Raw genomic sequence first — 72,089 nt, forward strand, 5'->3', positions numbered from 1 at the left:
TTACCTGTTCCTCTGAACCTGTGCTATTCTGAAAACAAACCAAACAAATAGGGGCAGATCAGTAAAACAAATATAAACAATGGCCAGGTAGCATCCCCTCAGCCCACCCTGCACTAGACCACAGACCAGAAGCCCCAACACCTCCCCCTGGCCTCTACGTGCCCTGCAGCTTTCCTGCCAGTGCTGCTTACCAGCCTCCTCCCAGGAGTGGGTGAGGCTTCATGCCCCAGACATCCAAATTTCAAAGCTGTTGTGAACTGATGATCACCACATGTTTTGGATTAGGTCAGTTAAAACATTTTGGTTTTAATTATTGCAAAAATACTTAATTTTACTTCAGTTATATTTAGGTTTTTTATTATTTAAATTTTCTGTTTTAAAAATTCTAGTATCTGGTTTTGTTTTTTTTTTTAAACTCCAACTGTAGATAAGCTTCATACTTGCAGAATTATGCTGACAAACTCCACAGTTTCAAAACTTTTCTAACCAGCTAGCAAATAGACATATTCATCAAAACAAAAACCTTTCTGCAAACAATTCTGGTTTTAGCAAACTGGCATTTTTTAAGGAAAAATATGGCTCACAGTAGAAATTCCAGTTCTCTTTGCCCAAATTGTTGTATAAAGGCTTTCATAACACTCAAAGGTCAGTTTATTTTTTCAGAGAAAACAAGTTCATATTTTCTTCCACTCTCCTTCTCTTACTTGAAAAGAAATAAAGATAAATAAACATTCCCAGTTTGGTAGTAAAAGCACCATTTGTGCTCCTACAAGAACTTTATACTTTTGAAGCACCATAGAAAAAGTGGTGAAGTAGCTAAAAACTTCTGTGGCTGAGCAGGTGAACCCAAAGCTGTGTAAATGGTGGAGTCCCAAGGCTGAGACATTGCTCATTGGCTTGCAGAGCTTGTCAGATGCCACCAGGCTACAGGGAGGCCAAGTGTCCCACAGCTCCTCGCCAGGTCCCTGGGGTGGTGGCTGTGCTTGGGTTGGTCGCTGTGCTTGGGTTGGTGGCTGTGCTTTGCTCTCTGCAGCCCTGCCAAGGGTCACAATGAGCAAAAACCCAAAACTTACCTTGAAGTTGGGCTGGAATGGAATTCCTTGCTGGAATGCTATCCAGGTCCCTGTGTCCTGCCAAGAGCCACTGGCATGGCCATGGAGGGACACTGGGCCAAGAGGACAGTGGTACCACTGGTATCCAGGTGGCAACTGCTGCAGGGACTTCTGGAGAGTTGTTGATGTGGTGCAGGTTTGCTGGAGAAGGAGGATAAGCTCCTTGTTATAAAGCCTCATTATGGGAGATACTAATCTTGTTAAAGAGAGGCCAGGGGGTAGCTGACATATGTTTATATATGTATCCACCTGCAGAGAAAAAGTGACATTACAGAAGACTTGGGCTAGTGAGATGTGGTGCCAGGAGGATGAAACTATCAAGAAATCACATCTACAATGTGAAACAAATTTGGAGAGGGAGCTGTTAGTCACAGGAGCAAGTGGCCCGGGCTGTGCTTAAGGCACTGGGCAGGAACATGCAGTGCTGCAGCCAATAGCCCCTGCCTGCCAGGGCCACACCACTTACACACAGACCAAGTAACTCATCTCTCTGAACCTTGCCCTGGTCACAGGAAGTTGTCTCTTTATTGAATGCTAAAATCTGGCACAGACAATGGAAGAGGCAGTTCTAGCACAGAACAGGTGGTGTTAAGGGGAATCCTGCAAGTAACTCTGCAGGTCTGAAGTTACAACCATTGCTTATCACTCACTCAATTAATTATTTCTTCTTTATTCATTGATGAGGGGTCAGGGTCTCTTTGTACTCTAAGACATGCTGTAAAGGCGCCTTGTGTGTAAAGCAGAAGACCAGGTAGGAGAGGAGCAGGTAAGAGGGAGATGCTCAAGCTGCCCCTTTGGGAGGGCAGTGCCTGCTAAGGGTTACCAGCTGTCAGACATCACTGTTTGCAGCAACCACTGTGCCAGTGCTGGGAATGGTGTATATATGTATATACTGCACATATAAATTTCTTCCTTTAATGAAGATGCTGTTTCCTTGCAAATGGGGCACAGGAAATGACACCCAGACTTACAGACAGAGTCTGCCAGCTTACAGAAGGAATCAGACCACTTTAACAAAGACATGCTTATTCTTCTGAGTCTTGGAAGAACAACCTGGAGGGCATTTCCAGAAGCTGTTGTTGATTCCTGGATTGCTCCAAGAAAGTAAACTGCCCAGAAAATAAGTAGCATTTAAGGGGTACCTGGGGTCTGCTCCGTCTCTGGAAGCTCAGGGTATGTGCTCCTTCCCACTTATCATGTTTGTAGCAGAAAAGTCCCAAGACACAAACAACTGAAAATAGCAAAATGATTTCATAGATCAGTTGCTAAAAATATAGCGAAGAGTCTAGTTACAAACACTGTGGCCCTGTGGTTTGTCATTCACCTAGCAGAGGAAGATATCAGAGAATCCAGGACTCTTCCACTTTCTAAATTGTTTTTCCCTACTGATGTTGCCTGCTGTCCTTTTCCGACCTGCACAGAGATGGGATCCATCCCACTAGAGAGGATCTTATTCAGAAGGAAGAGCCAACAAATGAGGCAGGAGCACAGCACATTCTCTTGTGGGCCTCCAGCTCTGCCAACATCTGCCCATCACTCCAGGGAGCCCTCTCCCAAGCATGCACCCTCAGGAGGGAAAAACCTCACACCCTGTCCTGAGACAGCAGACATCTCCCCAGGGGAAATGATCTCTCTACAGACACAAGGTGGGTGCAGTCGTTTTGACCAGAAACCTGATGCTGCCTGAAGACCTGATGTAGTTTGGCCTGAAGCTGCTCACCCACCCTGAGAAGATACCTGGTGCCTTGGAACAAATATTTCCCTACAGACTCCCCTGGCTGTACAACTTTGCTCTCCTCCACCTTGCAGCTGAGCTGGCCATGAACTCTGTTTTGCAATACAAATGCAGCTCACATGGACATCTGGGCCTCATGTGCATACACACCTCTTGTGCAAAATAATGGTTGCCCATCCGTGCTCACACCTCACCAAGGAGGAGTGATGAGAAACAGGAAAATGCCCTCCATAAATCCTTGTTTTTTCCTGAGAGTATGCTGGTCTTTTGAGGGGAATGTCCTCTTCATCTTTAGTTGCTTTTTTGGCTGTTTACTCCCCACACTCTTCTTAACATTACAGTTCGCTGACCCAGACTTGCTTTGTACCTAACTCAGTGGCCTAAATTTCATCCCACCCTTAGCCATACATTGTCTCTGGAAACTAACCCCATCTAACACCTCTCTGTGCCTAGATTTGGACAATGCCCCATTGGCCCTGAGGGCTGTTAGGGCAGAGTGGCAGCTGCACCAGGAGGTAGAGGAGGAGGGAGGAGACCATGGAGTTGCTCCATGTCAGTGGTTATCCTGCAGAGGTGGAAACCACCCCAGGCAGAGTGGTTTCCACTTACAAGGATCTCATATCCCCCAGGGAGGTGCACATTGAGTGTGTGAACACCTCTGTAGAAGAAAACTCCTGGCTCCTATCAAGTAAACAGGGTTGGAGAAACCCAGGGAGGTAGCCCAGGCAGGCTCTGGGAGGTGCATTATGCTGCATTATCTGTTGTGCTGCAGATAATTCAGCACATAACTACATCTGAGCTACTCCAAAAGCACACAGGTTCCTCTCCCAATGAGGTCTGATGGGTTATGAAGTTCCGGTTGAAGCAGTTCAGCCTGTGAGCTCCTTCCTTTGCAGTCCTGCTTTCTGTGCACTTACCTGTAAACTTGGGCAAGGCCAGGAGTTTCTTCTCCTGAACCCCATGGACACCTGCAGGAAAGCTGGGTGTCAGTCAGGCACAGCACACCACCTCTCCTGTTGGGTGCCACCCAGTACTAGGTGGTTATCCCACCCTTGTGCCCACAGCATTCCAATGCCCCAAAGCCCTACATCCTCTTTAAACAACATTCCTAAACTTGCTTTGCTGTCTTTCCTGGAAAGACAGGCAGACGGCAGAATGATTCGTTCATTGTGCAACACGTGCAACATCTTCAGCAAACAAGTGCTAACAGATACTGAGCTGGGCCCTCTTGTGTGTGTGAGAAGTTACTGCTGGTGTAACAGTACTGGGGGCTGCCTGCTCTCAAACCCGAGAGCAGGTATTGCAAGCCTGGGCCACATGTATCGCAAGTAGTTTTGCTCCCTTTTAAAAATTTTCCTTCCACGTAAGGAAGTGGTTTGTGGTGACTTTTGGCACGTAAACATGAGTGAACATTGGTATTTACATTAATTTCAGAAGCTTTTAGATGTTGTTGAAGCAACGTATTTGGAACATATATATTATCAGGTAGATTTAAGTCCACCACAGCTGTCTTCCACCTTCCTTATCAATTACCTGGATTTATATTCCAGGGTACATTTAAAAGTATAAATTTAAGAAGTATAAATTTAAGTGTATCTGCTAGCTGCATGATTGTCTGACGGTTCTCTGAGTGCTAAGTGCTCTGACTGCACGGACTGGTCTCGTTGGGGGCTTACCCTCACTCCATGGCCCAGCAACCCCATTGCAGCTCAGGCAGAGCCTGGGTTCTGTGGCTCAGCAAGTTTTGTCCAGCACACCCCTGGGATGGACAAACTGCCAAATTGGAGCTGTGCTGGACAGGACATTCCCAGGGTGATGTTTCCTGCTTCTCCTGTGACTTTACCCAGCTAACACATGGATCCCACTTCTTCCCTGTGACTGTGTTTTCTCCAGACAAATATTTCCAGCCTGTTTCTTACCTAAAGGTAATCATTAGGCATTGCAGTACAAACCAGGATCCTGTTGGCAGCACTTCCTGCTCACAGCTGAAGAGAGAAGGGGATTCTAAATGGAGATGCTGGTGGTCTATAACCTGTCAGTTCAGAGCACTTTGCTGATGTACTGACAAAGGGCACTAACCAGGGCTGCTGTCTTTTTAATGGTGGAGTTGAAGGTCTGCTGAATAAAGAAAATGCAATGTGAATTCCTTCATGGCTATAGCACAGCACTGCATTTGGTTTTTAAATCTTCAGCAATGTGGAATTACCAGGTAATTAACCACATGGATTGGTTCCATTGTTCTTTCACTGATCTCAAAATATTGATCGTTGAGAATCATCAATGTGTACAGCCATGGTTAGCATGTGATGCCAAAGGGTTGGGGTCTTGCCACAATTCAGTTTGTTTATTGGTGAACTAGACAATAGAGTTGAAATTCTGCTGATAAAGCCCATGGAAGACTTGAATTGGAGGGTAATAAAGAGAGACAAAGACAGGTTACTGTTATGCAAACCTGACTTGCCTGGTCATGGTCCCATGACATCCACTGGCAGGTAGCTAAATGCCAACTTACACAACACTAGACAGACACGCAGACTGTCTTGGCAAGCAACAACTCAGAGACAGATTTAGGAGTAATCATAGATGATCATTTCAGCATAAGCTGCCAGTCAGGTGGTGACTCAAAAGGCTGCTTACACAACCCGTTCACGTATAAAATGGAACTATCAGGAAGAAATAGGGCAAAGATCCCTGTATGCAGAGTTTGTGAAAGACCACAGCCCCTGAAAGAGCACTATTAGAATGTATTTAAGTCTTTATGGACATTTTCTTCTATAGTTAGAATACATACACATCTATACTTAGACCTCTCTATGCATGTATAGATAGACTGCATGTTTGTGTGTGTAATATATATCTATGTTTATATATATATATATATATACTTGCATTTATGTGATCCCTGTAAGGTCAGTGTAGGTCAAAGACCAATTTGCCAGAGCTCACTTCGTGCCCTGCAGGTACACCAGAGGCACCTCAGTAGTTACCTTCATTGCAAATATAAAGATGAACAGGTTTACATATCTGTTTTGGTTTTTTTTAGCACTTGAGCCATGTTCACAGAACCTTGATAGTGTAAGATAGTTATTTAGTCAAAATAATGAACAGGGCTATTACATGCATTTTCTAGCCTCTGTTTTCCAAGTACTCTGGGCTAACCCAGACTACATTATAGAAAACATGAACATTTTGAAGTCTGCCCTGGTTTTGGCTGGGAGGGAGTTAATTTTCTTCCTAGTAGCTGGTATCATTTTTGATTTAGGTTGAGAGGGATGTTGATAACGTAATGATGCTTCAGCTGCTGCCAGCAGTGCCTACACTTAGAGACTTCTCAGGTTCTCATAGTTCCCTGTCAGTGAGGAGGCTGCAGGTGCACAAGAGCTGGGGGGGGAAGGGGGCACATCCAGGACAGCTGGCCAAAGGGCTATTCCATGCCATTTGATGACATCATGGGGGACACGCTGAACAATAAAACTGAGGGGGAGTTGGCCAGGGGGTGGCAGCGTCTGCTGGGGACTGGCTGGGCATCAGTCAGTGAGTGGTGAGCAATTGCAAATTGTATTGTGCATCTTTTATTTTGTCTATTCTTTTATCATTATTATCATTTCCCCTCCCCTTTCTGTCCTATTTAACTGTCTTTATCTCAACCCAAGAGTTTTATCATTTTTCTGATTCTCTCCCCCATCCCTCTGCAGGGGAGTGAGTAAACAGCTGTGTGGTGTTCAGCTGCCTGCCAGGTTAAACCACAGCGAAGTTCTCAGATGAGCAGTGTGTAGACAATGTTCTCTCTGCTTCTAGCTCAGATAAAATTTCTTATGAAGTGGCTGGTGAGGTTGTCTCCCTTATAACATGCAGCTTTCCTCCTGCAAGTCCCTGAGAAGTATCACCAGGTGACAAGCCTCCCACAAGTTGGTCTGTCACTTAGTGACTGTCCCTCTTCAATTCAGACCTGAAGAACAGATTGGTCCTAATGGCTTCCTGCTGTTCTTATCCCAAGGCACTCCACTGAAACAGGCACCTGTCAACACAAGAATAAAACTGCAGAATCTTGTTAGCATTGTGCCATTTGCCACTGAGACCCGGATTGCAACATGGCAAAGACAGCAAGAGAACAAACTCCCTGAGTTGGCTGGAGTCAGATTTTCCAAATTTTCAAAAGACTTTTGATTTTGCAGACATAGACATAGAAAAGCCAAGGGGCTGGATGTTGAAGGTGGACAAGCTTAGCTTTGAAATCACAGTGGCAGGAACCAATTTAAACTCCTGTGAAAGACTCCACATGAGAGGTACAAGAGAGTTACTTTCTTTGAAGTCCTTTGAAGGAGAAGACTGGTATAACCTACTTTAATTTCAAAAAGGCATTAAACAAACTTTCCAATCAAGTCTTGAAGGAAGCTAAGAAATTTTGAGAAATAAGGGGAGGTCCTCACAAGGATACAAAGTTGATCAAAGGACAGAAAGCAGTGTAGGAAAAATACTCAGTTTTCACAGGGACTGTGAAATGCCACTTAGTGATCTCTGCTGAAACTCATGCTGCTCAACGTTGTTAAACAATCTAGAGAAGGATGAGTAAGTACATGATAGTTTGCTCAAGGTGCTGAGTTACTCAGGATATTAAAGATGGGAGCTGGTTCTGAAGAACTGCAAAAGGGCCTTCAGAAACATAGTGATTGTGACTTAAAATGGGAGACGAAATTCTGAATAAACAGTAACTGATGCACACAGGGAAGAAGAATCCTAACCTGATGCATGAAATAATGTGTTTAGTTTCACCTACTACCACTTAAATACAAAATCCTGAGGTTATTAAAAAATAGCTTCTTAAAAATGCCAGTAAAAAGCTCAACTGCACTAAAACCAACCAACCAGCCAACCAAAAAATAAAAAATCAAAAGCCAAACCCAGACAGTTCAAACACTAGAAAAGAATGAAGACTATAACAAGAGCTTTATCCCACTATAGGAAAACTAAGCATGGCTTCTTGGTCAGAGTGGTGCTTTCCAAATTCCCTGTGTGAAGCAGAGGCTGCCTCAGCACACATGCATCTTGATCCCTGTGCCTTTGCTGCAGTGTTACAACAACATCATTTGCAGCAAAGCATTCACTTGGGAAGGAATTATTATTTATAATCATATGACAACCAACAAAGCCACTTGCTCTTCTCATGCTGGCTTACAGCACATCACATATTCAATAACCATAGGGGTTCTTGTCTCAAAATGCCTTTGGGCATAACCCTGCTGTAACATGGAAGAAACGAATGAAACTCTGTTGAGGTCTTGCCTAATGCAGTATGGGCTGTAAAAAACAGACCAGATATAGAACACATACATGGTTTCTTACAACAAAAAAGCCACGGGAATACTCTCCACATCTATAAGCAGAATTGTAGCTGAAATAGACACACCAAAATTCTTTTGACTCCAGGGTCTAGGATTGTAGCAGGACATGGACTTTCATGCAGCACTGGACTTTCTCAGCTGACACAAGACCCACTGTAGTGGTCTCTCTATATATGAGCAGTTTGTCTTGATATGTAAAGTGCCAGAGCACATTACATATCTCTGATGGGATTAACTGCACATTAACCATGTAGAATCTGGCTGAGACTGGTGAGTCAAGAAGCACCTGAAGAAACCAAGCTAAAGTGTTTTGAGTAATTACTGTAAGAATTATAAGCATATGTCAGTATATGCCTTTTATAAGCTAACCAATCTGTAAGAACAAATTCTTAGTTTTGCCACATTCTCACGTCTGTTAACATTTTTACAGTCACAACTCTGGATGTGAAAGGCAGCAGAGATACCTTTCTCTTTTGGCTTTACTCTGTGAAGCTATTTGTCTGAAAGTGTAAAGATTACAAAACCTTGTACAGAGGTGAAATCTTCCTCATTATCTTCTGGAGCTCTAGAGCTGCAATAAAAGCAAATAATGGTCTTCAAGAAACAGTGCAGGGGGTGAGGCTGCAAGCCCCACAGAGTGTGGGAAGAACAGTAGTTTTAATAAGTCTGTCACTGGCATTTGGCTTAACAAGTAGCTACAGGCCTTGAAAAATGGATTAAGGTTGGGCTGGGGCACATGAACAGACCACTGCTTTGTTGTCACAGGGCCACAGCAGCACTCTGTTTTGGTTGAACAGCCGCAATGTTTTCACAGCAGATTATGGGATAGACTTGAACCTGCTCAGCTGAGACAGAAATCACGAGGAGGCACCCTCACCAGAGAGAGATTAGCTGTCGTGCTCTGACCTTTCTGTGACTTACAGACATATCTCTACCCAAAGCCATTTTGCCCAGAGATTATCCTCTTAAATTGCTGGGGTATGTCATCCTTCTGACACATCCACCAACGAGCCACTATTCCTTTTGCTTAAAGTAGGGTTGCATCTTTTGGGAGAGGGAAAACTTCCTTCAAAGGGTATGGCCAGCCTTGTCCTTTAATCAGAAAGATGAGGAAACCACATCCCAAATGCTCTGAGCTTTTTTTCTTCTCCCTTCTGTGAGAAAGGGATGTTTGAGACCAATGTTCTTAACTTTACCTTAGAAGATACAAGGCTTGGAGTCCATACAGTTGGTCTGATAGGTACATTACTTTTATTAATTTTAATTTTGGTGATAGAAATACTCAGCCATTGTAAAATAACTTTCCTCATGTCCTTTTGCATAAAAGAGCTGATGTTAAAGCTTTAGATGACTAGACTAATGGCCTAAACAAATGAGGACCATCCAGCCATTCATTCTTTAACTAACCACTCAAATTTCTTAAGTACTGTAATTATAGAAAATTCAGGACCCATTTTCAATAATTCATCACTACCTGGCTATATACAGAATGCTTACTTGACACAAGCATAGGAACAACCATCAAGAATCAGATTTGCACATCTCATAGATCAATACTATGCAATGATGCATAATGTAAATGGTTACATATACTAATAATATGGAGTGTGCTTGTGTACATATATATATATATATATATCTGGTGATCTACAAACAGCTTGAACTATTTTAGATTAAATCTAAATTGCTGGGGAAAAAAAGGAATTATACAACCAAATATTCTGATTTTTTGTTCAAAGCCAAACAAACACTAAACTTGCTCTTCTAGAGCTGTATAAGAGGGAAGCAAAAACATTGCTGGAAGCACGATGGCTCTCTCTTAATACTTGGGAGACCTCTTTGCTCCAGCCAGGAGTGGAAAAGGTCTGCAATTCTGAGTCTGGGGAAGCCTCACCATAAATTGAGAATTGTAGAAATTCTATTTAAAAAGGAGTAAGGAGTACTCAGATAAAAAGAAGTTAGGAATACTCAGATAAAGATTAGTAAGGAACTGATATGGAACAAAATACATTACTTGAGGAGAATCCTGCTGATTTCATTCCCATTGAAATGCTCTGGGCTATGTTACAGCAGAATCAGTGTAGCTTTCAACAAAATACTGTGCCACAGGAAAATATTTCCTGCAAATGTTCTATTGCTGAGTGCTTTTCATCCTTTACATGATTTAAACCCAGACTTCTTTAGATAACTGTGAAGGGTGTTTCAAAATCATTAACAAGGTCAGCTGTGCTGCTACTAGTAAAGCAGCGAAAAAAAATTAACGTAACATCCATGGCAGACAACTATGATTTCAGTAAGTATGACTTCACTGAGCATCTTCAGTGTAGGTATTTCCTTATTTTGATCACCAGGTTACTTAGAAGGCATGCAGCTCTCTATATATGCTGCCTCTGTCCAGTAGGATTAAAGCAAGAGGATCATCTTTCACTCAGGTGTTTACAAATTTCACAGACGTGTGCACCTACAGGACCTTGATGGAGCTCTCCAGGACAAAGAAATCCCCTATATTATGAGGCAGATGCAATAACCATTGCTCAAATGCACGCTCACAGTGCCTGCCTTGAGCAGCCCAGCACAGATACTATTTATTACAGTAGAATTATAGGACACATGGAGACTCCTTTGTGTTCTTTGCCTTTTCTTGCAGTCAAAGGCCTAGAATTTCCCTGCAGACTCCTTTGCATGATGATTTGGGAGCCACATACACCACATGACACCACATACACGCCATTAACACCAATTTTTAACTTTCACAAAGGCTGATAAGGGAGAGAAAAGCTGGAGTGTTGTAGCTGGAGATTTTTACCAGCATAGAAAGAAGGAAGAGGTCTGCCTACCACTTAAGTTGTGCACATTCACTGTAAAGATACCATAACAGACTTTAAATTCAAATGCCAACAGGACATTCCTGTAGGCTACAGAAGCCCCTTTTTATATTAGAGTATGACTCAAGGGGACTGGAAACAAATGATGGTAAATAATCTTTATAGGAGGTGCCTTATACACCCATACTAACAGCATCTGTTTGTAAGGTACTATCTGCAATTTAAAGTTATGCAAGGGTTAAAAGTGTAACTTCTTTCAGTTCTTAAAATCCTGTACAAAGGGACATGAGACATTCTCTGTTGAAGAGCTGACATTTTTTGACAGATACTGCAGTGAATAGAAGGCCACGACATCTTTGTTTAATGTGTCTTTAAAACAAGCATTTTTAGTAGCTTTAGAAGTAAATGAGACTTAAGTCTTTATTTGAGAAAGGATTATGTGAAAGATAGAGGGTAAGTCCTTATATAAAATTCAATCACATTTTTAAGCACAATCAAGCGAAGAGGCTGAAGCACAGATGTGCTCACACCCTAAAAAACGCCCTTCTCTAGAACAGAGCTGGCTGTAAATTCAGTCACTCAACCACAAGCAGGGTGTAAGCCAGCTGAGCAGCTCTCCTGCTGAGGGCTGTACTGACAGCAGAGCCGTGTTCCAGTCTGTGCTTGGCAACAAAGTGCCCAGGAATGAAATCTGATGCCGAACATCGCAACTTTAAGACACAGTCAAATTGCTATTGTTTTCACTGCCAGAACTAAACTTTATTTCCATGTGTATTACATACTTGTATTTGATGCCAAGTACATTAAAATTACTTTAACAGAGGATTTAAGTGAGGAATATTTCTTCTTCACTAAACAGGTTAAGAAGGAATGTAAAAACCTATAAGAATAAACTGTTTAAGCTTTGTTTTGATTTTGGCAAACCAAACAGTTAAGTACTCTTCTGTTCTCTCCTCAGATCTTTCAAAGTACCAAAAAAAGCATCTTTTCATAATCATGCACCTCAAGAAAAAAATAGTCTTATAAAACCTATTTCATATGCTAAATATGGTTACAAATAAGAGTATCAACACAAAATTCCAAATTCCTATTTTAAAATACAAATACTGTATTATATTATGAAATGGGGATAATTCAAATATAACAATGACTACAAATCTAGCAATTTAAAGCAAACTTCAACATGCTGTTTGCTTTCATGTGGAAGAATTAGGATATTGCATGGTTCAAGCACTGAAGTAATTTCTGTCAACTCCTTGATGCCCAGAACGTCAAACTGCCAAACACAGAGACATGTATTCAGGTCTGAATAGCACCAGGTGGTTTTGTCTTTTTTTTTTTTTTTTCTTCTTTTTAAATAGATTAACATTTAATAAAATGAGTGACATGACAACTTTCTGAAAGTGACATGCACAAGTAGACAACTTGCTTCAAGTCTCCAACTAATAAGCTAAAAACTTTAGACAATACTGAACAATTACTAATGTATTTCATGGTACACAAGAAAACAGTGCTTCCACAGTATATCCTCAGTTCTCAAGTACAAAAATATCCGTTATGGGTAGTCAATAGTTATCAAAATTTTTATTGGTACAGAATGAAAGCAGCATTTACTTTATTGTTTTCTTTTTTAAACCATACATCATAAAGTTCCCTAATACACGTGGAGGAGTGAAATAGGCTCTGTACTATTTACCTGCTACTGATCTCCTAGGTCCGGATTTAATATATTTCCTGGCCAAATACAAACAATATCATTAATAGCAAAGGGAAGGCAGTTTCTCAGTGTGAAAGGTCAGCATTTCGAGTCTTACTAAAGCTCTATTTTTGAAACAATACATCACCTAAATGTATAACTACATACACTACAAGTGGAAAACAAGTTTTCATTAACAAGAACTATTGAGACTGGGCATAAACATCTTAATCACAAACCCTGGAAACATTACGGGTACTTTGATGTGGCCCTTTTTGGCAAGAGAATAAGAACAATGAATTATGGCTTTTCAATCTTCCTTTAAAAGCATGTCTTATAAAATTCTGTAGGCTTAAATTATTTAGAGGACCCCTAACATTTTGCTGTAACATAATTTACTAATTAGAAGCATTAATTACATCAATATATTAAGCCATTGGCTGATAATTGATCACCAGCATAACACAGGAGCCATTTACTTTTTGCAGTTGGTAGGTAAGGGAGGTACTTTTCTAGTGAGAGCCATCCTACAGTACAATCAAACACTTCAGAGGTTACTACATAGCTTCTCAAATAAAATCCTCAAAGTTTGTTTTCCAGCAGATATTCAAATCAAGCCTATGCAGAGAGCAAATACAATCAAGTGCAGACTGTTCAAAATTATCTCTCAAACTTATTTTACAGTGCCCCTCTGCACAACAAAAGCCCCTCCTCACCCCAACGGGGCAAGAAGGGGAAACAGGTCTGCCATTCATGTAGGAGTTTGGCTAACATAAACTTTTATTCAAGTTGTTAACAAAAATAGTTAAACATTTTTACAATTTAACATCCAGTCTGACAAAAGGCAAATCAATGAAAAAAATACAAAAAAGTAAAAAAGTGCACTACCCAGTCCAGTATTTTGCTTTAAAGTCATGTCACTTACAGTATATGAAAAATAAACCCAGAAGTGTAATTACTTTAAAATACACCGCTTCCATATTTCAGTATTTTACACATATATTCTATAGTGGAAGAGATCTCTTTAAAACTTTACTCTTAAAATATTGAGGTGCATATACCAAGTGGGATAAACTTGGCAAGTTAAGTTGCAGTAGAGAAACCTTTCAAATTTGGCATTTCATTTACATACCTTACCATGCCAGCAAGGTCTGTAGTACCTAAGCCTTCTAGTAAGAACAGTAATTTTCTTTAATGCAGATTTACTAATACAGACAGCTACAAGAAATGGTGAGGTCAGCAATTCTATAGGATCTTAAGGAGATACGAGTCCTGATTTAGTCATCAAATGGTACAATGTCACAACAAACTTTAAGGCCATGTTTTATTTGCTGATTAATGGACAAAAGGCAATGGATTTCCCCCCCACCAAGTATTTTCTTGAAAGTCTGTGCTCATAAAAATCATGAAAAGTTGGAAAGACTTAATTATTGAAACTTTAAATATATTTTACACAATCTTGTTTGTACAAAAATACAAGTTAAATATAAACATAAAGCAATTATGATAATTTTATGTAAATCCATTTTGTGATATTCTGTTATATATAAAAAAGTTTCTCAGCTCTGGCTCATTTGTGAAAAGATCAATACCAGATTGAATCACTAAGTGGCAAAGGGCCCTAAAAAGCACACTTTAGCATTAAATATGTTTTACAATGTAAGTACCATTTTTTAATTTCATCTTCTCTAAAGACTGGCAAAAGATAGGGCAGTATGTCCATAAACCAACAAATAATTTGGCTACAATGTCATAAAACACAAACACACAAATCTGTACAACAAACCCAGTAGCTATGCAGTACACACTTGTTATACACACACATACACAGACATGGAATGAAACTTAGTGAGACGTCATTTCTAGTTCACTGTTCTTCAGGCTGGCATTTTGTCTGACTTCATCAAATGAATATGACTTTGTTACCTTCCCATTCTTAAATACTGTATGAAGGAGATCCTGCAAGAAATATCACTGGTTTAGCAAGAGTGATTTGGCAAATGAACAAAAATATAGGTTTTACAAACTCAAGAGCAAGCATCCAAATCAAACTTAGTAAGACTGGGGATTCAGACTATCAAGATACTAAATCTTTACAGCTGCTTCTGACACCTTTTGCTAACAGGCAATCAGAAGAAAGGATTTAGGCCATCCTGTGCACAGACAGAAGTGCTCAGTAATGCCTACAGTGAGTTGTCCATGTATAGCAAAAGCCAAATACATACACTCAAAGGGTGCCTTATTGGAGCAGGTAGTAAGAAAGGCAGAACTCAACCAACTAAACACCATTCAACTACAGAGGTTTAAATGAAATCTTTACTCCCTTCACATGAACTATGAAAAAAAACCAAACCCAACTAATCTTTTTTCACAATCCCCATTGCACACGTTTTGTAAAACAGTGCTTGCAAGCAGCACACTGAAAGAGCAATAAGCACAGCTTTGTAGAAAAAAGTTAGCAAAAAAATTTTAGTTGCTTTGCTTAATGACCAAGGACATCCTTAATACAAGGATGTGTGGCTTCAGGGAAATGGGCTTCCAGAAGAGCACATTTCCCTGTTATTTCCCAGAGAGCCTCAGAACCTGTACCACACAAATAAACATCTCTAACATCCCAGAACAAAAATTTCTTAATGAATTATTTCATCTTTCAAAAATGAAAGAACTATATATATATATAAATTTCAGAGCCAAAGTCTTGCAATATATATGTGAATAATATATGTGAATGTTCAGCATAACCGTATGTGTACATATAATTTTGAAAGTATTTTTTTTAGATCTTTGCACCCAGAGCACATTATTTACAGTGTATGTAACTCAGTTTGCTTTGTCTTGAAATTACTCAGAGATCTCAGTTTTATGCTTACTGTTGAATAAAGCAGCATGCCTAGTAGTACCTCTCTGCCCAGTAGAGCACAAATGTGCTTCTGTATACCAGAAAACTCATGTCCATAAGTTTTCAGCTTCTAGAGGCTAGAGTGAAGTTTAAGTATTTTCAATAATGTTAATTCATGAAGAGACTCAACATGCAAGCAAACATTTCATTGCTTGCACTCTGAAAACAAGTGATAAAACTGAAAGTCTGTGATAGCACGAAGCTTTTGCTAATTTTAGTATAATAGCATTTCATTTTGATATTGTAAAGTATTAACAGTGAAACTGAATTCCTGGTTTAAACTTATTTTTTTGAAAACTGGGCAACCACTCCACATACAGAGCATTAAAACCTGAAGGAACTATTTAAAAATCTCAGTGGGGAAGTAGAAGCACATTTTAGTTATGTCTGTTCTTCTTCCACTCCTGACTCAGGTCACTACTCAAATTGTGCAATATAACCCATACAAAACTACTTGGCTAGCATATATTCAGTAACACTAAGATGTTAATTTTGGTGAAAAGAGCAACGTTCTCTTGTTTCTGGTGACAAACTAAAGAGCAGCCTCTTTTATTGTGGATCCAAAACATTCTACTGGCATTCTAACATTCTGTTATTTCTGAATTTTGGCACTGGGAACACCTCTGAGTTAATAAGACAGGAATTGAACAGAAAGACAATAAAGAAAATAATTCTGAAATTAAGTTAACCTGCTTTTTCTCAGTCTATCTTTTCATGAAGAATAACATAATACATTTTGAAAACTCCTACCTGCCCATACTCTTCCAGATCTCCCTTGCCTTCTTCAAGTGTCACATAATCTCCAGTTGGTGTCCTATGCAACGACAGTCGGCCTTTCTTTGATCTTTTGTTCGGATCAGCAACTGGATCCTTGAAGACATTTACCTGAAATTAAAGAGTATTGTTTTAAAAGGAAAGTGTCTTCCTAGGGCATGTGTACCTAATACAGATGGTGGTCATGTAACAGGAAATCTCAAAGGTTTTCAAGCAGAGAGGCCTCTGTTTAAAGCCTCATGGTATAAGTAGTAGACTTACCCCAAGACCGTTGGTCACCACATAACTGCATTTGAAGGAACAGTTTAAAAGATCTCTGGTTAGCTTCTGCAACAAAGCTCCACCAGACCCAAAGGCAATATTCTCAATACTCCATTTATTCTTCTTCATTCCCTCCACAATCTAGTAAGAAAAAGAAAACTATAATGGAGCATACTTTTAGGCCATGCCAGTTTTCCATAAAAATCTTACACTACTTAAACAAGATGCTTTTACAGACAATTAAACCAACTAACATTCAGTTTCCAGGAGTTATATGTAACAATTCTGTCAATACTTGGCATGCTGTTTGCATTTTTATTTGTGATTATAGCATGGCATAATTACAGAAAGGTTTTGCTTTAAAACTCTTATGTTAGCACTTGTCCTTCCCAAACTCAAGTAGCACAGCAATGCAATGCCCTGACAATCAGAGCTCTGAAGAAAATTAAAGACTTCACAGGTGTATTTCTGATTTCTCAGATTTATAGGAAGACCTCAGAGCACAGCATGTATACTGAAACAAAGCAGTCATGTTGCTCATCCTCTCCAGAAAATTATAACCCACTTTGACCAGTGACTTCAACAGAGCAGTTCTGAAAATCACGTGAGCTAGAATTCAATTAGCAGTTTTAATGATGGGCAATGGGGATACATAAAGCTGCTCAATAAGTGTGCTTTGCCACCTGCTCAGGCAGCACAGATCAATGTTAACTGCACTGCTATCAACAGTCAAATGAAAACTTACTATATAATTTCCTCCCACCATCATTCTATCCAGACAAACATGATATCCTTTAGCCTGGAGTAATGGCTGCTAGTTTAATCATGCTCATAAATGGCCAAGATTTGTTTCCCCAGCCTGTTACCCTGGAATTATGCTTACAGCCCAAATAAAAGAGTGTTTCAACTCCTATCTCCAAACCATTTTACTAACAAAAGCGAGTGAAAAAACTTCAGAGTGGGTGAAACACCAAAATCACATCTATTCAGAAAAAAGGAAGGTAAGAAGCAGAATGGAATGACATGATCTATGGGGAAGAGTGTAGAGATTTAAAAAATCAACATTGTCAGAAGTCTGGTAATCTTTTGTGTAGTCTCAACCTTCTGCATCAAAAATGAAACGCCAATTAACACTGAACAGGGCAGTTCCAGGAGTTACTGATGTCAAGCTACTTTTTTAAAGGGACACCTAAGGCAAAATTAAAGTTTCATGAGGAAAAAAGAAAAAGACAATTCCAAGTTCAGACAGTGGCAAATGGGTAGCTATTATAAACAAAAGAGCACACTAGTATGTTGTTTATCCTTTTAGTCACATGTAGTCTCTCTCTTCACAAGTACTCTTCAAAGCCTGAATGCCTGAGGCCAGCCAACAGGAGAGGTGGACTGCAGAGCCATAACCTTGAGGGCATGCTCTGAACACCTTCCCACTACATTTTTAGCAGAGATTTCCCCAGTGTAAATGTCATCTGAGAGTTTGCTTCATTCTAATTATACCAGATTACTCAGCCTCAACCAATGGGGCCAATTGAAACAAATCTCAGGCCCTACAACCAGGACTCTCATTTAATGGAACCCTTTGGAAGCTTTTTATCTGGAACAAATCCTACCTCAATATGTGACAGCCCTGTGGATTTTAGCAGTAGTCATCACTTCCTTTCAGATAGTGACCATGCACAAAAGCAATATATAAATTCAGGTGACTAGGTTCTCCTGGAAGCAGTTAAAAGGCATACCCAGGAAGGAGAAAGAATTGAAATTCATTATATTCTCCCTTGAGCATCTCGGAAGTAACCAAAGATGACAAAAAAAGCTAAGAAAAGGGATTTTGTATACCTTCTTCTTAAGTGTAAGGTCCAATAGTACTGTAAGAAATCATACTTCACTGGGTCTGCATATGGACCTTATTTACCTTCACTGTTTTTTGAAAAGTAAAATGTAGGTTAACTTCACCTGGACTCTGATCAGTTTCTGCCCAGATGACCAAGCCTGAATGAATTCTGCTCCTATCCTCACTGAGTTATGTAGATCAGCTCTAATACTGAACTCTTTTGACCATGCCTTCAAGATGTAGCACAAACTATCTGGTACAAACAGCATCTTACCAAGGTGCATCATGCTTAGACTTCATGTTCACTAATACTTGAAGGTTAACACATGCTAGTGAAAGTATAGCAAAGCTGGGCCATGACTGCTTAACCTTCTTGCCTGGGGGAAAAAAATGTGAACAGTCTTTCAGCAAGTGTTCCTGCTCTCATTTGTGTTCAGCTTGTGCCACAGGCACAACTCATCACTTACCTTGGGTGAAGAACTGCCTTCTACCTTTCCACCTGTCCCAAAGGATCTCCTTACTCAGACATCTTTGGCTGATGAGAGGTGGAAGGGAAGGGAAATTGAGACTAAGTTGAAAGGCAGCCCTGACCCTGCCTACCAGTGACCCACAGCAGAATCCCAGATAACAGCTTCCTTTGTCATAGGGAAGAGGTGGCAAACAGCAGCAGTAATATGGAAGAAGAAAAAGGGGAGATCTGAAAGAACTGAAGCCAGCCCCAAAGGAAAACAATATAGAAAAATGTATTAGCTCACACTTTCAAACCTATACAGGGAGAACAGTTTAGGTATTAAGGTTTTGACCAGCTTCCTCTGACCATTATGAGCATGATTAATATATTAATTGTGACTCCAGATTAAAGGATTTTCTGCATATAAAAATTTAAAGACATCTGGAAATTGAATGTTCAAAGAAAATCCTTTGAAAGTGTAGTATATTGTGGAGTTAGCAGATTGGAATGATTTTTAAAAGTGAAAATGCTAGAAGAAATTCAGAAAAGGTTCCTTACCTGTTCTACCAGCATCCCCTATTAAAACAAAGAATTTTAAAATCCAGTTTATACTCCAAGTTGTTTTCTATAATGTTGTTTCAGCTAGTTTGGATACTTAAAAGAGACTGACTTATCATTACTAATTACTTATTCTAGATTTTTCTGTTGTACTCATTACCTTTCATCTGTATCTGTAACTCATGCCTAGAATCTAAGACTGATACGGATATGATCATATTAGAGTCCTCACTTGCATAGGCTATAGCCACAACAATATATTCATATTTGTTTTGAAAAACATGAAGTATATTTTAGGGTTGGTTTGGGAGTGGTTCTGTATTGGCTTTTTGTTTTGGTTTTTGTTGTTGTTGTTTTGTTTTTAGATGCCAAACTATTACCCAGTCTTTCAAAAGTTAGCTTTGTAACCTTGGTTTTGTTAAAGTAAGAGGGATCAAGAGATCCATTAAATTTAAACATGAGCAAAAGAAGGCTGTAAGATCATGATCTTACACAAATAACTTTCCTTTGGTCTTTTTCCAACTGTCTCTTTCCTTCCTACCTGCTTCACTCACCTCAAAACAACACTTCATTTTCTCTCCTGTACTGAGCTGGTGAGTACTGGTCCCTTTTTTTTTTGGCCAATTTAATTCACTAAATTACAAAACCGGTCACTTTTGGCTGATTTAGTTTGCTGCTATATGTGGGGGTTAAATTAGTTTAATGATCAGTGGCTCAGTGACCAAAGCTGACATGATGTGCTCTCAGGTTTGCAGTCTCAGGAAGAGATGAAAAGGCAGCCACTGGGCACAGGGAGTTCCACCTGCTCCCTGAGTCCTGCAGAACCAGATCTTCCACCCTTTTCTACTACACATTACAGGCAGACTTTTCCTCATAATCAGTTACCACTTGATAAGCAAAGTACATAAATAGGCAGATCATCTGAACAAAAAATTGCTTCTTCTGCCTGTTATCCTCTCCCATTCCCTGCTACAATTATTTTCCTGCTGTGTTTAGGACTTGGAGAGCAGTGAAAGTTTTCCTCTAATGTAAAGACTTTACATACTAGTTTTAATACTTTAATTACAATCAGTGCTATATGAGCATCATTGAATTTTGTCCACTATAACTTACAAAAAGCAACCTTCTGTTTTCCTCACAAGAAAAATTAATAGTTGCTGAGAACAAGCAGAAATTTACTAAAGAAAAAAAAAGGGGAGGGAGTCTCTATCTGTAGTGCCTAATGACAAGACTTCCTTTCCAGCTATTAACCTCTCGTGCTTGTGTTATATTACACACATTAGGACAGGTGTGTTTGAAATGCTATGCAGAACAACAACAACAAAAAAGTAAAAAAATTTGAAGGCTATTAGAAAAGAAAAACTGTAGCCTGTGACTACACTACAGTTGGCATATCAGGCAACAATCTCAGATTAACTGCCCTCTAAGGACACAAAAGACAAATTTGAATTCTGTTGCTGAGGTTTATATTATGTTCCCATGTTAGATAAGCACCTACTTTCATATCAACAAAAAACCAAGTCTGGTGTCTCTCTTACTCCTAATTTTGAGGAGCAGCAGAAGTCAGCTTTGTTAAGAAAAATCCAAGGATTTGTTTATCTAGAAAGCTAAGACAAGCATCAATACAATCAAGTAAAATTGCTCTTAAATTTATTCTACTTATTTTTGCTTTTGAATTCTAATGAAGCTGAAGATGAATGTTACAGGACAAACCTGATAAAGTCAAGTTCTCCTTTTATATGCCCCTTTTCACATCTAGTTATTATAATTTGTACCTTTGTAGCCATGTTACAGTACTAGGTATCTTCATCTAGTCAATAGTGGTTACTTTATAATTAGCTTTAAGCATGCAGCATCTTCTAACTCACCAATTTTTGTCTTGATGAAATTGCACTTTTGATTCAGACTACAGTCTAACTGTTATACATATTTTCTGAGCTTTCAACAATCCTTATTCCACTAGTTGCCAAATTAATGAACTTGCCTCCCCTACCCTTGTTTTTAAAAAGTCTCAATTAACATCACATCTTCAAACTTTGGGTGCAAGCACACTTCAGATGGCACACAACAATAAGCCAAACCAGTTAATTACTACTACTGCTATATAGCACAGCAATCATGCAGTGTACTTTAGATATCAATGAAAGGACCAAACACTGCCAGATTTGGATCTGAATTAGACTTGACAAGCAGGATGAAAGCAAACAAAAGGAGAGACAGTGGGAGAAGGGTTACAACAGGGGGATTAGGAAATGCCTTTTAGGTATTTTTATGTATTTTAGTAATTCCTCAGGGAGCTTTAATGAATTTGTTTTACACATTAGGGTATCACTGCCAATGTCTGTAATGCAGGGCAGGGTGAGGTCAGCAGAGAAGGTGCAATATATGACTAATAATAACAGTCCAGATTAAGTATCAATATTACTGGTGTCACTCTGACACATGAACAGGATCTCCTACCTCTTGCAAGGTGTTGATATCCACACCATCCCCTTGGATAACTCTGAGATATGGTGGGAGCAACTTGTAGCCTTTTGAGTTCTCTGTAATGGGAAACTTCTTCCCTAAAATCTCTAAGACCTATTGAAAAAATAAGGGTGAGAGTTTAAAATAAAAACCTGTTATTCCAATAAACACAATTTCTACATTTGAGTCATGCTCTGAAAAACAAAAAAATTCCATAAGTATATCCACATATCCTGCTCTAAATCTATTCACATAGACACACAAACAAAAAGCATGGCAGCTATTGTGGGGGAAGCCATTAGATGAAGGCAGTCACAGACCATGTGGCCTTTATGAACTTGTACCTGAGAGCTAATCAGAATCAATGCTTCCCTCATTTCTCTTTGGTTGCTGTGAATTTTTGCTATTAAATGTGTCAACTGAAGATTCTACTCTTCTTTTAACCTCTCAAGATGGTGAATGAGGCTTTCAGTTTCCTGCAGTTTTGTTAGCCACCAATAATTAGAATGAAACATTTTAGTTAAGAGTTTTTCTTATCAGATCTGACAAATATTATTTAACATATTTGCATTATCTCACTTATCCCAAAGGAAAAAAAATCAAAACCACAAACTGTAAAAACTGTATCTAATTTGATTAGAGTTAAAACGTCAGTAAAATCTCTCCTACTTATTAAAAAAGTGCTAAAATCCACTTAAATTCTAGAGTTGTAAGGCAAGAAGCATTTTTCACCTTTGAGTCATGTGCCACTGACTTAAATGCACATCTCACAAAAGGGAGAAGAGTGCTAAACTTGTCTTTGTAGCATAAAACAGTGAATTGCATTAATATAGGATACCAAGATACCTAAAGTTCGTGGCAAGATGTCTTATTCACTTGGAATTTATTAATGCTCAAGTTGTTTCCCATTTTATTTGTTGTTAAATGATGAAAGATCTCTCCTTATAGAAACATTTGTGCATCATTAGACCAATAAAACTGTTTGCTGTTGTAAACACTTCAAGAGTAGCATGCAAGAATGGGTTTGACAAAAAAGATTAAATTCTTCAGACTGCAAAAGTTTCCATATCTATATTGAGATGAGGTAAACACTCACATTTTTCATCAATTCAGATAATCCAGCATCAACTAAATGCTGTGCAAGTTCACATTATGTTTCCTGTGTTAGCCAGTCATTAGAAAACCATTTCCCTTCCCAATCTCATATACAAACAACTTCAAGAAAGGATTACCTTTAAAACAGTGTCGAGGGGGTTCCCAGAATCTGGTCTAATTATCAGTGGTGCCTCTGGACTTCTGGCTTCAATTATATGTCTTAAGTCATCGCCCCATATTTTTTCACAAGCATTGAAAATGTCATAGCTGTCACTAACCACAGATACAGGCACTGAAGAAAACTGTGTCACTATGTGTTCAAAAGCATCTTTTTCATGATCTTTTCCCCAGGCTGTTATGGTACTGTGAAGTCAATTGAAAAATCCATGTTAGAGAAGCATTTATATGTTAAATCAACAAATCCTGTATTTCCTATCAGGAACAGGCCAATATAGCAACAGGAAATATGAAAACAAGACAGCATAAACTCTGCTTATCAGTTTTGTGTTGCATGTAGAGTAAATATAATATGTACTAAATAAACAGTACTCTGACCTTTGACAACTCAGACAAACACTGGAAACATGAACCTTCTTTTAAGAGTAAAAGGCAATCAATTTATTTATTTATTTAGCATTTATGAGGGTTTCTCTTTTAAATGTGAAATTTAGGCAGGGAACTACAGATGCAAGACCGGGACATCTGTGTTGGCAACTTCAGACTACAAAGTGGGAAGTAGAAAACTATTAGCATATGTTAGAAAAGTCTTGGAAGAAAACACAATTTATATTCTTTTTTAATAGTCATTCACAACTGTTATGCTTACTCACACAAACATTCTTTTAGAGGAATTACCTCAGGGCATTACCCTTGATACAAGGGTACAAGAAAGCACATAAAACAGATGCTAAGAGAGGAAATAAGTTACTGAATGCCAGTTGATCTGCAGTAGCTGTTCTGTATGTTCTGTCAGTAGTAACTTGTGTGTGTGCACCTGAAAACTCTCATGCAAAGCACAGCTCTGCAGTCAGAGCCAGTGGGCACTGCCCCTTTACCATGAAATCCTGGCATTAACTTCTGTGTCGACAAGCCCCAGATCACAGCAGTGAAGAGACAAAACAAAATTCATTTCCAAGAGGTTGGGACAGTCTGATGACCTATTCTGGAGGCATGCCAAAGGCTAGCACCACACTCACAGGCACTGCACCCCTTTTTGTGTATTAACTTGGGAAGGGTGACTGCAGCCTGCCTTTGGCAATGCAAACTTTAAATATTATAGTTTAAGCTGTCTGCTGTCATACTACCACTTCAATATGCTGTGCAAAGGGTGCTTCCTTGGTTTTTGACCACATGGGTTTGCTTTCATTACAAAGACTTTTACAGTTGCTTGGTCCATCATTTTTGGATTTAACTGCAGTATTAAGCTAAGCTAAAAGAAGATGCTTCTATTGATCAAGCAGATGTTTTAGAACACCACTAGGGCAATGGTGCAGAAAGTTATATGAAGCAGTGTTCATTCAATGATGGTAACCACCCTATTATGACTTTTTCATGTACTCTTTCCCATTGTCCATTTTGCAATTCTAAGTGAAAAAATATTCACTATTCTAAAGCACTAGATTTTGCATTCTAAGAGAAAAAATCCTGTCTCTTGCTTTACGTTCTGTATGTTTCAGTATGCAGACATGCAAGTGAAATCCAAGGACTTGTATTCACTCCTGACCTCGAACAGGATTCAGATATAGAAAATAAGAGCTCTTAATCTCAAATGCCTGTTTGAGATCTGTTCCTTACTCTCAAAAACTCATAATTCTTTGTGAGAGATCAAGGATTTACCATTCACTGGCTGAAATAGTTTTGATGATGGGAAGCTTTAGAGCAGTTGCCTCTGCTGGAAAGAGAAAAGAATCTGGGAGAGTCCAGAATTGCAACTTACATGTTTTTTCATTTTCAATTTTATGTCTAAAACAGCATTTAAAGTTCATAGGATCAGTCTTCAATATGTACTTTTTCCTGTAAACCTTCAAATCCATTCTAAAAAATCCAAATTTACTTAAATGCTGATAAAAGGGTTACAGCTAAAAATATTTAAAACATGTATAGTTACAAACAACCACATTACTGTCATGTCCATAGTACAAGGGCGTCAGTATTGAACTTCAGCCTCAACAGGTGGATCAGTCATGGATAATACAGCATAAGTAGAACAGCTTAATTCTTATCCATCTTTATATGCAGAAAAAAATTACATTTTCTTAAACTACTTTAAAAAAGGCTTTAATAGCCCAGTATCTTACCTGTGTTCAGCAGCTGGAACAGAGTATCCTGGAACCGGATCTTTTGTACCATAGTACTTTTTAATTAATGCAATTCCTGCTACAGTGTCTGTTCCTTTGAAATTCACCAAATGAGCTGAAGCTCCTATTCCTGCAGTCTGAAAAAGAGGGACTTTCAGTTGCCACACCAAAACTAGAAGGCTATAGCCAGTCACCACCTACCACTGGTTTGTAACAGCAAAACTCTTGACTCAGAACCTATTCAGCCAATACCCTCTTCATGCATTTATATGTAGAAGCTTCCACATAGAAAAAAAATCTCTCCCAGCCTAGTGCTCACAGTTCAGACACACACCCTCCACACCCAACTCAGATCTCCCCCCTCCTCCACCGAAGTCCAAACACAGTGCTGTATGCATTCACAATTTCACTGGTGAACAGGGATACAACTCTTAACAGATACATGCTACAATCCTTCATAGCTAAGAAAAACTAGACTGCTCAGATTATTAGACAAGTAGTATTACCTCTTGTGAGGAAACTCCTCTGTAGCCAAAGTCATGCAGTTTATACTCCAGTCCTTCTAAGCTGCCAGAAGTCTCTAGCAAATATTTGGCCAAAATCTTCTTCTGCTCTCTAGAGTTTGTAGCCACTGTGATTGGATACCACGACTGCACAAGAATAGTCTAAAACAAAACCCATCACATTATTAGGTGTATGTTTGCTTAGGACTCCCCTCTTGGCATTTAATCAGGCACAAAAAGGTCTATTTATTTCCATTACTCATTCAGAAAGTACTGATGTCTCCAACAATTTGCTTTAGGACTAAAATAATTAGCACAAGGAAAGCCAGGAATTGACCATCTTCAGAGTTAACACTGCCAAGTCACAGACACAATTTTCCCCACCCTTCTTTCCTTGTGGATAAAAGTGCTGTTGTACATTTCCTATAAAATTATTACACTCTCTTGCCAGGTAGGGGAAAAAGCTCTACGTAATAGCACTAAAAAAAGAATTCAGGCTTACTGAAAGCAGAAATAAAAGACACCAGAGATTCCCCTTAAACCAAGAAGGGGTTCAACCTGTAGTTTAACTGCATTAATATTTACTTAGAAAAAACATTAACTTTCCAAACTGACCTCAATCCAATTTGTGAGCCAGTAGCACTCTGGATCTGTGTTTTCTACTGTGAAAAGAACATTTCCTCTAGGAATTACAGAGCCCTCAGGAACAGCCTTTATTTCTATAGGAAGATGACCATCGTATTTCTGTATAAGAAACAGTAATATTGTTAGACAACAGGAAAGGTTAGGACCTGCTTCTCTTTTATTTCATTTCGATGCATAAGAGCTGGGCTATTGATATCCCAGTTAAATGATAAAGCTTTTTTGTTCATTTTTTTCAATGCTACAAATAATTTGGTTTGCATATCTATCAGCTTAAATTAATAAAAAAATCCATCAAAAAGGAAGAAAATCCTGTAACCTCAAAAATAGTCTCTTTATCAAACCAAAGTATGGTTATCAGGTGTATTTCTTGCTGAGATTGAGTCAGGAAGTCTTAAATAATCTATAAAAACACTTAGTTTCTACCCACAGAGCAAGGAATATTTGCTATTCAGTTTTCTTCAGTGCTTTCTTATCTGGCAAAGGAATAAACCAATGCATATAGGGGGTATGGCAAGATTATTTTGACTAAGCCAAAAGCACACACTGAAAGGGAATTAGTTAAAGTACATTAAAAGTCAGTGTGGACAGGCATGAAAAATTCAAAGTGTTATTAACTCTGTTCTGCCAAAGAGGGAAAAAGGTTACTGTAAATACAGATGAGAGCAGTTGACAATGCAGAGTGTATCTTCAGCATAAATATGGATTGAATTCACATCTGTAGTTATTTAAAACGGATGCAGATCCTCTACAAACCTCTTTGCTACTCCCTATTAGAAAACAGTGGTTTTTATTTACCTTGCTGCCCTTTGCAGCTTTTACTCGAAACTCAACTTTTCTCTTGCATACCTTGGAGTCCATCCTGGTTGCAAGATGACATCCAGATTTATTCAGACAGATGCCTCCACAAAATACATACAATTAGGATATCCAGAGAAAATGAACTAAAGAGAACTAAAGGACTTAAAGAGCAAAAACCTGTGTTTTCAATTGCCAAAATATCCATTTACTAGAACCCACAGTGAAGCTTAGCATTTAATTAATGTGCACAGACTAGAACAGCTGTGATAAATGCTATGAGTCTGAATCTGCTGCTTTTACAGAGAATTGATGTTTGCAATTACTTGAAGACTGACACCTTTTTAAACAAAAGGAAAAGAGGATAATTGTGGAAAGATGTAATTTGGAAGGATTCATGTGTGCTCTTGCATTCCATAATAAAAGTTATACTTAACTTTTAGAAAATTTTGGGAAAAAAATGAACAAAATGTGTTTTCTGGAACTATTTACACAAGCAAGAAGTTGTAATACTTTCTGTATTAGAAAAACAAGGTTACTATTAGTCACAAAAGCAATGTAAATGATGCAAGCAACCACTAAGCACTGTATTGTATATGGAGACTTGCCAACAAGCCCCCACTTCCAGTATCTGGCTGATGGCAGACATAAATCCTTGTTACCTACCTGCAAAGCCATATTTAGCATCTGAAAGGATGAAAATTACTTTTCTCTAAGGAATTACAATTATATGATTATTCTTCGACAACTGCTACTCTCCGTATCCTAACCATAAAAAGCTGTATTTATACAGCCTTTACTATCATGGTTAAAAGGAGAGATTGCTGTATTTATTCTACAGTTGATTCATAAATCCTTCAAGATTATCTCATACTATTTTCATCAATTTTTACCTCCAGAATATAGTTCCATCCCTTTTCGTTGAAGACATCATCTTGAAAATGCTCCCTATATACTTCTTTGGCTTCCTTGATTTTCTCTTTGGTCACCACTTTACCTATGGTTTCAGAAGCAGGTGAAAACTTAGAAATCAATTTATAAAAAGAATAAAAACAGGTTCAGACACAGAAAAGTCACTTTGCCTCCAACAAAGATGTAGAAAATTTGCCAGATACAGTATACTAGCTATGTTAAAACAAGATTTTACTTTCATTTGTCATATAGGTTAAGATGCTCAAGAACCAACAGGATTATAACTGGCAGGTCACTCAGAAAAAAAATTGAGATTATTACTCTTTTATGATAGTCAATAACCTGTCAAGGGTTTCAGAAGTAGTGCTTTTCCCAGAGGATTGTGATGACTGAGCATGCTGGCACATGTAGTTAAGATTTAACCAGACCAGCACAAGGGTTAAACTATGCTACTCCAGAGAGAGTCCTGCAGAGTAGCCTTACAATCAATCAGTCTTTCATTAACCACTTCTGCAATGCAAACTGACACCTAACACATTATTTGAACAAGCACTGCTACTGCTTTAGGATCAGTCATCTGCTGGAAATGTAGGAGAAGAAATCTCAGACCACAAGAGAGAAAAGAAACAAAATTATCAAGTGCTTTAATGATACTAGAATTCCAGTCTTTGGTGTAATTGGCAGAGATATTTATGGATTCTGGATCAAGACAAAGATACATAAGATATATGCCTAAAGGTTTCCATCAGAGTCTTGGCAGAAGGCAACTTGCATTCAGGTCAGAACAGGTGATATTTGCATGTAATGCTAAAAAGCAAACAGAATGCTAAGTGGCACTAAGGACTTTTTATCTGTTACTCTTAAAGTTGTCAGTATTGGAAACACTTTCACGTGTAGCTGCCATATTCAGTTTCCACCAGCTTAAATCACTAAAATATAAGGGAAATTAAAACCATTATTAGTTTATGCAGTAAATAAACCAGAAAATACAGACTAAAATTTATGCTCAGAACACAAAATGCATTTTCCATTAAATCTTCTATCTTCTTGTGATTCTATGCACAATCTTAGCCTATTTTCATTCATTTCAATCTAGCCTGCTCAACACCTCTTCATTTTTAATAAAGCATTGGCATGAATATACATAGTGGAGAGGTGTCTGAACAAAGAAGTAAATACCATTTTATGAGGGGACATCTCATTTTCAGAACCACATAAATAAGATCTTACACATGTCACTACCTACACTGTATTAATATAGTGTATTTATTTCAATTGGAATTGTTTCAACTATAAGACTCTACACACTTGAAAAATTAAGATGTTTAATTACAGACAAAGTTTTACTGGAATTTGAGACAATTACCTTTTAAGTATTTATTCAGAATGTACTGCAAACCATAAAAAACAGTTTCTTCATATTTCACTTTCCTTAATTTGGAATTTTCAGTCTTCTTTTCACGACATTCGAAGTAGGAATATACTTTGCTTGTATTAGGTGGATATTGCTTGTAGTGTGTAACCTACATTAAGAAAAACTTCAGTAAGAGCTCAAAACATCACTACAAAACACAAGAGAAATCATGTTTATATATTGAAGCTTAGAGTAACTCCCGACCCTTCTGGACTGTTTATCCATTCACATTCTGTGCAGCAATATTTAGGGTATTTCCCCTTTCCAAGAAGCTTTCAATTTTCTTAAATTGAATTTGAAAGGCTGCCTTCCTTATCTTAATCTTTGCTTCTGTGTCAACCCTTTCCCTCTCACAAGTCTTCACGGTCAGCCCTTCCACTCCCCTGATGATTTTGCTTTGATTAGCAGGGACAGACACTGGATGGTATTTCAGGAGCACTGCTGAGCACCAGCATGCCAGGTCACTTCTCCTTTTCCCACACTTAGGCCAAGCATAGCAGCTACAGGAAGCACAACGCTCTCTGCCACTCCCAAAGCAGAGGCACCTGATGTATTTGACTGAAGTTTGAAGGCTGTTTCACTTAGAATGCTCCACTGCATTTTTTGGTTCTCCTGTACCAGCACAAGGCTGTTGTGGTTGTGATACTAATGCTGCAAAGAAGCATTCAAATAACTAAAGGGCCAATTTTCATATCTTTCCATTATCTTCTGAGAAGTTAAGGTTAATTAAAACAAAAAAACCAAACAATCAAGCTTGTGATTGCAAGTTTTCTGCCTTTACTTAAAACAAGGCACTGCAACACATGCATTTGATGTAGAACAAACCTATTTTGTTCCAATTCCACAGCTACTCAAAAGCAGAATGTTTAACAGAAACTAGGTTAGACCCAAAAACAAAACCTGCCTTTTAGATTTACTTATAGCTATTAAGAAATGTCTCACTACACAAATTGTAATGCATTCTTTCCTAATTCTACACAGAACTTCCCAAAAAGTAAATCTCAGTGTCAGCTCACAGAAGACTTTCTTCAGGATATCATCATGCTTAAAGGAATAAAAAAATCTAAAAGAAACAAAACAAAACATACAACGTTCATAAGCCACCACCCTCCTACTGTTAAATGATCAAAACCAATCAGTCTGACACATCTTTCTAACTAATGGCAACACATTCACATTACATAATATTGTACCAAATGGACTCCAAGAGAAAGAGCATTTAAAAAATCATTAGGAAGTTCATTGATTGTAAGGCACAGAGATTAGAAGCTCCTTGCTTCACACTGTGGCGACATAAAAAAGTTACAGCAGCTCTACAAAAAAAATTCTCTTCATATGGCTGGGACTGGACTCCAGGTTGATGTTTCATTATGAATTAATTATATGACCTGAGAACTCTGTTTAGCTTTATTTCCACTCTTCATCCTATTGGCATGCTACAGCTTCACGATTTCAGTGCAAATGCTCAACACAGAACCCTTTATCTTAAGGTGTACATAGCTGGATGCCCCGGGAACAATTCCCCAAACAACTGTCTGAATTCCTTGTGACAAGCTCTAGAGCAGTGTAATGCTATTCACAACAGCTCTAGCAAAACAAACTACATCCGCATCAGACTGCCTGCTCAGGAACTTATTAACCACTGGCTGGTTGCTGAAGTCAACACCTACATTATAATGAAAGTTTGTGTGATCTTGGGCCATGATCTTTAAAGCAATATTTGACTTTTGCAGTTCAAAGGCATCTTCTACAGCTCAGTGCTTCCATCTATCAAATGGGTACAGGACCAAATTAGCTTAATGTGTAGAGTGCAAACTGAGCTGGTGTGGACTTTTCCTATTGCATTTAAATACCTGGGGTTTTTTAGGGACTTCCCATTTTAGCTCTGCTTTGAAACATGATCACAAAACATGGTGGTCTGGCTGCAAATCAGAACTGGAGGGCTGAAACCAAGGTGGTTCACATGTTAAAATCTATTTGAACATCAAAAAACACATATCAGCAACTAAGGTTTTTACATCTAAACAAACTTTTAATCTGCAATTTTAAATAAATTGTGCTTCTTAAGACATTCCATTTTATCTATAAAGCTGAAATTTGTGTATCAGCAAAGCTTCTCACAGGCTACTCAGTATTTAAGAAAAAAATCACAATATTAAAGTACCGCTCTTTCCAAGCACTGCTTACTCCAGGCATACTGTACAAGTATGTGAGAAGTGAAGTACAAGACCTAGACCCCCCTTGTTCACTTATCTGGCCATCTGTTTGCTCAGTTTGGCCAGTTTTTAGGAGGACACCATACCTAGCAGTAGCATCTGCCCACAAGATAGCAAGGCAGCTCTGACTGTTAGCTGACATTTCTGGACTACTAGGACATGAGAAATTAATACCCATCCACCACAGCAATGATAAGGAGGTTTGGCATGTAGTGAAATGCCTGGTGGTTAAAAAAAAAAATGTCAGAAAAAGAATCAGGTTCTAGGGAGTAGGAACAGTTCACAGAAGACACAAAGAATGCCACCAAACACAAACAAACAAATCAACCAACCAAACAAAAAAAACCCCACTACAACACTAAGAGGCACTGAAACAATTAAAACTATGCTTCAAGAAATGCCTGTATTTTCCTTGTTTGCAGTTGAAGTTTTACATCTTTCCACTTTCTAAAGAAGAGTAGAAAGAACAACCAGTTATGATGTACAATATTTGAAATGTATCTTATGTGACTTGAAGATTGAGAGTATTGATAAATCTGTGCTCTCAGTTAGGGGATGGATGACAGAAGCAGGACTTGAACAGATGGGCTCTTGAAAAGCAGGAATGGCTACCATCAAAAGGAAACCCTTTCTCTACAGAAAAAAACAAACCAGCAAACAAAACAAAACAACAAAAAACCCCAAGCAAAACAAAACAACAACAACAAAAAACCCTAAACCAAACCAAAACCAAACAAAAACAAACAAACAAAAAGCATACAAAAAAATGAAACCAACTCAAAACCCAAACTAAAGCCCCTGCTGGGCTTAAGATACCCTTACAAGAAAACAAAATCCAAAAATATCTTCAAAGGGCTTTTGATATTTAGTTCAAAGGCTGTGGTTTAGGTTTTGTCTACACAAAACGTAACACAAACAGCCCCTTGGAACAACAATCTACAACAAGGTTTTGTACTTTGAATGAAATAGAACACTTTTATTTCTTATTAAGCTTAGTAAAAATAAAGGTATATTATGCACAAATAATATCTCCACAAAAAACTATATCTACTAAATCAAGTAAGCCATTTGAGTAAAACTATGAAGTACAAATTTGATTTAGATCAGACAACATCCAAATAGCATCCCAAACATTAAGAGTTAAATTTTAAGAAAAAGGAATTAGCAGATATCAATCATAAAATAGGGATGACTAGGTAAAGGCTACATTTTTACAGGCTGGATAAGAAAGCATTTGACATTAAACACAAATAATCTTACAACCTACAAGTTTTGTTATACAAGAGATTGCAGTGAAACAGACTTTAAAAGGTTAAGTCTGTATAACTCAGCCATTTGATAATATGAGAAAATTGGGTCTGATATGAGTAGAGAAATCAGGCGTGGCCACATTCCCCATCAGTGGTTTAGTCCTGGTGTTCAGCTAGGTCAGGTGAGTGCTAACATGAGCCAGCAGTATGATGCTTCTAAGCCCTGCTTACAGTGAAGAAAAGAACCATCCAGGTATCTAGCCAGCAGGAACTTGCCCATAGAGATGATACCAGTTTAGCTAAGACTGTTTATAAACTTCCTTAAGTTATTTTGAAAAATCTTTAGTACAAAACAGGAACAACCCAGCCATTGAACTCCTGGCACTGCACATTCAGAAACATGAAGATCGGAGGGACAGGTGGAAGACAAACCAGCAGAAGCACAGCCCTGGCACCTGGCAGCTCTGCCACTCAGCCAGGGCACTTCAGGTCTGCAGCAAGCAACTCAGGCCCAAGGTATGGGCTGCTCCGTGTGCTGCAATCCTTGTACACTGAAGCAGGCTATATTCTTTCCAGTGGAGGTGAAAATCAAGTGTAGCCTGTGTTGTGGTTTAACCCAGCAGGGAGCTGAACAACACAGTTGTTTGCTCACTGCCCTGTAGTGGGATGGGGGAGAGAATTGGAAAAAATGATAAAACTCTTGGGTTCAGATAAAGACAATTTAATATGACAGAAAAGGAAGGAGAAATTATAATAATGATAGAAGAATAGACAAAACAAGTGATGTGCAATGCAATTGCTCACCAGGAACTGACCAATGCCCAGCCAGTCCCCAGCAGCTGCTGCCACCCCCTGGTCAACTCCCCCCAGTTTTATTGTTCAGCATGTCCCATATGATGTTCTATGGAATGGAACAGCCCTTTGGTCAGCTGGGGCCAGATGTCCTGGATGTGCCCCCTCCAGCTCTTGTGCACCCGCAGCCCCCTCACTGTCAGGGAACTGTGAGATCCTGAGAATCCCTGACTAAGTGTTGGCACTGCTGGAAACAACTGGAACATCAGTGTGTTATCAACAACCTCCTCAACCTGAATCCAAACCACTTTATTGTGATACCATCTACTAGGATGAAAATTAACAACCAAAACCAGGACAGACGTTCATGTGACAAGCACGGTGCTGAAAGAGATATTTGGAGGATCCTCATGCCCATGCCCAAATCACCAGTTTAGATTTTATTGCAATGGTGCTTCTGACATTTACACTGGGGTGACTTCAGCAAAGCACCTCTATGATCACCTTTAGTTACAGAACTATATGTTAGTTGAAAATTTTGTGGAAATAGGCCATGATTTGAAACGCTGCTTTAGTTAAACCTTTATGAGGTTTAGCCAACAGAGCAGTCACACCACACTGGGACTATACATAACTAACAGTAACTATAAAGGATCACTGATCCTCTTCAGGAGGAAATAATCCACAACTGTATATTTGTTACATTGTTATATTCAACAAGGATGCTTTTGTAGCTTCCAATGCTATCACAAAGGAAAGAAAGCAAAGGTATACAACCAAAAAAAAAAAAAAAAAAGTGGAAATGAAAACCAAACTAAAGTCTGTGTTGCTGAATGACAAGCTTATTGAACAAAAGAGGAAATTTCAGGAGGATCAATCTTTAATAACTCAACAAGAAGGGCATCCAACAACAGCACATATGTGTAAGACACTTGAAGTGAGGTGAAAAAAAAAAAATTATACTCAAGTACAATCTTACTGTTTTGGTTATATACGAGCTTCCCGTCATCATAGGACAGTATCTTTAGAGAGACTACAGACCCCTTATTTAAAATGTAGAAGTGAAGCAAATACAGATTAAGACCTAATGTGAGACTATGGGGAGGTATCTGCTCTTATAAGACACGAGGGATAAACTCATGCAGGCTACAACTGAAGGCTGATCTTGTACCACTTATAATGTATCTGTATTCTAGTTCATTCATAGAATCACAGAGCGTTAGGGGTTGGAAGGGACCTCAAAAGATCATAGAATTCAACCCCAGTCCACCATCTCTTACGTGTATTGAAAAACAAAAAGAAAACAGATGAGGAGGGGGAAAAAAAATAAATTGAGACCAGTCACAGACTCACAGAATGTTGGGGGTTGGAAAAGACCTTGAAAGATCATAGAGTTCATTCCCCCTGACAGAGCAGGTCACATAGTGTAGGTGACACAGAAACACATCCAGGAGGGTTTTGAATGTCTCCAGAGGAGACTCCACCTTACTGGGCAGCCTGTTCCAGTGTTCTGTCACCCTCACAGGGAAAAAGCTTTTTCTTATGTTTACGTGGAACCTCCTATGCTCCAACTTGTACCCATTACCACTTCTCCTATCATTAATCCTCACTGAGAGGAGCCCAGCTCCATCCTTCTAACACTTGCCCTTCACATATTTATAAACATTAATGAGTTTCCTCTTCAAACTGAAGAGACCCAGCTTCCTCAGGCCTCCAGCTACACTCTGTCCCATTGACCACAACTCCCTGACTTCTTTCCTTTAACCAGTTCACAATCCACCTCACTACCCAATCATCCACACCACATTTCCTCAGCTTAGCTGCAAGGATGCTGTGGGAGACGGTGTCAAATGCTTTACTGGAATCAAGATAAACCACATCCACTACACTACCATCATCTATCCATCTGGTCATGTACACATAAAAGGCTATCAGGTTGGTTAAATATGACTTCCCCTTGGTAAAACCATGCTGAATGCTCCTAATGACCCTCTTGTCCTTGATATGCCTGGACACAGCACCGAGGGTAAGCTTTCCATCACCTTTCCAGGGATGGAGGTGAGACTCACTATAGTCCCCCTTCTTACCCTTTTTAAAGACTGGAACAACATTTGCTTTCCTCAGTGCTAAGAAAACTAAGGAGAACACATACAACCAGCTAAATTCCTATGGAAGCTGTACATCATCAGCAGAGAAGCTACAAGTGACCGTGTCAATATTAATTTAATAAAAAAATCCCAACACAATGTCAAGTATAAGGATGAGAACTGAATGTATTCTAAACAGCCCAGAGAAAATACAAAGTTTAAAAAAGGTAAAAAAGGTTTCTTTTCCACTAAAATTTTCTGTGTTTTCCATCCAAGATTACCATAACAGAGATGACAGAATGCCTTATGTTTACTGTTTACACATTTGAATAGTCAGCTGTACTACTTCACATACTACTAGGAGTTTCTTCTTCCTTAAAGAAAAAAAGGAAAACATTTACCTTTTTTAACAATGAAATTTTCAAAGACTCCAGAAGGGGTTACTTTCTATTAATTAATTAATTTTAAAATTGGCTGAATTCTGTGCAGTGGCAGTGTCCCTTTAGAGCAACGACGACTTGAGGTTTGTAGCAGGACTGTGTGACTGCAAATCAAAACTTGGGAGATAAAGAACCTAGATAGAGCAAAGATTGCTCCTTATGAGGAGTACCAGGCCAGAAGTTTCCAATGCTTTTCCACTGACAGAATTACAGGAAGCAAGAGAACATATTCACATCCATCACAAGATTTTAATTAAAAAAATATAAAAATCTATACATATATGGGCTGCTGGAAAGAATATTTTGCAGTCATTAAGGATTAGCCAAAACCAATAAACCAAAGAGTACTCATATCTCTGCCTTTCATACCTCTAGACTTCTAAATAAAAAATATACAGGCTGTTAGAGCCTGGAGTAAGCACACTCCTGTGAAGTACTCTAGCAAGAGCTCTCCTACATCCATACAGACCAGAAATGGTCATTCAAAATGCAAATACTTAAAATTCAACATGTATGGTGTACAGAGTTACATATCTTTTAGGCTTACTTGAAGCATTGAGAAAGAACTGAATTCTGAAACAGATCACATTTACAGTCTAGATAGCAACTCAGCTATAATAAGCTCCCGTGCAATTACCCATAGGAGAAGCTATCTGCTTAATTATGAAACATTCCAAACAACAGTAACACGTTTCATTGGTAAAAGCAAAATAAGCTATCATTATTTTAGTGAACAAGGTTCAGATCTCATTTTGATAGCCTTTCCCCACTTGCAGCTCATGGTCCATTCCACCCAGGCCTGGTATAAGCTTGTCACTGGTGTCTTTCAAAGGAACAACACAGCTCCTGGTCCTCTCAATACAGTTTCAGACTACAACCTTGGAAGATTTCTTGCCAGTGCAGAAATGAATAAATATGGGATTACAGAAACAGAGAATTTGGAATCAAAAAGAAAGAAAATGGAGAGGTGGTGTGGCAACAACAACAACGTCAGATGAAGGAGGAACTGAAGGGCATGGACCCTGTCACTTAGGAAGTGACATATGTGAACAGAACCCTCACTGTTGCAGCGGGGCAAGAGCACGGTGCTTCTTGGTACAGACACAAGAGTAAGACAACATGCAGCCTGTTCTCATGAGAACAGTGATCTTCAAGAAGCCAGCTGATATCCCCTAACTTGCAGCTTTCTACCTTTGTTGATTTTAACTTCAAATGCTTCCTTTTTTAAGTAATACCAAATCACTAGAAGAAAATTTTAAAAGCGTCATTGCTATACTGAACATTCACACAAAGAGGTTCACCAGATACCAGAGCACTGATGAATCTCTTGGAACTCTTGTGATCCAAAGAACTGGAGAGACTGCTGTTATTTATCAGCAAGATACACACACACCATACCATATGCCCACACCCAGACTGAGGAGATGGCATATAATACCCAGCACACAGCAGGAATTACACTGTTGGGGGATTTGGAGAAGCTTAAGAATAAGCAGCAAAGTACAGAGGAAGAAAAAAACCTAATGATGTAAAAAAAATGATGTATCTTGTTATGGGGGCTAGAAATAAACTGGACAATTTGAAGCCTGGCCTCAAAATTTTGGAACCCTTGTACAATTCCACAAGATCCAGCTCAGTTCTCAGTCCAGCATGTAACAAATCTCTGAAATTCATGCACTAGAAGCTATTCCTACAAAAATAGAGTATACTAGAAATTAAAATGATTGTTGTTTTTTCAAAAACACCTTTAAAGATTTTAAAGCCAAATATTTTAGAAACTTTTATTAATTAAGAGGAAATGCCCTATGATAAACACAAAGACAGACTTTTACCTACACATTTTTTATGGGCTCTAAACCATTAACTGATTTTCTCTCCACCTCAAAATTTCCAACTTTAGCAATGGAGAATTGGAACACCAGGGCTTACACTCAAGCTAATGAGTTGTGGCAGATATGACCCTGAGATACCAGAACTTTTTATTCATGGACAGTTGCCTAAGCTAGGTTTTTACTGTTTCTAATGGTCTGCACATTTTTTTCCCAAGCCGTTTATTTCCACATGACTTTTGTCACCAACATTACTTTGTAGGGATTGGCACCTACTGCAATAGAGCCACCAAGAAAACTTCTGAGCTGCGTTTTCAAAGAATCTGAATGTCATAATGTCATCTACAGACAGAACTGCAGACAAAAATGCTACACTTCCTGATACAGCAGAGATAGCTTAAAAAAAAAACCCCAAACATTCTCATTTTTGTCTTATTTCTCAGTTAAGAGCATTTTGTAACTCCTGTATATAGCTTGATGCTGCAAACTATCAGATTTTTTAGTGCAATTGCTACTGAAAGTGCTCTCACTAAGTGTGTTTCATTGATTGGGAAATGGCAGCATCATCCAGGGGGAAGGTAAGTGATGTTTGCTCATATTACTTAACAAGATAAAAGAAGCTACTTGTTTAAGCATTGTTCAAAGACACTGGAGTTCGTCAGCTTCAGGAAAAAAAGGACACATTGAATAGTCCTAACAAAGCAAAGCAGACAATCCCCACTGGTTTTAATATAATAAACAATGCCAGCTGCCATGGAAAACCTCACCCAAAATCAGTTTTAAATGGGAAAACACCACCACCACACTCAGGCCTTTTACTTAGCCTCTAAGAATTCTGTCACTCCTGGAATGTTACCAAATCATCTTTCCTATAAAACAGCAAACAATCCAGAAGCAAACTGGGCATCTTTCACTCCAGTGCTCCCCGCTACCATGAATCCCTAGAGCAAATCCAGTGAATTTAGAAAAAATAGTGTGCAAATTAGATTTAAAATAGATGTCATTTAAACCCAGGCCTACAAGATTTAATGTGATTAGTCTCAGACATGGAAGAAAAGTCAATCTTCCATATTTGACTAAGTTTAATAACATCTTAAAGAGTACTGTAGCTAGACTTAAGCCCTTAATGAAAGCAGTTTTGTGAGCCCTCAACAGCAGTAACAGGATGCTCCAGCTGAGCTGCTCTAAGATTGATCAGCATCTTCCATTCTTCCATCACACCTTTCCACAAACAGCAACAATAAATACTAAGATTTTCTTTACAAAAAGAGCATCTTTATCTAACATCATGCAATAGTAGTCTCACAGAGGAAAGAGCTGGGGAAGTTACAATAGCAAAAGTCAGCAACCGGAGCCCATACCGAAGCTCTGGCTTCGGTAACAAGACCTGCCCGTAACATTGTATTCGTTTTTTCCAACTCTTGTACCTAGACGCACCCTTCCCCCCTGAAACCCATCCAAGTGGTCAAACGTTTAAAGGACTGTAACACAATAAATGTAACACAGTGACAATGAGGGCTGCTCGAGCAGCTTTGATAAGGGCACCAACAACCTCTTGGATATTGCAGTACAAGTCCTGAAGATAAAAAGTTACTGTTTCAGCCTCACATCTGTACGATCAGACTCACCCTGGCTCTACCCAGCGTCCGCAAACCGAGTGTTTACGTTCTCGCCACGCTGCGCAGTGGCAGGACGTGGGCCTGGGCAGTCACGTAGCTTCTGGGTCAGAAACCACGGGATGGAAGGAGGGAGGGAGGAGGGCCGTGAGCCGGTACCGGGCCACCGCTATCAACCAACTTCAGGGACCGAAAGGAGGTTTATGAAGCTTGATTGCCTACCCTGAACGCACACCTTGCCTGGCAAATTGGACACCTCAAGGGCCAGAAACTAAGCAGAAAACTCGAAAATACAGATTTTGAGTCAGCTGTAGAGCACATCCAGGCATTGAGATGCGGGCAGCCCACAACCGGCATGGCTACACGGCCCGAAATGAGCAGAGCGGAGCTGAGATACGGAAAACTAAGAGCAACCGCTCCGCTCACCTCCCACTCTTCCATCGGGGCAACATGTGCGCTCGGTCTCGGTGAGTGAGGGAAGGAGAGAGGGCGGGCGGGCAGACCAGAGGATGCTCGGAGGCGGCCCACGCCCCCGGCCATGGCCGCCCCCCGCGTCCTGCCCGCTCCTCGGGACGGCGGCGCCCACCCCGCCCTCTTTCACTTTCTGTTCTCGCTCCGCCGCCACCTCTGCGGCGTCGGGCACCCAGCGGGAAGCGGGCTCGGCCACCCCTCCGCAGGACGGGGCTGAGGGGGAAGCTCCCTGGCCGGGCAGCGGCCGCCTCCAGGCACCCTCTCTCACGCCTTGGGAGGCGTCTCCCAGCCCCGGCCGGCCAGGAGCCGCTGGCGGCGGGGACGGCCCGCCCCGGAGCCCCGCGGACGAAGGTCCGCGGAGCCGGGCCGGGCCCGGCGAGTCTGGTGCGACGGCGCCCGCAGAGGTGACCCCCTCCCTCCTTCCTTCCCTCCCTCCTTCCCTCCTGCCGTGCCCGCGCGCACCTTGTAGGAGTCGGTGGCGAGGAGGATGTTGAACTCGGCCCCCGCCGCTGCGCACTCCATGTCGCCGAGCCCGAGGAGGCGCCGCCGCCGCCCGCACGGACAGGACTGGGCTGGGCTGCGCCGCCGCCCGCCACCGCCGCCAGGCGCTTGGGTAGGGGGGGAGAGAGGAGAAAGGGGAGAGGGGGACGGGGCGGGGAGAAGGGGATTAGGGCCGGGGGAGGGGGGAGGGGGCGGGGACGTGGGGCGGCTTCCTGCACGGCCGATTGGCCGCACGGCTCGGCCGCCGAGGGAGGGGTAGTGAGGTCACTGAGCGGCGGGGCGGGGCCAGGGCGGCAGGGACGCTCCGGTTGGCCCCGCCGGCGGGAGGGTGCGGGGGAAGGGAGGCGGCGGCTGTGACGCGCCGGGGGGCGGGGAAGGGCCCCGTGCTGCACGTTCCCTTTCATTGGATTCCGGGAGGGGGGCAGGAGGGGCGGTGACGGGGCGGTGACGTCACCGCGCGGCCGGTGGCGGCTCTCTCGCCATTGGCCAGCGGCGCAGGGGCGGGGCGGGCTGGGCTGGGGGCAGCCTGCGCGTGGCCTGCGCGTGCGGGGGCGGCGGTGCCGCTTTCGATTCCCCGCGGCCTCCGGGCCCCGCGGTTACGGGAAAAGGAGGCACCGGTGCCCGGACCCCGAGAGCCTGGGGCCTTGCGTCACCCCGGGTTGACATGTCAGCTGGCGGCGGAGGGGGGGCCTGGGGGTGCCCCCAGGGGAAAGCGCCGGGGCCGCAACGAAGGCGAACAGCTGCGGGAGGGAGGGAGGGAGGGCAGGGCTGGCTGCGGGGAGCGGCTGCCCGGCCGGTGTGTTGCCGGCCCCGGCATGAAGGGGCCGCGGGGGAGGAGGCAGCCGTGAGGCAACCGCGATGGTTGAGGGGACAGGGCCCCCCCGGGGGGACACCGCGTACCGCTGGCCGCTCTCCTGCCGGGAAGGGACGAGGACAGCGGCTGCTGGTGACGCAGAAGCGCAGCTCGGGTCAGGGCCCTTGGGCGTTCGTGGTGAGGAGGAGAAGGGAGAGGGGGAAGGAACGGGAAAGGGAGGGAGTTCACAAGGTGGAGGAGTTGGGGGAAGCAGAAGGCAGGTGTGAGCTGCGTAGGGAGGAGGGTGACCCAACAGCGGAGTGTGGGAGCTGCTGCTCCAGTCCCACCTCCCCTTATCCGGGTGCAGGGCTTGCCGTATGGGAAGGGCCCTCCAGAGCATCAAAATCTCCATCTCTGCCTCCAGTATTCACAACCAGTTGGTCCGGTGGAAGACTAAGATACTTTTCCATAGACCAATACTTCCTAGCCCTCTTTTAAGTTGATGTAAATCTGAAATGGCGTATAAAAACACAGGCCTCCCAAATAGTCTTTTTTCCACTCATTTTAACTGTAATTGGTCTAATCTGACTCCATGCCCAATGGGTTTTAATCACATTTAACTACAAAATTTAGTCTTACAAACTGCTTCTTTTGGAGCAATTAGCAAATCTGGTTTCTGGGACAGTCCTGGCTCTTGCATGACTCATTAAGTGGTCTTCTTGCTTTTTACTAATGAAATGTATGGGAAAAAATTTAATTACCATACTACTGATTGGTACTGCAGTAAAAAAAGCTACTTAATTAGCCTTTTCTGTAAAACCATTGGTGAATTGATGCTTAGGTTGACATTAGATGAAATACAAATCCAAACCCCAAATTGCCTAAGAACTGTGTTTTAAGATGTTTCCTAAAAGATAGTTTTCATCAATCAGGTTTTCACAGAAATATGAGTATCCAAGAGAATTGTAAAGATTAAGATCAGGAATGGGATACGGATGTTTTGGACTTTATGTTGGTCCTGCCTGATCCATAGCTGCTCTCTGAGCATTGTTTTTTTGCTTACTTGCACTGTTTGACTTCAGTGCCCTTGCTTTATACCAATCATGTGAGAGCAGCCCCAGGTCTTGTTTCTTTGTGAGTACTTACTATTAAACCATTCAGTTACAGCAAACAAAAAAAAAAAAGTTAAACACTTGCAGTGTTCAGCATAACTAGTTTTCTCAGAAGGGGAAGTGTTCCCGTGGAACAGGAAAAAGTCAGTGAAGCAGCTGGAAACATCAAGTGCATATACATAAGTGCATATGTACATCAGCAGTTTCCTGCACACTTGTCTCTGTCTTAGACTTTCCAGCACTGGACAAGAAGTTATCTTGCTGTTATTTCCCCATCACAGGAAAAAAAAAAAAAAAGTTGAAATGCCCATTTTCTTTCTCAGGGCTCTCTATGACTCTTCTTACCTATTTGTCCAGTTTGCTGCTGCATAACCAACTTCGTCTGCTCTCTTCAACTTGCAAAACTTATCTTAAAGTGCTATTTATGTGCTATTCTAGAAAGCTGCTCTACCTCTTTCCACCTTGTCCTTAAATATAAAATTATTTTTCTCAAGTTGTATGGACTTGACTCCTCATTTCTTTCTAAGGTTTCCTTTTGTGGAGTGTCCTAACAATCTAAAATGATTACGGGGTGATTTGAAGTTATCCTTATTTAGAAATATATATTTTTTTCCAAAACTTTTCTCTGTGTTGACATTTACATCTGAGTTTTCCCCCTTACCATGTTCATTATCTGTGTATCTTTCATGAGGAAATTTCTCTGCTGCAAAGGAAAAATCCTAATTTAGTTTTGCAACTTGAAGCAGATGGGTAAAATGAAAAACTATATTAATTTGATCAGATCAGTATTTTATGTTAACAGTTGCAAGAAATTAGAAAAGTCAGAGAAGTACTACAGGGCTTGGGTTTGTAGTTTGTATTTTTTAAAAAAATTATATTTCTCAATATAGGGTTCTGCTGATATATCTTCAAATCTTCAATAGATTAATAAATGATGATTTGCTCAGGCAGAACTTTTAATTATCAGCATCTTCCTTCTCCTCCTGCTGGCTCGCTCCTGTATCTTACAATGTGCCAGAACTTGAATAATGGTTTAATTTAGCTCATATGAACATATCTAAAGCTGTATCTGTAATGAAATATTGTAAAGATAGGACACTTCAGAGTATTAATTGTAAATGGTATTATGCTAAGCAGTTCTATATTAAATCATAATTTGTTGGTGAAGAAAGGATATCTTAAATTTTGAAAAAATTACAACTCTTGTAGCAGTAAATGGTGGAAGTATAGTTACAGCGGCAGAGAAATAATCCTAGGAGGCTCAAACACTCAGTCTCTGGTGCATTTGTCATCTGTTATCTGAAAAAATTACTTTGAAATGTTCATTTGGCTTATTGCAACCAGAGTTTGTAATATATGTGGGGCTTAACTTCTCTCTTCAGATAGAACCACATCAGGAGATCATGTTCTTCAATTTAAATGCACATTCAGCTAGATTGTTTCTTACACCATTTATCCTACTGATAGAGGCAGGATTTTTCGGTAATTTTCTTCTAGCATTTTCCCTTGGCATATGAGATTTTTACAGGTTAAAAAAAAGTAGATGTTTTTAATAAACAAAGATCTAATGGTAGATTAAATAATTTCATACTAACCCAAGGCCATGTGTTGTTCCCCAGGAATTTCTAATAAAAAAGAATATTTTGCATAGAAGTGTCCAGTCAGCATTTTATGTATATAAAGTCTATAATGTAGTCTGCTGCTGTATTTGGAGGAAAGCTATCCTCCAAGTATGTTCTCAGGCTGATGTCCTGAGTGGGTAAATTGAGATGGATATTGCATTACATCCCTTCTCCAATCACTGTTGGAAAACTTGAAATTTATTTAATCTCACTGCCAAAGTCCCATCACAGTCACATAGAAGATCCATGTGTCTGATGTTCCTGCACATGGTTCTGCACAGAGGCTGAATTTTTCCTCCTAATGAGGTTCTGGCTCTTTTGAGGCCAAAAAATCCCCTGTGCTCCCTTTATCTTAAGAGATCTTAACAGATTAATTGTGAAACCTTAATTCTTAATACTGTTAAATTTCTGTTTCAATGTGCTGGTGAAAGAACCGAATTTTAACTCCACTCCTTTTTGCTTTAGGTTTAGTGCTACTACTTGCTTATGTAGTAGCACATAGCAGCTACTATGCTACTATGTGCATAGTAGCACATAGGTTGGTGTTGCTGAAGTTTGTCAGAGATCTGTCATTCTCTGCCTTGGTGCGTACAAGTCTTCTCTGGGGAGCTATGAGGAAAACAGAATGGAGCCTGTAGACTTTTTTTTCAAGGCTAAATCTCCTTCTATCCTTCGTAAAGCTTTCTATCCTACCCCACTCTGCAGCATGTCAGTGTTTCCAATGTGTTCTTTCGCCTTAAATACCTGGCTGGGACTCCAGAGGTAATTAGTGCATAATAGGTTAAGATCATCTAAATAGATTTTAGTGAGCTTGAGAATTTAATTCTCAGTGCTAAACAGTATCCATCAATAGTCTTGTTAAATAGTAGCCCAATCATAAGGAATCCTAGAGATTTAGATGATTTTGCACAGAAGTGATTGAAAGAATCCTGATACCTGGTTTTAAATCATATTTAGTAAATGCAGAAAGCCTAGGATTTCTCCCCTGTAGTTTATCCAAAGGTTTGTGTAGAAGAGTGATTAAATCATAACTCAAAATGCTCTCTAAGAAAAATTGTTATGCAGACTGTATAAATAACTGACTATAATATGTATGAGAAATAAGAGGAATTGCTTTGTTTATTCACTATATAGGACAAGGTTAAAACCAATTCATGTTACTGTTTACAGAAGATGACAGGTTCTTGTGTCACACTAGATTATATGTAACTTGATATTTAGATCTTTTCTTCTTTGCACATGTATATATGTGTATATATATATAAACCCCACTAATATTCTGTTGAAATAGTGCTTGGAAGTCTGCTGACTGAAGTTTGTGTTCAGTCCATGGCATAGCATCTCTTTTCCGGACTCCAGCTATCAAGAGGTGTTCTTATGACTGCAGGGTCAGAAGATTCACAGCTCAGCACATCTCACCTTCAAATGTCTGTCAGGTTTTGTGCTTCTGAGTGTGAGTCACAGCAAATTAGTTTTTCTTTATACTTTAACAACTGTATCTCACCATGAGGTCTTACCTTTGGAAGACAGTGCATATATTTCTGCCAGGAGTAGGATTACTAGCTTTCCAGTCTTGCTGTGAGGCTTCTTGCCTTGATTTTTGGAAGAGGTGAATTTCAGATTATGATTGTGGCTTTGGATCACAGGATGTAAATTCTTCTTTCTTGGCATGCATTGCATAACCAGTACTGATGTTTTTCTTTGTTCAAAGAGTAACAATTCCAATAACTTGAAAATGCTGTCACAGAGATGAATAAATGCCACAGGACACCCTGACATTTCCTGTGTTACAGAGACTCCTGTCAGGTTCTGCCTAGTCAGTGTTGATCCAACACAGTTTACCAGCTTTGGCCAAGTCCTGAGGCTCTCTCCACAGAGTCACTCAGATGGATCTGCTCTGTATTTTTTCAGGTCTTAAGATTCCTCTTGAGCTGGAAGGCAAGAAAGTCTTGTGGATGCATCTTTGATGGGGTCTGTCTATCATCAGCTTGTATTAAGAAAGACCTCCCTGAGCAGGAACTTGATGAAGCTAATATGGCTTCATGAAATCAAAGGGGCCAGTGTTGCACTTCTCAGTTTTCCTGGTTCAGTATTGTGGTCCAGATACCCAGTGAATGGCTCTGGCTTCAGTCAGTAAAGCTTCATGTTCCAGATGATGCAAAAGCACCTAAACCACTTCCAGATCTGAACTGACGTCAGGAGTTGTTTAACCCTGTTTGTGGTGTGCTACACCTCAGCCATTAAACTTTGTATTAGTAACCTCTGAGCTATACAGCATGTGTCCATGGCACAATTAAAATTAATGTGCAGCTGAAATAACCCTCTACAGTGATTGCTGTGGAGTGTGTGATGTAGTGCAAGAAGGGAACTGACAGGAATGTTAGATTTGATCACCTGTACTTTGCCCACACATCAGGGTTGCCAAACATCTGAACAGCTGGGTTTCTTTTTCTTTGAAAAAAGTAGGCACAAAATATTTTCTTTGCCTCCCAAGCCAAATTTTCTCCACTTCAATACAGTGCCCTTAAGCTCAACCTGGGCAAATACAGCAGAGTTCATCATAATGAATGCATCTGGCTTTTAGGGGAAGGAGAGTGAAGTATTTCCAAGAAACGTATTTCAGGATTCAGGAGTACTTCTAAATAGTTTCTTCATCAGTTTTTGGCTGAAAGAGATTTTGTTATAACACATATGACATGGTGTGAAGATTTTACTGTTATTTGTGTAGAATAACATTTGTAATATAATCAGTTTTTACTGCTTTATAGTAAGACTTTAAATGGTGAATCCTCTGGACCATTTCTGTGTGTTTATCAGCTGGCATGGTGAGGACTGATTCAAACAACTCTGCACTAACATAGTTACAACAGCAACTGCAATATCTATTGACAAGGTTGAGCTCTGTATGGTGGAGGAGTAGAAGGCCTGAAGCTAAACTGATAAATTTTTGTTGTGTATTTCACAATATACTGTATGTATTCAAATACAAGATTAGTGTGTCTAAGTAAAAATACAAGGCTGTCAAGACCTGCTACAACAGTGAGCAAACAGAACATGTGAAGCTGAAGCACACTGCCACAGGTGTGACTGAGGACCAAATGACAGTTCTCCAGTTTGGAAAGACAGAAGGTGACTTTCTGATGATCCAAGTGTCCATGTTCATTCTATCAAGCTGAAGGCTCTATTCCTCTTAATTTGATTTCTACCTTCCCAGGAAGCCAAGAAAAAACCTGTAACTTTTAGGAACACTGGTTGCCCAGAATTTCTGTTTTCACTGGGTAAATAACATGAAAAGTTAGGCATATTTAGTGATTGCCTAGTTTTTGTAATATTCATGCTGGCTTTGCAGGAGAATACCTGAAGAAAAGCAAGATAAATCACACATTTGTAAAAAGCAGTATGGGGGCAGACACTCAGAATTTCACTACAGCCCATCAGTTAGAGGAGCTGCAGTTTCACAGCTTGAAACTTCCACCAGTCTCCTAATGTGAACTTCAGCCTTGAACTGTCTTTTCTTGGGGGTTATGTTAACACACTGAAATGAAACACTTTAATTAGGCTTGATCCTGTAATACCCATTGCTTCCCCACTCTGAGCTGCCACTGACTTTAGTACTCTCAGGATCTTGTATCTTTAAAGAGAGAAAAAGAAGGAATAATTTATTTATGCATTCTAAAGAATGGTATGAAGGGCAAGCTGTACAGAACAGACAGTTTTCTGGCAAAAAAATATCACAAGGCTGCAAAATTTATCTCACTACAAGTTTAAAGAAATGTGTGATTTTTTTTTCCTTGCACCCTTTCTGAAAGGGAGCTGGGGGTTTATCAGATAAAGACCTTGCTTCTGTACTTCGTGTCGAGTGTGAATATTTAGATTATAAGGGGATCAGGACAGGCCCCAACCAGCCTCCATTTTCATAACAGTTCATCACAGATTATAGTTGGGCTAGGGGAGAAATTAAGATAATTTCAGTAAATCAGCAAGAGTATTTGTAACTGTGGCTAGAGCCATGATGCTGCATAAGCATGCGGGTCTGTTCTGCTAAGTCATCCTAGCTGTAGGTGAAAAAACACTGCATACAGATGCAGGAGCATTTCTGCTTACTCAGTGCTGCTGCATACAAACTGCTGCTGGATTCTGCTGTGGCCTGTTCTGTGCAGAGGTGGAAAACAGAATTGTCTAGGGGAACACCTCTGAAACAAGGGAAATCCTCATGGAAATTTATGTTTGGGATTGTATTTTGTAGCTTCTGAAGGTAACAAAGAAGGAAAAAGAGAGGAATTTAGAATATTACCCTAAGAATATTACCAGCAAAACTGTCTCAAGTGTTTGATTTTAGGACATTGGCAGTATATTGCCTTGAGAAGAATTAAAATGAGCATGCTTGGTGAATTAATTGCATAAGTGATGAAATAGTGAGTGTATGTACGCTTGTTTGTGAAGCTGGAGATTTTTCTTTCTGATGTCCCAAATAGAAATAATATATAGAAAAAAAGTTCTTTTTTTTTTAAAAAAAAAAAAAAGGAAAAGAAGTGGTCTTACATGATATTCACACTGTGCATAGTCCCTTTGCTTCCCAAGATTTCTATTGACTGATTGATGTGAAATGCAGAGTCACCTGAGTGGCAGACACCTCCTAGAGCTGTGCCCCACAAGTCTTATGGCTATAGATGAGACATAGGATTCTTCTGCTCTCTTTCACTCCCAATCCATCCTCAGTTCTCTCCCCAGTAGACAGCCCTGAGTGGGCTGGCACACAGCCCAGGCTCCCTGGTAGCCAGCTGGTCAAGGAGCTGTGCTGGAGGCCACAGGCTGGCAGCCTCCACACAGCCCCTCTCTGCACTGCTGCTCTTCAATGCCTGGGCAGTTCTCTGCTCTCCACATGGGAAAGGATTGCAGCTGTATTTTGTGAAGAGCTTAATCCCATTAGTGTGCACTTAGCATGGCCTAGAAATGCCTGCTGGATGTAAGCAGAGGAATGTTGTCTGTGGATGCTGATGGGCTGAGGGGAGGTTGACACCAAAGTAACCATGCACAGAAGCAAACTGATGGGCACCAAGAGCATCTTGAGCTAAACCTACATTACACAGGGTTTTCTGTGAATGGTACATTTGGATTTAGGTTGGTTATTGTTTGGGGTTTTTTTCCTATTAATTTCTACATTACTCATCTTTATCCTAATTTTAACTTAGTGCTTTCAGTTAAACATTAAATGAAATCTGGAGATTGGAGCCTACAGTGGCAGAAGAGGAGGCAGGGATGAACTTTATGCATAAATTTCAATACAGATCAGACTGATGCATAAATTTAAAAAACAGATTATCTCAAATGATGAGATGCTACAAGAGGTGCTGAGAAGTGGAAGGAAAAGCTGCCTGAGCCTAAAAGGAAGAGAGATGGCAAGCATGCAATGTAACAGCTGGTGCTGCATCAGGAATCAGTGTAGGATCCCAGTTTGAGCCATTTGATTTGCATCACACCTACCCAACAGATACCTGTAGAGTCTGGCTTTTCCCTTTCACTTTGGCAACATTTAGAGAGTCTGTCAATCTGGTGAGTTGCAGTGAACTGAATTATAGCAAATCCCCCTGCACACAGTGCTTTCTTGCCAGTTTCTCTTCTCTTCCTGGCTTGCCAAGCAACCTGAATTCAGTTCCTGTCTCCAGTCTTTATTTCTTCCTCAGTGGTCTCAAGAAATGAACCAAATAATTAAAACACACCCCTGGAATACACAGCTATTTATAGCTAGTCCTTCCTCTGGGATCATCAGCAAGGTCTCTTTTATGCTTCTCTCTCTGTAAATTTGATCTGGAGATCTCAAAGTTAGTGGAAACAGGAGTGAGATTTTAGATTGCTAATTTTTAGAGGTAGGATTTATCTGTCAAAACAGCACTGAAGTTATTGGTCAGGATGGAACAATAATCAACTCTCTGGCAATATTGATTTTTAAACATGGAAGTAAGAGAATATTTAGAAAAATCTGGCATTTAGTTGATTGAATGATAAGTTATAATTGTGCCACAAATGTTCTGGGAAATTCGTGGTCCAATAGACCCTGTGGGTTGAATAGAGGCTTGTGACAATACTTGGTGTCAAATGAAATGTGAATCTTTCCAGAGCCTCTGTTAATTTTACTATACTGAACCAGTCCCTTCCTTATGTTTTAATTTTCTCATTCATTTTTCTGTATAAAGCACTTGTTTTTCTGCTTCTGACCATAGTTCTTTGAGAGGCAGCAGTTATCTGATGTATTTCTGATCTGATGTATTTTTTTTCTGCATCTACCTCCTCTTATGGTTCACACAGTAATGTTTCCTCTCTTTTATAAACTTATCATAGTAGTGGAAATTAATCCATATTTCTGTTACGAGGCTTTATTTCTGTATTACTTTGTATTTATTACTGTTGGTGTGTTATCCAGTCACCTAACTTCTACTTTCTCAAAGATTTGCAATTTATAATCACTTGATTCCTATTAGAATATTTTAACTTAGAAGACTTTTAAGATTTAAATAACTGATAAAATAACAGTTAACTGATAAATGTTTTGCAACGTTTGTTATTCCCAAAGGTCTGTTTTACACAGATAATGGAAATGCAACAATGGAAATTTGAAGGGGGGGATGTCTATGAAGTCCCAGTTTCACAAAGGTGATATGAGACCTCTAAATGCAGTCAGGAGGTGATATGGTTCCAGATTCATACCTGGAAATTAGAAGATATTCCTATATGCAAATTTAAGCTAAAGTAGAAGGGGGAACAGCACAAAACTGGGCTTGCTAGAAATAAGCCTGGCATCAGCACACAAATATTTGGGGGATGGTGTGCTAGTGAGTTCTTTCAGTCTGATGTAGGAGGTAGGAGATTGATGTGGCAAAAAAGATGCAAGGGTCACTTGTTGGGACTTCTCACTAAAAGATGGTGGGACCATCAGCCCAACTGAAGTGCATCTACATGAATGCACACAGCATGGGCAGCAAATAGGAGAAGATGGAAGCCATTATGCAGCAGAAAAATTATGATAGCATTGCCATCACAGAAACCTGGTGGGACTCACGTTACTCCAGTGCTGCAATCAATGGTTACAAGCTCTCCAGAAGCAAAGGACAAGGAATGAGAGGTGCTGAGGTTGCCCTGTGTGGTAGGGAGTGCTATGAATGCCTATAAATTAATCATGTGTTCAATTTTATGGGTAAGAATCAGGGAGAAGGTCAACAAAGCAAACATCTTGATGGTAATCTGACCATCCAGGGTGAAGACATAGACAAAGTATCTAGACATCTGAGAGAAGTTCTCATAATCACTTGCACTTGTCCTCATCAGTGTCTTCAGCTTCCCAGATGTCTACTGGAAACATAATACAGCAGAGAGAGAACAGTAGTGGAGGTTGCTGGGGTGTAGAGAATAACACAGCTGGTAAGGGACCCTACTAGGGAAGGTGCCCTGCTGGACCTGCTGTTTGTCAACAAAGGAGGACTTGTGGAGGATGTGATGGTCAGAAGCTGTCTTGGGCACAGTGACTGCAAAATGATCATTGGAACATCTCTACTATTGGAGAAGTAAGGACGGGGGGGGTGTTGGTGGAACTGCCACCTTGAACTTCTAACGGGCAGACTTTGACCTGGAGACTGGTAGGCAGAGTCCCTTGGGAGGCAGTCCTGAAGGGCAAAGGAGTCCAGAAAGTTTTGACTTTATTCAAAAAGGAAGTCTTAAAGGCACAGGAGAAGGCTGTCCCCCTGTGCTGAAAGGGGTACAGCCTTATCCCCCCAAGCTGGCAGGTAAGAAGGGTGGCCTGGCTGAATAAAGAGATCTGGCTGCAGCTCAGGGAAATAAGGAGAGTTTATGACCTTTGGACACAGGATGACTACAAAGTTGTCATGAGACTAGGCAGGGAGAAAATCAGAAGGGCCAAAGTCCATCTTGAAATCAGTATGGTTGCAGCTGTCAAAAATAACAAGAAATAATTCTATAAATATGTTGAAAACAAAAGGAAGACTGACGAGAACATCTGTCCCTTACTTGATGAAGGGGGAAACAGTGGTCAGGGATGAGAATAAGGCTGAGGCACTTGATGTCTTCTTTGCCTCAGTATTTAGTAGTAAGACTCTATGGGTACCCAGCCCCCTGAGCTGGAAGAAGGGGGTGGGGAGCAGTTTGAAACCCCATAATGCAAGAGGAGATGGTTAATGACCTGATGTACCACTGAGGCATACACAAGTCCATGAAACCAGATGGGATAAATACAAGGTATTGTGGAACTGATGGAAGGTTCAGGAAGGCATTTTCCATCATTTACCAGCAGCCCTGGCTAATAAGGGATGTCCCAGTTGACTGGAAGTTGGCAAATGCGACCTCCATCTGCAGAAAGGGCTGGAAAGAGAATCCTGGGAACTAGAGGCCATTCAGTCTAACCTCAGTGCCAGGGAAGGTTATAGAGCAGATCATCTTGAGTGCCATTATGCAGCATGTGCAGGACAAGTAGGTGATCAGACCCAGTCAGCATGGGTTCATGAAGGACAGGACCTGCTTGACCAACCTGATCTCCTTTCATGACAAGGTAACCCACTCAGTGGATGAGGAAAAAGCTGTGGGTGTTGTTTACCTGGACCTTAGTAAAGCCTTTGACACTGTTTCTCATAGCATTCTCCTGGAGAAACTGGCAACATGTGGCCTGTACTGGGGTACTCTTCATTGGGTAAAAATCTGGCTGGATGGCCAGGCCCAAATATTTGTGGAGAATGGAGTTAATTCCAGCTGGTGGCCTGTCACCAGTGGTGTTGCCCAGGGCTAAGTAATGGGGCCAGTTTTCTTTATTATCTTTATTACCTTTATCAATGATCTGGATGAGGGGATTGAGTGTACATTTGCAGGTGACACCAAGCTGAGGGAGTGCAGAGGGATCTGTATGAGGCTAACTGTATGAGGTTCTACAAGGCCAAGTGCCAAGTCCTGCACTTGGGTCACAACAACCTCATGTGAAGGTGTTGGGGAAGAGTGGCTGGAAAGCTGCCCAGTGGAAAAGGACCTGGGGGTGTTGGTCAACAGCCAGCTGAATGTGAGCCAGAGTGTGCTCAGGTGACCAAGGCCAATGACATCCTGGTCTGTATCAGATATAGTGTGGCCAGCAGAACTAAGGAAAGGATTGTACCCCTTTGCTGGTGTACTGCTGAGGAAACACCTTGGATCCTCTATTCAGTTTTGGGTCCCTCCCTACAAAAAGGACAGTGAGGAATCTGGAGTGAATCCAGAGAAGGGCAACAAAGCTGGTGAAGGGTCTGGGGAACAAGTCTTATGAGGACCACCTGAGGGAACTGGGGATGTTCAGTCTGGGGAAAAAGGAGGCTGAGGAGTGACCTTCTCACTGTTTACAACTACCTGTGAGGAAGTTGAAGTGAGATGGAGATTCATCTCTTCTCCCTAGTCACAAGCAACAGGACAATAGAAAATGGTGTCAAGTTGTACCAGGGGAGATTTAGATTAGATATTGAAAGAAACTTCTTCATTGAAAGGTTAATTAAACACTGAAACTGGCTGGGGGTGGTTAAATAACCATCCCTGGAGGTGTTTAAAAGACGGATGCGGCGCTTAGGAGCATGGCTTAATCACTGTACTTGGGAGAGTTAGGTTAATGGTTCCTAGAGTTAGGTTATAGTTGGACTCAATGATCTGAAATGTCTTTTCCAACCAGAACAATTCTGTGATTGTGTGGCTACAGTGTGGTATGTGAATAATTTTTCTCTTTTTAAGTGCACAAACAGTAACATTTTCATTAAGATAACTTTTTTTGATTATGCTTTTCTTCAAGTGAGCTGACTAGAGGACCCATCAAACTAGAAAATGTGACATGCAACTCTGGTGCTCCCTTGAAGAGCACTGAAAACAATGTAAATACCTTTGAGCAATTAATTTTACTATTTCCACTGACTGTTGACCTAATGTGAAAGTAATTATGAATGGTTCTGGCTCATAAGGGCAGATCACAATGGTGAGACAAGTCTGTATAAGCAACACACATTAAAATCTTTTTCCATATAGATATTTCTGTATGCCTTTTGAGAAAGATTTTGAAGTCTGTAGATTTGTCATAAGGAGCCAAGACCCTCCTATACCCTGCAAATACTTCTACAAATGCTACTGTTATTTATTAATGTGTAAAAGACTATGTTGTATTTGATTATCTATGAAATTTGTGGCCTTCAGCTGAGGTACCTAGAAAACCACAGTGAATTCCTGAATATATTTAATGCTCTTGACTGTAAGTGCCTAAGGAAAACCTGGACTTCAGTTAACATTTTCTGAGCAACGCCTTGCATTTAACAGAAGCAGTGAGACTGAAGTGCTTTGATCTTCTTCAGCTCATGTCTGTCCAGCTCTGGCACTTAATGGCAATCATGCCAGTACAGAAGCTCCAATTTTTAAGGGCACTGCTGGAGCATAAATGTTTACTTGTTTCATACATACTAATTACATACAATTTAGCTGTATGAATAGGGAAGGTTAAGAAGACTCAAAATACCTGGGTCTCGATTAATTCTCTGTCACATTGATATAAAATAGACATAAACATACTGAAATCAGTAGTAGTTACTACTAGGTAAAACAGGTGTAATAATTACAGAGTTAGGCAAATTTAAGATAAAATATTTTCCCTCTTTTGGTTCAAGTGAAATGGATTATCAGATATGAACTCTGATTAGACAAAGGCAAAAGACTTCATTAACACAACACTTCAAAATATATTTTTTTCTGGTCCATGTCCAGTTTGGTTAAACCAAAACAATTAAGCCACTTGAAGATCAATAAAGACCTGTACAGTTAGCATATTTCTTTTTAATGTATTGGATAAAACAAGAATTTCAAATAATGAATAAAACAACTGTATGTCACATTTGTGTGACTGTATATCATATCAACTTCAAGCCTGTCACATTTCACCAGATTAAGCTCACTAGGACTGTGTTCCTCGTTACTAAAAGCACCATCAGGAGAAATAGGAGATTCTTGTCTTTTGTGTACTAGCCAGTGGACAACGTGAAAGTTATATTCTCATGTTAAAATTGACTGTATTTTTACTTTACAAGTATCAGTCATATTATTTATGCCATTATCAGCAGGTCTTGCATTATAGAATGAAATTAAAAGTGTCTGATCACTATATTGTCATGTACAAAGTGTTGAAAAGTTTTGCAAATGCCATCACTGCAGTTAGATCTTGAAAACATACCTCTCTTTAATGAAAGGTTGATTACATACATTCCTTGGTAAATGCCTTTTTATATACCTCACAGTTATTTTTTTAATAGATTATTTCTCCAAGAGTGAAGATTTTACATTTTCCTGTCTCGTGCTGTAGTCAGATCAGAAGCCCAAAGTGTTTTGAGATGAGAAGAATTTATTCTCTCTGGGGTTTTTTTGTTTTGTTTTGCTTTGTTATCATGCAGAGTCTTACAGATTTTTTAAAAGTAAGAACATTAATCCAGCATTCTGAATAAATTCTTCATTTCTTCATCTTAACTGGAATAAAGGTCTTCAGGTTATCTTTCACATGTAGTCAAACACTACTATGTAGTTTTGAAAAGTCATTTAAATTCAGTGAGACTTTCCAACTATGTAAGAAATTTTGATCAGTAAAATGATAATAAAAAAGAATATGTTTTGCAATTCTGTATCAGTCTACCCTCCTAAGATCTTAAAGCCCTTTGAACATCGAAGGAATGAAGCCTACAGAATCATAGAATGTTAGGGGTTGGAAGGGACCTCTAGATATCACCAACCCCCAGTAAAACATATGAAGTACATAACTTACTATTTTCATTTAATTAATAGGGAAATTAAGACATTCAAATTTGAAGCCATTTTTTAAGTGTCCACTGTAGTTTTCTGGGGCAAAGACTTTGTCCTAAGCTCTGAGTTCAGGGCAGTTTACATCATTTAATTGTGTTTAGCCCTTGAATTTTCAATTCCATGCAGTCATCTGTGAAAGTCAGCATTTTTTTGTGGTGCCTTCATCACTGCGCGATTCTCTGATTGCTCCACTCTGCTGTTCCTCTGTGATCTGTATTAGATCTTCTCTGGAAGGAGCTGCTTATTAACAGCATATCGGTGCATTATCTAGAGCAGTATTTCTATGGTCAATTCTATGGTTTGCAAAAATAACCTCACTTTAGATGATCAAGATGAAAGCTTTGAGTAAGAGTTCATCACGGTGCCACATGTAGTTTGGCCTTCATATGGGGTCTGCCTTGGTACAGGAAATCTGTGACACTGGGTTGCTGTTCCCATCCAAGGTCAAGAACTAAGAGATCTATGTGAAGTCACTCTGTTTCCTGTGGAATCAGGAAGTTGCTTCCTTCCTCTGTCACCACCATCCTCAATCTGCATGCCACAGTTCTTGATTACCCAGAAACTTAAGATTGGTTACTGCTTTGCTTTGTACAGTTGCTTCAACCCCAAGAGAAGGGAGAAGGGGGCATGAATGCAATACACTGGGAATAAAAGCATTTTCCAAAGCTGTCCCAGCCATTCTCATGGCTGTAGACCACCTGCAGACAGTAGAGTGCACCGGATTTGTTAAACAGGGGTTTTCCTTGTTGGGCATCAGCTGGAGGTGACTTCTGTGCAGAAGCCAGCTACATCACATCCGTCATTCTGGTTAAGACCATACTGGAATAATTGTTTCTGTTGTGTACATTGTGATTGCAGTTCTGGAAGGAAAAATTGCTCTTAACAGCATCCACTTTCATTTCCTGCCACTGGCCTGGTGTTGTCAAGTTACTGTCAATGTGCTAGTGCAGTTACATTTATTTTCCTTGCATGGAAAAAATTAGTGCAGTACTGCCTTTCCCACGCCCTCTTTTTTTCCTTTTCCAGAACTTCTTGGGCTATAGTGTCCCTTCTCTATCTGCCACTAGCCTTGGAAAATGTCAACCTGTTGCCAGGTCACCCTGGCATTTCCAAAAGTCCACACGTCTGGGGATCCAGTTCCAGTGCTTAACAGTGCTGTCTGTAGAGAAATTTCTCCTGATATCTGACCTAAATCTCCCCTGATGCAACTTGAAGCCATTTCCCTTTGTCCTGTCATCTGTCACCAGTGGGAAGAGACGAACCCCACTCTCACTACAACCTCCTTTCTGGTATTTGTAAAGAGTGATAGGGTTTCCCCTCAGCCTCCCTTTCCCCAGACTAAACAGCCCCAACACCCTCAGTCACTCTTTTGTTGCCCTTCTTTGGACTGCTCCAACACCTCAGTGTCCTCCTGGTAAGTCTACCTGACATGCTGCATATTGCACTTGTGCAGCTTTCCTGAGCTACTTTACACTTCAGAGCTGTTTCCCGTGTCAGTTGTGTGAAAACAGCCAAAGTTTTCTCTTTTGAAGTCTAGGGTCTGCAATGTCCTGTTTAGCTTCCTTACTCCCCTCAGTATCTTGAACCCTGCTGTTTCATGGTCACTACAGCCAAGAATGCAACTGATAGCCACATCCAGAAGTAATTCTTCCTTCTTTGTGAATATCTGTATGTCAGCTATATGTCACCCTTGTTTAGCCTATTCAGTTCCTGTGCAAAGAATTTATACCTGGTAACCTTCAAAGTTCTCCTGTACTGCTTATATTCTACTCTGTGACCCTTTCAGCAGATGTCAGGAAGGCTGAACCCTCCCAAAAGTCTGTGATCCAGAGACTTCCAAGTTAGAAGAAAACTTAATCCACTTTCCCACCTTGATCAGGTGGTCTGTTGCAAATTCCCACCACAATACGATCTTTATTGGTCTATCTTCTGATCCCAACCCACTTGTATATCCTCTGTCTCATAGAAAATATCCATACATCCAAGCTACCTTTCCACTTAGAGAACAGCTCTCTTGTCCCCTTCCCTCCTATCATTCTGAAGAGCTTCTGCCCATCCCTCATGTTGCTGCTGTCATGCAAGCTGCCCCACCACCTGTCAGTTTTTCCAGTGGTGCTGCAGTTCTGCATGTCGTGCTCTAGGTCTTCATACTTTTTCTTTCAGGCTGTGGACATTTGTGATGAGTGTCCCTTTGCCCTATTTTACCATTCCTGACATCTCTCTTGTTCCCACCCACTTGCATCACTTGCTTTCCACTACCAACCTCTGTTTCCTCACCTATCTGTGGGTCATAACCTCCATTTCCCAGTCTTCCTCATTTAAAGCCCTTCTTACCAAGGTGGGCAGCCTTTTGACAAAGATGCTCTTGCCTCAATTCATCAGGTGTATCCTATCATTCTTCATCTGTCTTCAATCCTTAGATAACATCCTGTCTTTGTAAAAGTCCAATTCTGACCTGACTGCCAATAAAGATTGGTTAAAGTGTCCAGAAAAATACTGGATCAAACCACTTCTTGGTCTGGGTGGGTCATAGCATAGCAGAATAGCAGAGAGCAAGGGAACAGCAAGCATGCGAAGGGCTTTGCCTCTGTACTCAAAGACATTATCTGCTTTCCTGGAGGACTACCTGAGTCTTCCAAGGGGTGCTCAGTTCACTCACTAACTCAAGTTTGTCATAAAGTCCCAGCAGAGAAGAGCATTAACCACGGTGTCTTTCTCATACTGTGCATAAACTGATTCTTCCAATCTCTCCCCTTGTCTGTGCTTGCTCAACTCACATCTCTGTGATCTGAATCACGGGCTCATGTTGAGCTGGATGTGTTGAAAGAGCCTCTCCACTCCATGGCCTAATCCTCTTACAACACAGGCAACAAATAAACAAATCTCTCTGAGGCTTCTACCTCCACTGCTGAAAATGTTGGCCTCAGAGCTGAGGGTAGTGTAGGGAGCAGATAAGAGCAGTGTGTGTCACTCTGTGTTTTCAGAAAGCTGCAGGGGTTGATGTGCGTGTTCTCTCCACAAGGTTCTTGGGTGGAGAGGTGGTGGCTGCTTCTGTGCTGCTGTCACTGGTTCATCCCAGGGCCTAGAGATAAGCAGGGACTGATGAGCATGGGCTGTCAGGGACCCAGAACCAGAACTGGTCAGTTGAGTCACTCCTGGTCCACAGTGGGAGCACCGCATCCCTAAGACTGTGCCTGTTCACCATACAGGAACTGGGTAGCAGAGCAGCCAGATGTGTGGTATACATTACCCAAAGGGGTCCAAGCTGTTTGGGTGCAATGCTCAGGAAAACTCCTGAGCCACTGTGCAGTGGAGAAATGCCCTGCCTGGATCATGTTCCAGAACAAAATATCAATCCCCAGACTCCCACTGTCAGTAAGACACAGCAGTTGGACAGCAGCAGGTTGGGCCCAGTGGTTCACTGCAGAACATGTAATTTAGCAAACACACACTGCAAACATGCCCAGAGAGGGACATACATTTAGCTGAACATTGGTTTTCCTTAACACAGAGAGGCCTAACACTGGCTGAAACCTACTTTGAACTACAGCCAATTCTGTTGTGGGGAAATCAGAGAGCAAGCAAAATCTGAGCCAGATCTTTTGCAGCACATGCCTGGAGCACAACCCACCTGCACATGGTACTTGTACTCATTAGGCACTAAGCAGAGAAGTATCTAAATCAGGTTGGACACTCAGTCTCTTAAAGAAATAGATGCTCTGTTTGGGATGATAGGGATAAGGTCTCCACCTACACTAGTGTTAATTGGTCCTTTATAAGAGGATATTGCCCATATGCACCCTTGAAAATGCTTTATTCCTCTTTGAATGCAGAAGATAAAGGCATGGCATCACAGCCTGGTCAGATGGCAGCCCACAGCTCACAGCTTCTTAACTGACTCAGGAAAAATGCAGTCTCAGACTAATTAAAGAGACTGCTGCAGCCTTTCACAAGTTGCAGTAACATACTGCCCTTTGCTGTTTCCAGGTCTTTCAAGGGGAATATAGTAACTCGCATGGACTTTAGCATAGCCCATATGCATAAACTGAAATTAAATAAACCCTCTCTTTCCAGGTTTTTACATTCACAGTCATGTTCAATGGAAATGTGATTGGGGACTGTAAAGCCAAAAGTTGTTTTAGGAAAAAAAATTTAAAAGGGAGTGCAGGAAGAATGAGGAAGACAGCCTGTGTTTAAAATTATGCCATTTTACCTATCAGTATTTGCACAAGAATTTGAATCATATTAGTCTTTATAGAACTCTCCCCAAAATAGCTGGATTTGTTCCAGGCATTTATTATGTGCTGAAATACCTGCCAGCTGAGAATGCATTTTCAGAGATCACTTTCATATGTCCTTAAGGAATCTCCATTCTCTTGGCCTTGGGACAATATATGCAGCAAAACTGCTGTTGAGTGGCTGAGTGCTGCTTTCATCTGGTGTCTGGGAAGAACAGTTAAAGGTTGAGCATCTTTAAAGGAATATAAGAAACAAGTATTCATCATTTGGCAGACTGTATCTCAATTTACTTTGTCTGACAGATGAAAGATACACACAGAGGGACAGTATTTACCCTTGGTAAGTATTTACCCTTTACAAACATCAGTAATTTGTGAGTCCCTCTAAGAAATCATTGTGGTGTGATTGTGGAAGTTTGCAACTGTCTGGAGTAGTGAGATCCATATACAATATATACTTATATATTTATAGATGTATATGATGTTAAATGTAGATTTTTAAAGTTTTTTAAATATATACATATCTGTAACTCAGACCTTCTTGCATATTACATAACTTAGATTTTACATAAAATGTTTCCCAATGTTTTTCTTTCACATTCACAGGGATGTATCACTCCGTCATCCTGAGTCAGTGATTAAGGGGATCTTTAGCCACAGAAGAATTTACTCCTTTTGCAATTGTGTAATAGTACAATTTTTTTTCCACCTTTGACTTCAAATTAGGATTTGGGATCAGCATGAAAATTAAGTGCCTGACCACGCAAACAGCATTCCCTGAGAAGCTGCTGTGGCATTCTCAGCTTAAAAGCATATTCTGAGAAGAATCTTTAGCTTTCACAATGCACTCATGGGCAGCAATATCTGAGGGTATTTGAGGACTTTGTAACTGCTACCAGAGTTGACATTGTTCTTCATAAATTTATATAAGTACAAATAAAGCTGTTAGAAATTATTTAGATCAATGAAGTGGTGGAATTATAGCAATCATTGTACCTTCAGGCACAGCAGCGTTGGTGTGAAAAATTATCAAGTGCGAAAACTCCCAAGTCAGCCAGCAGAAGCAAGAAGAATGGAGCCCACCCCAATGCACCAGCTCTGCTGGCTGCCCTCACATGCTTAAACCTCTCTTAATCCTCCCCCAAAATGGGCACAGCTGGAGCAGGCCTGTACAGATCTTACATGATTTGAGGAGACTGTTTTCCCATCCCAGAGTATAAGTACACACAAGAATCATTTGATACACTTTATGTAAGCCTCACTGGTCCCAGATCTCTATTTGAAGTGTAGAGAGGGTGGCAGCTACGTGTAGTGTGACTGTGAGCAGGGAACAGACACTCAATGACAGAGTGTTTGTTTAAAATAAAATTTGCTCTTTTAAAATCTTGTCATAATGTAACTATCACATGGGGAATCAAATCTCTCAGAACGGTTGTTCACACCAACAGGATCCCCACTGCAATGGTCAGACAAGATCTCAGTTACAAGCTGTCCAACTGCCCTCCCATCTGCCATACTGCTGCATTGGGCAGGTGTTGCAGGCTGTCCACAGCACTGATTTGCAGTGGTGACCTGCATGGGGTGACTTTATGACCTGCTGTGTGCTCAAAATGGTCCCACCCTACCCCGAAGAACATTAAAAAAATACACCCACGGCTGACCCATGCCAGAGTGGGAACACTGAGGAACAGAGCAGCAACCACCCTGACGTGCTGCATTGGCTCATGGAGTGCAGCTTGGCAGAAACAGTTCCTTTCAGGGCAGCAGAAGCCATGACAGCCATGACCAGCTGGTTGTGACTGCAGCAAAAATAAGGGAAGTTGAGGCTGGGAAGGACAGATGATGGAGTTTCATGCTCACTGTTTGCATTGTTCTTTCCCTGGACATCCAAATCAGGCATCACAAGTTTGTGTGGCTTGGCCGTAAATTAACTTAAGTAAAATTTCCCAACTCTGCACTATTTTGCCCATGACAGCTACATACAAAACTTTTCTACACCACTATTTTTGTATTTGAAGAACAGATTGTACTGATTGTTTGTAAATGCCTTATCTATGTACAATTTGATCTCTTCTTCAGCTGCAGAAGCAGCAAAACTGCATGAGAATCTCAGGGACACTCCACCCAAGATGTTAATCAATGCATACACCTTTAATCATACAAAGAAGATGAGCTACAGCAGGAGCTACCCTGGGGAACATGTAAAACTGAGAGAGCTCGAGAGAAAAAATTCCTGTCTGTAGAGCTCTTGTGTGTCAGTTACTTAATTGTGGAGGTAGTGAGGAGTTCATACCAACTTTCAGGGCAGTTTATTGTCTCAAACCAGCCCTGCTGTCCCATCTGTGCTGGTGACAAGATGGTGTGCTCCTGGACCACCCAGGGAATCAATGCCTGGAGTGCACAGGGTGTGCAGATACCTCAGATACAATCCTGATACTCAGCTTTGCCACAGTTATAACTATGGGACAGATTATTTGAGTGTCATGCTTAGAACTTCAGTCTGGCATCTCCTGACATTGCAAGGTATTTTCACGATCTTCTGAATCTTGAAATCTCTGTTCTTGGACTACTGACTGATAGAATTTATTCAAATGGAACACACTTCCTTATCATTCTACATGATAAAACTTCCCATGAAAAAAAATAGTAATACTGTCCAAAGCACTCAATCACTGGGGCAGATAAGCTTTCATTTTCCAAACCTACAACTTAGCTCTACAGTTTTAAGGGAACCACACTCCTCTGTTGCATTTGTAGAAAGACAATCTTATAATGAATTTGGTGTAAATTATTATGGCAACCCTTACATTAAATTTAAGCTTTTATTAGTCTTGATATTTGACATCAGTGGATTTTACTATTTGCATATGGTCATGCACTGAGGCATAACAGGTATTTTCATCAAACTGTCAAGGCTAACAGAGAAAGCACAGTTGCATCACAAGCCTCTTGAGGTTACACTGGGTGGTTTTATTTTGCAAAGGCTGCATCGTGGCCCTCTTTCTTCTGCTCTCCCTGTCCCCAGATATCTTCCTCATGGATTGTTTTCCCCCATCACCAAGAATTGTCCAGGCCTGCCCCAAACCTGCCATTCTTCACAGACTTTGAGAAGAGTAGTGGATTTGTCAAGAACTGCTTCAGGGAAACATTGCTGTTACTGTCAGGCAGTCTCCTTTTCCCTCACTATGAAGAAAAAAGCTGCCCAAGGGCCACGTCTCCAAGAGAATGTGCAGAAGTGGTTTAGTCTGTGTTTAACCAAATCAGACAGATCTCAAATGGGGGCAGGAGGCTGATATTGGATGATAACATGGCAGAGGATATTTTTATGCAGAAACGAGAAGCAGGCACTCCCAGCAAGCTCAGCAGTGGAACTGCAGCAGTCCCCAAAGTGCCTTGAAGGGTTTTTTCTCAGCCAGTCTGGTAAGTGATTGCTGTAATCCAGAATCTAGTCTCTTGAAGTTGGGGAGAAAAAAGAGGAAATCATGTTGCTGAGAAATGGGTTTTGAAATAGTAGAGAGAAGTAGATGATAAAAGCCTGACATCAGGCCATTATGCATCTGGGCCTTTCACTTCAGGTTTCGGTTTCTGGGAGTGAAGAGTCCTAACCCTGTATGTGTAAGTGAATAATGTCCAACCATGTGTGGCTTCACTCCCAGCTGAGCACGGCTGAAATACCAATGAATAAATAATAATCATCCCCAGTTTAATAGCTGTCTGTGAGAATGGAGCACAGCAGGGTTTAATTTTGACCAGCAATAACCCTGTGCAAATCAGTGCCATCTGGTCTCCACTCAGAGCTTTCCTGATAAACATAAAATCAAATAGATGCAAAAGTTTCAGAAAATAACAGCTATCCCCAAAATTTTTAGACTATCACCTTCTATCAGCTATGCTCCCAGGGCTGTGCCCAGTGTTACTCAGGAGTGACAAGGTCTGGATCTCAGGCCTGAAATGTTCTCGTTCACAGCTTTGGGGTTCCAGCAAAAACAGAATAAGAATTTTGTTGTGCTATTAAATTATGTTCACTCTTGCTAACTTCTACTGATGAATGGCTCCATCTGAATTCAATGCTGCCAGCCCCTTTGCATCTATATGAAATATAGTTCTAATATATCTTAAGGACTTGTCAGGGAAAGAGTTACAGCATTTTTATGCAGCATAACTCCCCAAGGAAGTAGGATGAAATGGAACCACCTCAAATTTTACTGCAGGAAAAAACATTTGAGACAGTTCTGTGGTAGATGGGTCCCAGAAGGGCCTGGGAACCCACAGAAACAAAGACACTTCTTTTCTGTCACAGTGCCATCTCTGCTAAGGGGTGACAAGCTTCTGGAACTGAATCAGAAGCTGGAACAATGAAATGGAATGTAAGAAACTGATTTCTTATTTTTTAAATAGAAAGCAGTACTCTTACAAGTAAAAAGAAGTCAGGGCCAACTCATGCTGCAGCAGCACAGGAATTATGGTGGCAGTGTCACCCTGAGGCATGGGCTCATGGTCAATGGAATGGGCAGCATGGATCTCAGCATGGGCTGACCTGCCCTGATAGGAGGCAGGGTCAGGAAAGGTCTTTGGAAGGACCAGTTGGGCTTCATGTTGGCTTGGTATAAGGAATACTTCATGTTCAAGGCTACCTAAGGCACCTGAAGGGGCACAAGTCCATGGTGAGATGCATCCATGGGTACTGAGGGAACTGGAGGATGAAGTTGCTGAAACACTATCTGTCATATCATGGCAGTCTGGTAAAGTTCCCACTGATTGGAAAAGCACTGGTGACATCCAGCATGGCTTCACTAAGGGCAGAACACACCTGACAAATCTGGTGGCCCTCCATGAGAGGGTCACAGAGTTGGTGGAAAAGAGAAAAGCAACTCATGTCATCTACCTGGACTGGTGTAAAACATTTGCCACTGTCCTGTGCCACATCCTTGTCTCTAATTTGGAGACACATGGACTTGATGAGTGGATCACCCAGTGCATAAGGAATTGGATGGAGAGTCTCATTCAAAGAGGGGCAGTCAACAACTTGGTGTCCAAGTGGAGCTCAGTGATGAGTGGTGTTTCTTAGAGGTGGGTACTATGGTTGGTGATGCTTAACATCTTTGTCCACAACATGGACAGTAGAATTCAATGCAAGGTCAGCAAGTTTTTCAGTGACACCAAGCTGGGTGATGTGGTTGACACTCTGGAGGGCAGGCAGGCCATCCAGAGGAACCTTGACAGGCTCAAGAGATGGGCCTGTGCAAAGTCCTTCACATAGGTTGGGGTGATCCCAAGCACAGTTACAGGTTTGGCAGAGATTGAGAACAACCCACAGGAGAGGGATTTGATGTTGTTAGTTGATGAGAAGCTCAACATGAGATGACAATGTGTGCTTGCAGCCCAGAAAGCCAACCATATCCTGCATCAAAAGAAGCATGACCAACAGGTTGAGGGAGGGGATTCTCCCCTCTAGTCCACTCTGGTGAGACCCTACATGGAATACTGTAGTCTAGCTCTGGAGTCACCAACACATGAAGGACATGGAGCTCTTGGAGCAAGTCCTGAGGAGTACCACAAAGATGATCAGAGGGCTGGAGCACCTCTTCAATGGAGATGGACTGGGAGAGTGGGATTGTTCATCTAGAGAGACCTTATAGTGGCCTTTCAGTACCAGAAGAGGGCCTACAGGAAAGCTGGAGAGGGAATTTTTACAAGGGTGTGTAGTGATAGGACAAGTTTAGAGGGCTGTTTCAGAGCTGACATACACTTTTAAGATTCATGCTGGCTGTTTTGTCTAGACTGTGCTTTTGCCAAGAAAGTTTGGACCAGATGATCCTGAAGGCCCCTCCAACCTGGTATTCTATGATTCAATGATTCAGTTATAATGTTTACACCCAACTTTTCAAAACTTCAAGTCTCAAAGACAGGAATCAGTAAAGAATTCCTTTTGTTCATCCCGTCAAGCTAGCAAACACTTACTGCCTCTCCTTTACAACTTGCCATTTCTCAACACCCCCATGAGATTCATAGTCCACCTGCTCAGTTAGGTACCTCCAGAGTAAAATGAGGTGCCACAGAATCACAGAATGGCAGGGGCTCCAAGGGACCTCTGAAGATCATGTAGTTCACTCCTCTGCTAGAGCAGGAACACCTGGAGTGGCTCACATAGAAACATGTGCAGCCAGGTTTTGAATGTCTCCAGAGATGGAGACTCCACAACCTCTCTGGGCAGTCTGTTCCAGTGTTTTGTTACCCTCAGTAAAGAAATCTCTTTTTAATGCATGTCCTCTCATGAAAGCAAGCTCCAGGCTTGTTCCCTTCCTCTCCCAGATATTAGTTTTGTAGTGAAATGAGGCAACCAGGTGCCACTAATTGCCAGGGAGTGGTCATGATCTTGTGTTAAGCCCACCTGTGCCTGATTAAGGTGGGCCCCCACTGCCCATGAGCAGGATTAGGGGGCCAATAAAAGGTGAGGCCTGAGTCAAAGGCTCAGATCACTCCTGAGCTAGCCAGTAGAGAGGTCAGTCACCCTTGGAGCAACAGCACTGATCTAGGCTAGTCGGCCCTGAGGGCCGTAGGCTCAGAGCACTATTTGTGAGTCTCTGCTGGAACACCTGGTTGGACCTTGAAGCGCTGTGCCCTAAAAGAGGTTTGTCTCGCTACATAGTTTTCTAGCTAATATCCTTCCTGCCATCAGCTAGAGGACCAAGGGGTGTGGACTGTTGTCCTTCATCCTCTCATATGCTTTTGGCTGGCTGGAATCTGCCCAGGCTGGCTGAGCCATATGGCCACAGAACTCCTGGTCATGAGGAGCCTTTGGAACTTCACCATTCTTAGTATCCTTTATCAAACCAAGCTGAACTGGTGAAGCTGCTACGTGTTCTGGATGCGAAGGGAGAGGACTCATGGGGTGTTCCCTGCTTTGCAGCCCTAGCCCTGCTCAAGGGACAGGGGCCTGTGCTCAGCAAGGGAGAGACAGGCTTGTTGTTGCAGAATAAATATCCTGCAAAGATGGATTTAACCACCTGTAACCCTGTATTAGTTGTTTCTGCACTATCTACATGTAGGCAGACAACTTTTAAGCAAGAATAAGTATTTTCCTCCATACACACGCAAAACAAAACAAGGTTGATTTAGTTTTAGTTTAATCCCATTTCCTTGTCAGGGTTCCATTTCAAGCACAGGCATTATGTTTAGCCACACCAAGTTTCTTGGGCAAATGCAGAGGTAACATTTTTTTCATCATGAAAAGCAACAGTTGTAAGTAAGGTCTTGACACTTTGTGTGTTCCATGATGTCATTTGTGAGACAAGCAGTGAGAATTTGTTGGATAACTCTGTGCATGGGCCCTCCTGTGGGTTTGAACAAAGATTTTTGTGAAGTTCCGCAAGATAAAGAGCAATGTTAAGACAAATAGGAAGTGTTAAGCATTTTGCAAAGCATTTGCATCAGCACCTATCACCCTTGCTGAGTCTATTTAGCAGCTGCATCCATCCAGACCCTGCTCTCCCAGCTTCTCAGAAAGACCTTGCTGATTTTAGAGGTGCACAAGTAGAAACCTGCCCAGGAGGATTTTTTTGCAAGCCTTTCAAAATCAGTGCTAACCACCTTCTGCAACGTGCAGGAGTTGTGATTAGCACCCCAGACAAGCAGTGGCTCAGATGATGGGAGGAAAGTTTCAGGGCTGAGGAGAGCCTGAGAATGAACATCCTTAGCCAAAATACACCCAGTTTTGTTTCATCATAGCAAGACTGTGAACTGCAATACTTCCCCTCCCAGCACAGAGATGCCACGAAGGCACGCAAAGGGTTTGTGGCAGGGAGTGTTTCTATTTGGCCATATGGGCACCTGTGCCTGCAAGGGGGTTTGGCTAGCCCTGAACATTATGCCATCTGCTAGATCCATCCATTTCTCCTTCCCTGTCTGTCTAATGCTCCTTTTATGTACCCCTAGCAAATGGTAGACCACCTGCATGTTTTATCTTTAAAAAAACCCAAAACCTCCCACCATGGCTGTCCCTGAAATGCAGGATTAATTGAGAAAAGTCTTCTTTTAGACATTACATTATTTTTTTAATGTCCAAAGCTGAAGCTGCACAAAGACCCACGTCTGGATTTAATTTTGCTGAGGGCATATTGATTGCAGTGGATGGCTCATGCAAGAACATGTGTGATTGCATATTTTTAATAAGCTCAGTGGCTGTGTTACTGCATTGCCAGAGACCCACAGTCAAGACTAAGATGCACCTATGCTAGAGTATTATAAAACCATGATGAGGAAAAGCCATTTCACATTGAAATACAGCTTGAAATCAGAGGACTGTTTGTCCTCTGTCCTCTGGAAGTGCCAGTGATTACTTCCACCCAGTCCAAATGGTTTTGACTCCATTGCCTCTTTTGAGGGTACCTCTCCTTGTATTGCAGTGCCAATTTCATCTCAGATATTCCAGGATCCAAGGGAAAATGAAGTGTGTTATTTGTCATGCTGAAGGGAACATGAGCTGCATTTCATATGAACGGGCTATTCAAGCGAAATGACACCACCAAAACACTCCTTGCTGCAGAATAAGAAAGCTCAGATCTCTAAATTTAAAAAGTGAAGCATCACAGATCACCCAAATTCCCAGACAGAAGAAGAAACCAAGTCCTGGATTCTTGCACACATATTGCTTATATCTGTAAGCACACAGATTTTCTTTGGAGAATTTTCTCTAGAGATAGACACAGTTTCCTTTAGAAAAAATTGTCAGTATTTGCTGATACATATCTTACATTCATCACAGCTATTTGCTGATAACATTTGCACTGTGATTAATGGGATAGCAAATGATGAATGTTTAATAGAGAGCACTCCACAAATGGTCAAGGAAACTGCAAAATATTTAATGTTTCAGAGCAAGCAATGATTTTGAAAACAACCCTTCCTTTACCCTTGCATTCCTTTTTAATTTCACTCCTTGTGTGCTGTGGCTGGGCCTTGGGCACGGCTTTGGCAACTCTCATTATAGTACAGTTTCTGCAGTGATGGGAATGGATAGCAATAGAATAAATGCAAATTTAGGAATTTGAAGGGCAAGGAGGTAGATAGCTGGTTATGGCGATGGCTGTGATAAAGACTTCAGTATTCCTATTCACTGGAGCAAAAGCCTTTTGTCCTGTATCTCTTTTGATGGTGCTAATGTAAATTGTATATATTTAAATGACCTTATTGAACCAGAAATTTTATCAAACTTCAGCCACGTGAACAGAAACCCCCAAGGTCCCAGTGAGTCTGATTTGCAGGGGAGGCTTCAACCACTCTGAGAAGACTGATAAGGAAGTTTCATGGCTCTGGGGGTGTCTGTCAGCTGCTTACCCTCCTGTTCCCATGATTTCCCATGATTTTTTTCTCCATGCTATCTCTCTGGGTCCCTGCCTGCTCACTGCTTTCCAGAGGAAAGAGGCCAGGCAGCTTCATGGGGAGGACTCTGTGCCTCCATGGTAATGGCCACTGAGTAAAACCTATTGACAAGTTAGGATATAATGTAGTCAAGGAGCTGAATTGCCTCTGCCATTGAGGAGATGTTATAATTCCCATAGACTTGCTGCTTACTCATTAAGCTGTGTTTTGAATCCTGTGGCTTAGACCAGAGAGCATATTTTCTAGAGATAGCTGACTTGGTGACTAAGAAGGCTGGCAAGCTACCAAGGGAAGATGAACAAAAAGGTGATTTTCATTCTCCGAAGTCTGATGAGCTGACTGCTGATAAGGAGCCAAACAATTCTCAGCTCACAGATCTGGACTGCAAAATCACAGGCCTCCTGAGGAATTTAGAAGTGTCTTTCTAAAGTCTGTTAAATCCCCCTGGTGTTTCTAATAACAGCTTAGATTTTATCACCAATAAAAGAAAACTCACAGTTCCTCTGGATTTAGTCCATCTTATTCAATAGCTGAAAGAGAGCTTGGCTGAAGGGATAAAGAATTCTTTTTCTGTCTATTGGTGTATTAATCCTGTCTCCCTGTGTCAGTCCAAAACAGACAAATGCTCTGAAACACTCTTCAGCATTTGGACTGGAGTAACTGTGGAAAATACTGTCCCTGGGGTGGTTTGGAGGACTACTGCTCTGGCACTGTGCATTGAGCAGAAGTTGTGCACTGAGCTCCTCAGCATCCTGTCTGCGCATCAGTGTGAGTGCTGCCACTGGCACTGGTGATAGCTCAGGGCAACTGAAGACAGGACAAGCTACTCTTCAACTGCCTGTGCCATGGGCCAGGAGCTGGGGATCAGAGCATGGACCTAAAAGCAATGTCACAGTAATGCACTGTCGCAGCATAGATGAGGTTTGATGGCACCTCTGGGATCACCTAGTCCAGCCCCCCAGCTGAGGGAAGGGCCAGCTACAGCAGGCTGCTCAGGGCTGTTCCCAGCCCACTTTTGAAAATCTCCAATGATGGAAACCCTGTGCCTTTTCTGCATAACCTCCAGTGTTGTCTGAGCAGTTTCACAGTAAAAAAGTGTTGGATTTTTTTATTTTCAAATGTAACTTTCTGTGTTTAATTTGTGCCCATTTCTTCTGTTGCTGGACACTACAAAGAAGAGTCTGTCTCTGTCTTCTTTACTCCCCCCCAGGTATTTATTTTTACAAACTGATATGATCTCCTTGATCCTTCTCTTCCCTGGCTCAGCAGTCCCAGCTCTCTCATCCTCTCCCACCATGTCAGGTCCTCCAGTCCCTTAATCATTTTTGTGGCCCTTTGCTGAACTCACTTCAGTTTATCCCCATCTGTTGTGTAAAGAGAAGCCCAGAACAAGACACAAGACACCATTGCTGAGTAGAGGGAAATGATCACCTCCCTCAACCTGTTGGTAACACTCTGTCTAATGCACTCAGGATCCTGGTGGCTTTCTTTGCTGCAAGAACACATGGCTGGCTCATGGCCAAGTTGTCCACCAGGATGCCCATGTTCTTTCTGCTAAACTGCTTTCCAGCCTGCTCTGGTCCATGAAGTTATCCCTGCCCAGGTGTTTCCCTGTGTTGAGCTTTGTGAGGTTCCTGTCCACCTGTTTCTCCAACCTCTCTTTGGGTCTCCTGGTGCATCAACCACTTCTCCCAGTTTTATACTGTCTGCCAGCTTGCTGAGAGGGCACTCTGCTCCATCCTCCAGGTCCCTCAGCCTTTGTTAGTGTTAAACAGTACTGACCCTGATATTGATCAGTTATTGACTACCCCTGGGGTACTCTCTAATGACTGGCCTCTGGCTGGATTTTTTGCCACTCGTCCACAACTCAGTCTAGTCCATACTTCATCTGTTTGTCACCAAGTATGTTTTGGGATACAGTGTCTAAAGCCTTGCTGTTGTCCTTACTGGTAAGATATGCCTTTAAGAATCACAAGCCCCTGATACCAGTAGGAAATGCTCTTCTTGCTAATCAGATAGTCTGTAGCAGGCACCCACAACATTTTTGTCCATGTTGGTTGGCCTTCCAACCCTAAGCCTAAAGCTCTCACCTGGTTCATTTTCCACTCCAGACAGAGCTCCATGCATTATCTCTGCTTTTGCACATAGAGGGTGAATCCCCTCCTTGTTTTCCCCGCCCATCCTTCCTGGAGAGCCTGCTTCCATCCATGGCAGTACTCCAGGTGGTGAGTTGTCCCACCATATCTCTATGACTTAAGTCAGATCATAGCAGTGCTCCCAGCCCTCATA

At 41.1% G+C, this 72,089-nt stretch overlaps 1 protein-coding gene across 2 annotated transcripts; it reads right to left on the bottom strand.

The window, feature by feature from the left end:
• Positions 1–12,337: 12,337 nt before the first annotated feature.
• NAMPT (nicotinamide phosphoribosyltransferase) lies at positions 12,338–40,964 on the bottom strand. Of its 2 annotated transcripts, XM_030463194.1 has the most exons (12): positions 40,772–40,964; positions 29,561–29,717; positions 28,176–28,279; positions 26,458–26,586; positions 25,846–26,004; positions 25,340–25,476; positions 23,180–23,405; positions 21,942–22,061; positions 19,482–19,499; positions 16,645–16,785; positions 16,360–16,494; positions 12,338–14,669 (listed from the first exon to the last, which is right to left on the bottom strand). In XM_030463194.1, the coding sequence occupies exons 1-12, from the start codon at positions 40,829–40,831 to the stop codon at positions 14,556–14,558; spliced, it is 1,500 nt and encodes a 499-aa protein (XP_030319054.1). In that variant the 5' UTR covers positions 40,832–40,964; the 3' UTR covers positions 12,338–14,555. The 2 variants fall into 2 exon arrangements, with proteins under 2 accessions (XP_030319054.1, XP_030319061.1); XM_030463201.1 differs by lacking the exon at positions 19,482–19,499.
• Between the last annotated feature and the right edge of the window lie 31,125 nt (positions 40,965–72,089).

Source organism: Calypte anna, chromosome 1, assembly GCF_003957555.1.
Source record: "Calypte anna isolate BGI_N300 chromosome 1, bCalAnn1_v1.p, whole genome shotgun sequence".
Taxonomy (NCBI): domain Eukaryota; kingdom Metazoa; phylum Chordata; class Aves; order Apodiformes; family Trochilidae; genus Calypte; species Calypte anna.

Excerpts from the sequence above, each read along its gene's own strand:
- NAMPT (XM_030463194.1), bottom strand. The coding sequence starts at position 40,831 with ATGGAGTGCGCAGCGGCGGGGGCCGAGTTCAACATCCTCCTCGCCACC. Across the intron at positions 28,280-29,560 it reads TCTGAATAAATACTTAAAAG|GTAAAGTGGTGACCAAAGAG; the intron begins GTAATTGTCTCA and ends CTGAAACCATAG. Across the intron at positions 25,477-25,845 it reads GAGGAGTTTCCTCACAAGAG|ACTGCAGGAATAGGAGCTTC; the intron begins GTAATACTACTT and ends CCTCTTTTTCAG.